At 41.2% G+C, this 71,940-nt stretch overlaps 4 protein-coding genes across 5 annotated transcripts; 3 read left to right on the top strand and 1 right to left on the bottom strand.

The window, feature by feature from the left end:
* Positions 1-7,665: 7,665 nt before the first annotated feature.
* Positions 7,666-9,573, top strand: LOC126028503 (zinc finger protein 420). Its single transcript, XM_049787469.1, has one exon. The coding sequence runs from the start codon at positions 7,666-7,668 to the stop codon at positions 9,526-9,528; it is 1,863 nt and encodes a 620-aa protein (XP_049643426.1). The 3' UTR covers positions 9,529-9,573.
* Positions 9,574-24,045: 14,472 nt separating this feature from the next.
* ZNF570 (zinc finger protein 570) lies at positions 24,046-47,069 on the bottom strand. The gene is made up of 5 exons (XM_049786602.1): positions 47,025-47,069; positions 45,207-45,383; positions 35,153-35,279; positions 34,084-34,167; positions 24,046-25,664 (listed from the first exon to the last, which is right to left on the bottom strand). The coding sequence occupies exons 2-5, from the start codon at positions 45,237-45,239 to the stop codon at positions 24,310-24,312; spliced, it is 1,599 nt and encodes a 532-aa protein (XP_049642559.1). The 5' UTR covers positions 45,240-45,383; positions 47,025-47,069; the 3' UTR covers positions 24,046-24,309.
* Positions 41,030-42,522, top strand: LOC126027649 (voltage-dependent anion-selective channel protein 2). Its single transcript, XM_049786652.1, has one exon. It carries the CDS (start codon positions 41,174-41,176, stop codon positions 42,047-42,049), a length of 876 nt encoding a protein of 291 aa, XP_049642609.1. The 5' UTR covers positions 41,030-41,173; the 3' UTR covers positions 42,050-42,522.
* A 9,344-nt stretch (positions 47,070-56,413) lies between the features above and the next one.
* Positions 56,414-66,636, top strand: ZNF569 (zinc finger protein 569). Of its 2 annotated transcripts, none has more exons than XM_049786580.1 (4): positions 56,414-56,531; positions 57,433-57,559; positions 58,585-58,674; positions 64,749-66,636. In XM_049786580.1, the coding sequence occupies exons 1-4, from the start codon at positions 56,517-56,519 to the stop codon at positions 66,569-66,571; spliced, it is 2,055 nt and encodes a 684-aa protein (XP_049642537.1). In that variant the 5' UTR covers positions 56,414-56,516; the 3' UTR covers positions 66,572-66,636. The 2 variants fall into 2 exon arrangements, with proteins under 2 accessions (XP_049642537.1, XP_049642538.1); XM_049786581.1 differs by having other exon boundaries at positions 56,433-56,524; positions 57,420-57,559.
* Positions 66,637-71,940: the final 5,304 nt, after the last annotated feature.

Here is a 71,940-nt window from a genome sequence, read left to right as displayed (position 1 = left end):
TCCCCCATATTTTATTTTTAAAATATACTTAATCAAACAGGAGAGTTAAAACTGTTTATCCCCCTGTTGTGGGAGACAAGTTTCTTTTTTAACTCTATTTACCCCCTCAGGTAGTTTGGGAAACAGATGGTATACTTTTCATGGTTATTTATAATAATTTTTGTTTGTTTCTTATCTTTTTTTGGGGGGGGGGGCACACCCAGCGCTGCTCAGGGGTTACTCCTGGCTGTCTGCTCAGAAATAGCTCCTGGCAGGCACGGGGGACCATATGGGACAACAGGATTCGAACCAACCACCTTTGGTCCTGGATCGGCTGCTTGCAAGGCAAACACCGCTGTGCTATCTCTCCGGGCCCCTTTTGTTTGTTTCTTTTTGGATCACACCCGGTGGCGCTCAGGGGTTCCTCCTGGTTCTGAGCTCAGAAATTGCTCCTGGCAGGCATGGGGGACCATATGGGATACCAAGATTCGAACCACCGTCTGTCCTGGATCGGCTGCATGCAAGGCAAATGCCCTACCACTGTGCTGTCTCTCTGGTCCCTTATTTGTAATGTTTTTATAGCATATACTTCATTCTTTATCATGTAAATGCTGTTTTACAGCTGGAGAAACAGTATAACAGGTAAGGTGGTTATTACCTTTCATGTAGCTGATCTCGGTTTAATTCCCAGAGTCCTGTTCGTTCCTCTGAGTCTTACAGGATGATTCCTGACTGTTTGCCAGGAGAAACCCCTGAGTACCCTGGGTGTGGCCCCTCCCACAAATGCTGTTTTATAGTTTTTGTTCATTGTAGTATCTGAAAAAAAGTATTTGATAAAAATTGGGTAATGTACTGGCTTTACTACGGTTTGATAAATATTAATATGCATTAATTAAATCAACATACACTATTTGGTTCATGTACTGCTTTCTATAAGACTTGTAGGAAATATTCTATTATATTTCCCTAGAAATTCTAGGCCAACAGATTAAAAATATAAATACAAATGATTGTTGGGCTGGATTGATAGTACAATGTGTAGAGTATTTGTCTTGCACTCAGCCAGCCTGGGTTTAGTTTCTGGTATCCCATATGATCCCATGAGCCCACCAGTAATGATTCTTGCATATGGAGCCAGGAGTAATCCCTGAGCACTGCTGGGGATGTAATTAATAGATTATCTTTTTATTTAACTCTGTCTTTAGTTTTTTTCATCAGTGATATGTAGTTTTTAGTTACATGTTTTTTCCTCCTTGGTTAAATATATTCCTAGGTATTTTCTTTTTTCTTTCTTTTTTTTTGGGGGGGTGGGTGGGTCACACACGGCAGTGCTCAGGGGTTATTACTGGCTCCACGCTCAGAATTCGCTCCTGGCAGGCACGGGGGACCATATGGGATGTTGGGATTTGAACCAGTGATCTGCATGTAAGGCAGGTAATGCCTTACCTCCATGCTATCTCTCCGACCCTTTATTTTTTCTTAAGAGTATATTATATTAATTTCTCTTAAAAATACAAGAAATTTATGTATAGAAATTTTTGTAACATATTTAAATGGTTGTTTTTTCTGCCATTTTTTTTTTTTGGGTCACACCCAGCAGCACTCAGGGGTTACTCCTGGCTCTGCACTTAGAATTGCTCCTGGCAGGCTCAGGGGACTATATGGGATGCTGGGATTCGAGCCACTATCCATCCAGGATCAGCTAGGTTCAAGGCAAACGCCCTACCATTGTGCTATCTCTCCGGCCCCATTTTTTTCTTTTTTTTTCTTTTTTCTTTTTTCTTTTTGGGTTTTTTCGGGCCACACCCATTTGATGCTCAGAGGTTACTCCTGGCTAAGCACTCAGAAATTGCCCCTGGCTTGGGGGACCATATGGGACACCGGGGGATTGAACTGCAGTCCTTTCTTGGCTAGCGCTTGCAAGGCAGACACCTTACCTCTAGCGCCACCTCGCTGGCCTCCCATTTTTTTCTTGCAGTTTTTTGTGAATTCTTTAGGGTTTTCTATATAAAATGTGTCATCTGCGGGCCCGGAGAGATAGCAGAGTGGTGTTTGCCTTGCAAGCAGCCGATCCAGAACCAAAAGTGGTTGGTTCGAATCCCGGTGTCTCATATGGTCCCCTGTGCCTGCCAGGAGCTATTTCTGAGCAGACAGCAAGGAGTAACCCCTGAGCAATGCTGGGTGTGGCCCAAAAACCAAAAAAAAAAAAAAAGTGTCATCTGCAGATAGTGACGGTTTTCTTCTTTCTATCCAATAGTCTTAGTTTTCTTACCTAATTGCTATGGCTAGGACTCCACTAAGTTTTACAGAAATAGAACTCATAGTCCTAAAATTAGTTTGGAACCACAAAATACCTCAAAAAGCCAAACAGTATAGAGAAATAATAGTGCTGAAGGCATCATGGGTGCTGATTTTAAAATGTATTACAAATTTAAATAATAAAAATATATAGATAGTCTGGAGTGAAAGTACAGTGGTTATGGCATATGCCTTGCATGTAGCCACCTGGGTTCAATCCCCAGCATTCCATATGGTCCCCTGAGTTTGCCCAGAGTAATTTTTGAGTACAGAACCAGGAGTAAACTCTGAGCACTGCTAGGTGTGTCCCAAACACCTCCCCACAAATAATATTGTCATAAAAGCAAATAAGAATCAATATTAGTATATAGAGCCCATTAAACTGAAGCATATATGGTTAATAATATGACAAGGCAGTCAAGACTGTACAATATGAAGGGAGAGTTTCTCTTCAATAAACGGTGCTAGGAAAACTAAAAAAAAAAACACATGCAAAAGAATGAGTCTAAATTGTACTGTTACCTTACACCATATATAAAAATTAACTCAGAATGAACAAAAATCTAGACTTTGAACTAGAAAGATAATGAACTGGAGTTGTATGCTTTGCATACATACGAGTTGTCTGGGTTCAATCCCTGCATCCCATGGCTCCCTGAACACTCCTAGGAACAAATCTAAGCTAACACCGAGCTAGTAATAGTTTCAGATTACACTTGGGAGAAACTCACCAAACAGAAAAAATAATGACATCAATGTAATAAGACTCATATGGGAACATGTAGTCAGTTCCTTCACATTAGGGGTTTCTTTGTTTTTTTTTGGGGGGGGAGGACCCATACTTGGTGACACCTCAGGGGTTACGTTACACCTGGCTATGCACTCAGAAATCGCTCCTGGCTTGGGGGACCATGTGGGACGCTCAATGATTGAACCACGATCTGCCCTAGGTCAGCGCGTGCGAGGCAAACACCCTACCGCTTGCACCACTGCTCCAGCCCCCTTGACATTAGTTTTGATAAATTTTTTTGATCTGACATCAAAAGCGATAGCAAGAAAAGTGAAAACAGGGGCCGGAGAGATAGCATGGAGGTAAGGCGTTGCCTTTCATGCAGGAGGTCATAGGTTCGAATCCAGGCGTCCCATATAGTTCCCCCCGCCACCCACCCCACCACCCCCCCCCCGTGCCTGCCAGGAGCAATTTCTGAGCCTGGAGCCAGGAATAACCCCTGATCACTGCCGCGTGTGCCCCCCCCCAAAAAAAAAGTGAAAACAATTGCAACAAATTCATTTCTGTACAACAAAAGAAATCATTAACAAAATGAAAATGTAAGGTATAGAAGGAGGGGCTGGAGTGAATGTACAGTGGGGAGGGTATTTGCTTTGCACATAGCTGACCTGACCCAGGTTTAGTCTCCTGCATCCCATATGGTCCCCTGAGTTCCACCAGGAGTAATTTCTGGGCTAAAAACCAAAAATAAAAAATATTGAAATATTGATATAGAAGAAAATATTAGGGCCCGGAGAGATAGCACAGCAGCGTTTGCCTTGCAAGCAGCCGATCTAGGACCAAAGGTGGTTGGTTCGAATCCCGGTGTCCCATATGGTCCCCCGTGCCTGCCAGGAGCTGTTTCTGAGCAGACAGCCAGGAGTAACCCCGGGTGTGGCCCAAAACCAAAAGAAAAGAAAAGAAAATATTAGTAAATCATATATCTAATGAACATGTAATACAATTTTATATCTAAAATCTATAAAGAACCGATATCCCAATAACTAAAATTTCTTTTATTTGTGGGCCACACCAAGTTGTATTCAGAGCTTGTTCCTGGCTTTATGATCAGGGATCATACCAAATAGACCTTTTGAGACCATTTAGGGTTCTGGGGGTTATACTGAGTTATTCATGTATAAAGCAAGTGTATTATCTGCTGTACTGTTTCCCTGACTTCTCATTTTTGTTTCCTTAGTCACCATCAGCTATATCCCTAATATACCCTGATATATACCTTGCTGGATATGGTCCTTATAAGTCAAAAGCCAGAGAGAGATATTACAGTGGATAAGGTGCATGCTTGCACATGATTGATCCAGGTTCCATTTTTGGAATCACATTATATACCCAAGTCCCACCTGTAAAGATTCCCTAAGTGCATAGCTAGGAGTATGCCTTGAGCTCATCTAACTGTGACCCAATAAAATAACCACATCAGCAAAAGTCAAAAGGATTTATGGGGCCGGAGAGATAACATAAAGGTAGGGCATTTGCCATGCATGCAGAAGGCGTGTGTTTCGAATCTCGGCATTCTATGTGGTTCCCTGAGTCTGCCAGGAGCAATTTCTGAGTGTAGAGCCAGGAGCAGCCCCTGAACACTGCTGGGTGTTACCCAAAAACCAAAATGAAAGAGGATTTATTGTATAGGATGATTACTAACATTAATAATATATATGTGAAAGTTACTAATAGTAATTCAAAATTACTTTTGTTTTGTTTGGGGGCTACATCCAGTGACACTCAGGAGTTTTTACTGGCTGTGTGTTCAGAAATAGTTCCTGGCTTGGGGGACCATATGGGATACCGGGGGATCGAATTTTGGTCCTTCCTAGGCTAGTGCATGCAAGGCAGATGCCCTACCTCTTGTGCGACAGCGAGCAGTCCTCAGGGGTCACTCTTAGCAGGGGACCATGAATGCCAGAGATTAAAACCAGATCAGACATAAACAAGGCAAATACTCTACCCATTGTACAATTGTTCTGGCGCAAAAATTATTTTCAGAACAAAAAACATGTGCCTTTATCATGATGGATATATCTAGATATATTCTGTTCATTTCATAGTTTTCAAATATTTAGTTATGTTATTTACTAATCTGATTCTGAAATGAATATACTTTATTTCAGCTATATCTCATTATAATAGATATCAACCAGTAATCATTCTTCACCGTTTAAACTGAACTCCCCATATCTTTGTAAATTTGTAAGTTAAACATGTATTAATATACTGGAATATTAAAATTTTATTCTGGTGACTGGAAAATTGAATAAAAATGAACATCATTAATCTCAGGGATGTCTTATACATTAAGACATTTTAATGAGATATGCTAAATATATTAAATATATTTTTATGGTTCACAATCTATGTATTTCTTTTTTTTAAAACCCCGATGATGCTCAGGGGTTACTCCTGGCTATGAAGTTTTACGAATCTAAGTTATTAGTTGTTGCATAATAGCCATGGTTCTTATCATTTCTTCTGTCTGACTCTAACATAATTGCCCTGAACTGATTTCACTGAGAAAATGGAAATATCAGAGAACTTCTATGTGTCTGTTTCCTTGGATATAAACTCATACTCTCTCTTCCTATGACTGATTAATTTTCTGTAATGTTATATGAGACCAATATCTCCAGTTTTGTACTAAATCCTAATCTCTGTTTATTGACAGTTCTGGAGCCGTTTTTTTCTGCCTCTATTAGTCATAACTGTTCATCATTTTCATAAGCTACTAATATATAATTTCTTCCATGTAAAAGGACAGATAAATCAGAGGCAAATCTCTTTACTGTTTTTCCTCTTCATATATCCCCTCTCTGTTACTTTTTAGAAATTTCTCAAAAGAGGGGCCAGTGAGATAGCATGGAGGTAGGTATTTTGCCTTGCATGCAGATGGATGGTGGTTTGAATCCCGACATCCCATATCGTCCCCCAAGCCTGCCAGGAGCTATTTCTGAGTGTTAGAGCCAGGAGTAAACCCTGAGCGCTGCTGGGTGTGACCCAAAAACCAAAAAAAATTTTTTTCTCAAAAGAATTTTCCATCATCTAAAGCTGGATTGATAGTACAGTGGGTAGGGTATTTGCCTTGCACAGAGATGACTCGGGTTCGATCCCCAATATTCCATATTGCCCCCTGATCTCTCCAAGAGTAATCCCTGAGTTCAAAGCCAGGATTAACCCGAACATCCTACTGTTATTGGGTGTTATCCCAAAAAATAAACAAAAACTAAAGTAGAGGGACTGAAATAATAGTACAGCTTGAAGGGTATTTGTCTTGCATGTGGCTGGTGCGGGTTCCTGTGGTCCCCAGAGCCTGCTATTAATAATACCTAAATGCAGAGCCAGGAGATAGGCTTGAGTACAGCCAGGTGTGGCCCCAAAACAAAGTTAAAAGAATATGACTTAGTTATTATGTTATTTCTCCAGTTTTTGGGTTTTTTTTGGTTTGTTTGTTTGGCTTTTAAATATCTTTAAGACACAAATAGTAGTCATTGTAGACAAATGCCCTCAGAATAGTTATATGCCTTTAAAGCTTATTTAACTAGCTGTTTTCTGATTCTTCCTTCATTGTGACCACAGCTGTCTTTTCTGTTATTATCTTGGCATGCTTTCAGAATGTTGTCATATTTCATCCAACATTTATTGTGATTCAGTCTGTCTTATGTACCTAATTTACATTCTCAGTATTGATTGTTACAGTTCCATTATATATCAAGTGGATATCTACTGTCAAGCATTGTGTTACGACTTCAGATTACCTGATCTATTCCTTTTTTGTCAACTCTTTTCCCCTGGTGTGAAACTACTGAACCTGTCCCTACTCAAAATGTTATAAATGGAATAAAAAAATATAACCTATGGATGATTGACTTCCTTTATTTTCTACAATATATTTTAGATTTACTTAGTGAGTAGCCTATTTTTGTTGATTGTTAAGTAGTGTTCCATCATGTGGAAATATCAAATTTGTTGATATAAGGGGCTGGAGAGATGATACAGCAGGGAAGTTGTTTACCAGTTTCTGTTCTTGACACCACATATTGTCCCCAAGTGAGCCAAGAGTGTTCCGCAGTAGCAAAGTCCTGAGCACACCAGAGAATGCCCTCAAACAAAATTTGTTGATTCATTTTCCTTTTCAAGGACAACTGAATTTCCAGTTTGTAGCAGTTATTAAAGAAACTGGAGATTAAAGAAACTGGGTTCTGGAGATTTAGCATCAGTGGATAGGATATTTATGTTGCATGCAACCTGACCCAGGTTCGATTCCTGGTATCCCTTATGGTCCCCCATGCGCGTCCAGGAGTGCAGAGCCAGGCATAATCTCTGTACACTGCCAGGTGTGATCCTTCTCTCCCACCACAGAAAAAATTAAAGCAGCCAGTGTTAATGGCGTGCAAGACAAGCATCTTAACCCTTGTTCTTTCTCTTTGGCCCAACATCAGTTATTTCTTAGGGCCTTTATTTCTCTATGTCTTTCCTTATGTAGTTTTATAATTCTGAAATGACAACACTAATTTTTGATGTTCTCTTTCAGACTTGCTTTCAAGGTGTACAAATAAGAATTATCTCTAAAAGAGGACATTTATGAAATAGAAATATCCCAGTGGGTGATGAGTGACAAGCTTGAAAGCTGTGATCTTAAGGTAGCCAGTTCTAGAGATGATTTGGAGGTCAAAGGCTCATTGGCAAACAAACAAGAAAATCAGGAATATTTCAGACAAGGCATGATTATTCTCGAAACAATGTCTATTTTCAACCGGCGTACTTACTTAACTCAACATTCTAGATGTCATTCTACTGAGAAGCCTTATAATTGTAAGGAGTGTGGAAAGGCTTTTAGACGAGCCTCACACCTGACTCAGCATCAGAGTATTCACACTGGTGAGAAACCATATGCATGTAAGCAATGTGGGAAAGCTTTTAGTCGTGATTCACAGCTCATTCTTCATCAGAGACTTCATACTGGTGAGAAACCCTATGCATGCAAGGAATGTGGGAAGGCATTTACTCAGAGTTCACAACTTATTTTACACCATAGAATTCATACTGGTGAAAAACCATATAAATGTGAAGAATGTGGGAAAGCTTTTATCCGTAGTTCACAACTCACTCGGCATCAAAAAGTACATACTGGTGAGAAACCTTATGCATGTAAAGAATGTGGGAAGGCTTTTACTCAGAACTCACAACTTAATCTGCACCATAGACTTCATACTGGTGAGAAACTCTATGAATGTAAAGAATGTAGAAAGGTCTTTACTCAGCTCTCACAACTAATTCTGCATAAAAGAATTCACACAGGTGAAAAACCCTACGGATGTAAAGAGTGTGGGAAAGCTTTCATTTGTGGTTCACAGCTTTCTCAGCATCAGAAAATTCATAACGGGGAAAAACCATATGAATGTACAGAGTGTGGAAAAGCCTTTATTCGTGGCTCATTACTCATGCAACATCAAAGAATTCATACTGGTGAAAAACCCTATACATGTCAAGATTGTGGGAAGGCATTTATCCGTGGCTCACAGCTTACTCAACACCAGAGAATTCATACCAATGAGAAACCCTATGAATGTAAGGAATGCGGAAAAACCTTTAGTCATGGCTCACAACTCACTCAACACCAGAGAATTCATACTGGTGAGAAGCCCTATCTCTGTAAGGAATGTGGGAAGGCCTTTAATCGTGGCTCACTCCTTACTCGGCACCAGAGGGTCCATACTGGTGAGAAACCGTATGAATGTCAAGAATGTGGAAAGACCTTTAGTCGTGGCTCAGAACTCACACAACATGAGAGAATTCATACAGGTGAGAAACCCTATGAATGTAAGGAATGTGGCAAGTCCTTTATTCGTGGCTCACAGCTGACGCAACATCAAAGAATTCATACGGGTGAGAAACCTTATGAATGTAAAGAATGTAGAATGGCCTTTACTCAGAGTTCACATCTTTCTCAACATCAGAGACTTCATACCGGTGAGAGACCCTATGTGTGTAACGAATGTGGAAAGGCCTTTGCTCGGGGCTTACTTCTCATACAACATCAGAGAATTCATACCGGTGAAAAACCATATCAGTGTAAAGAATGTGGGAAGGCTTTTATTCGTGGGTCACAACTTAACCAGCATCAACGAATTCACACAGGAGAAAAGCCCTATGGATGCAAGGAATGTGGAAAGGCTTTTAGTCATGGCTCTCAGCTTACTTTACATCAGAGAATCCATACAGGTGAAAAGCCTTATGAATGCAAAGAATGTAGAAAAGCCTTTACTCAGAGCTCACATCTTTCTCGTCATCAAAGAATTCATACCGGTGAGAAACCGTATCCGTGTAAGGAATGTGGGAAGGCCTTTACTCGCGGCGCACAATTAGTTCAACATCAGAGAGTTCATATCAGTGAAAAGTCTTTTGGATATAAGGAAAGCGGGATCGATTTTAGTCATGGCTCACAATTTTTATATGGACTATCTGATTAAATAGCCTTCTCTAGTCATGAATCTTTAATCTGGCAAAATGTGAATGTTGGGGACATGTTTGAAAAGTTCAATAATTTACTGGGAGATGTTTATGTAATTTATATATGAAATCCTTTAATTGCAGGAATTCTTTTAAATCTTGTCAAATTATAATATGGCATAATTTGTCAGTCTAGTAAGTATAGGAATTTCTTTAGTCTTAACATGTCTGTCAATATTATCTTTTGCTTTTCTTTGTGAAAAATTTCTCTTTGGGGCCCAGAGAGATAGCACAGCGGCTTTTGTCTTGCAAGCAGCCGATCCAGGACCTAAGGTGGTTGATTCGAATCCCGGTGTCCCATATGGTCCCCTGTGCCTGCCAGGAGCTATTTCTGAGCACACAGCCAGGAGTGACCCCTGAGCACTGCCGGATGTGGCCCAAAAACCAAAAAAAAAAATTTCTATTTGAATTGTTTTTCTATTCATCATAATTACTGACATTTTGTTTGGTTTAATTATTTGTAAGATAAACCCAAGGACAATTCTTGGAAATATGTAGTTTTAAATATAACAGTGCCTTGAACATAGCATTTCCCAAATTTTGTCTACTATGTTCATGTACTCCTGAGCGCTGCCAGGTGTGACCCATTTAGTTCGTTTTTGGGTCACACCCAGCAGCACTCAGGATTGACTCCTGGCCCTATGCTCAGAAATTGCTCCTGGAAGGCTCGGGGGACCATGTGGGTTGCCAGAATTTGAACCTCTGTCCTTCTGCAGGCAAGGCAAATGCCCTACCTCCATGCTATCTCTCCAGCCTCAAAATGAATATTTCTTGATGCATATTAAAGATTCTGTCAATAGCCTTTATCCCTGATTATTTTAGTGAAGGCCACTGTTATCAATAATAAATGTAAGAAAGCTTTCCCTCATATCCTATATATATGATATATATCCTTCTATATATATGATATATATAATAAATTGTTTCTGTAGAAAGAATTAGATTGTTAAAGAGTTGTGAAGTGAATTATAGTGATGTCCAAAATTTTATGTATTCTTTGATCAGAGTTCAGAGATGTTTTTTTAGAAATTTCAAAAACATGGGTGCTAAGATGACCTCTGCATCCCTCCTCACACTTGAGGCCCTGTTTTCTGACATCCAGTAACAACAACAAAAGACAATAAACTTAGTATCCTGGGAATTTTTTAAGACTGAATTTATAGCTTTCAGTTTAAGAATATTTGACATTACAAACAATTTTGCATTGAAAATGGTGATTATCTGTTAATTCTTGAGTAAATTTCCTGAAAAATTATCTTTGTCCCTTTTGCGTATTATCAAAATAGACAGTATTTCTGTGAATATAATATTTTAAACATATTTTTCCTCTCTGTACTCTTCACTCCTCCCTTGTCCCCATCATGCTTACATTGTGGACCTTTACTCTGAAGCTCTGGAAGTTTTATGAATGCTTTGAGAATGGTTTAGGGACAATGGGCAGAAATGCATAACAGTCCTATGTATCTTATTTTTATGGAACAAGAATTACATCTGGACTGCCTGCTTCCTCAACTTCTTTATATAACATTTAAATAAACTTTTGTTGCTGCTGTTTTGTTAATACTTTTTATGAATCTAAAATTGTGTCTGGAAGTGGAGTTCTGTGGGTACAAGCAATCACAAATGTGGGGCCAGAATGATAGTACAGTGGTAGTATGTTTGCCTTGCACATAAATAACAAGGGTTTGATCCCAGAACCCCATATAGTCTACCTCTGTCTACCTGGAGTGACCCCTGAGTGCAGGGCCAGGAGTAAATTCTAAGCACTAGTGGATGAGGCAAAAGAAAAAAACTGAAATATGACATTGAATTAGGGCCACAAAGTGTAACTATCTACCCTCTTGATGTCATAAAATGAAAGATTATTGGTGGCTTATAGATAGGACATTTGGTGAGAATCCCTACCATTTTACCTTTCAAAATAAATACATACCAATTCAAGCTGTAATATTAGAAAAGATTATAAGGGAGTCAGAATTAGTGTTAACTCTACTTTGAGTAATGCCTTGTAAAACATGACTAAAGCTGGCTGATGGGTATCAACAGATAGGAAAAGTGCTTTTTAAAAAAATTTTATCCTGGACCAAAGCAGTAGTACATTAGGGATGGTGCTTGCTTTATTCAGCTGAGTCAGGTTCAATCCCCAGGACCCCATCTGATTCTTCAAGCCCTGACAGGAATGTTCCGGGAACATTTCCGGTTATGGCCCTAAACACAAAATATTTTGTGCCTGAAGGTGCTCAATCCATTACATATGATAAATTTAATTATTTTTAAATTTGTGGATGTCAAAATGGAAAACTGAATCTCTACCCTAGTTGAAACCATTTTAGTGATTTAAAATGGCAGCTCAAATGGGAAATGAAACCACCTTCTACATCAAAATTATTAGCTATCAAAGACAAAATGAAAATGCTTTCACATTTCAAGATGATGCTATAGTTATGATATACTTAAATATCCTATCAGTAGTGGGTGGAGAAACAAGTTTTATTATATAGATCCTAAGTGGTGCAGGAAAGGGAAGCCATTTAAAAGAATTTGAGAGGCATATGTTAGGTTGCTATGTGAAACAAATGATATGAGTAGATTGGAGTGAAAGAGCCAAGATTTTTTTTTTTGTTTTTTTTTTTTTTTGGGTCACACCTGGCGGTGCTCAGGGGTTACTCCTGGCTGTCTGCTCAGAAATAGCTCCTGGCAGGCACGGGGGACCATATGGGACACTGGAATTCGAACCAACCACCTTTGGTCCTGGATCGGCTGCTTGCAAGGCAAACGCCGCTGTGCTATCTCTCCGGGCCCAAGAGCCAAGATTTTAATGGAGTGGAGTAAACCAGTGATTTAAATGGGGGAAAAAATTAGAAGGACTGTGCTGGTGTATTTGAGGAAAACCAGGGGAGTTAGTGTAGGGGAATATGCAAAGTGATGCTTGAAAGAAGTCAGAGAAAATGGGACCAGTCTAGTAAGTCTGCCAATCTTGTAAGTCATTATAACCATTTTGGATTTTATTCTGGGTAAAATGAACTGCTGAAGGTTGTATGTAGAGGGCATAATCTTACATGCCATTGTGTTGTAAAGCGAATAAGTGCAAGGTGACTAATTTGGATGTAGGTGGCTCACAATGGGAAGATACAGGTTAGAGATGAGATAAATATGATCAAGTAATGTTTTTTTAGTTTTTAGAACTTATGTGTGATAGGAGCCGGAGAATAGCATGGAGGTAAGGTGTTTGCCCTGCATACAAAAGGTCAGTGGTTCGAATCTGGGCATCCCATATGGTCCCCTGAGCCTGCCAGGAGCGATTTCTGAGCACAGAGCCAGAAGTAACCCCTGAACGCTGCCGGGTGTGACCCAAAATCCAAAAAAAAAAAAAGGAACTTATGTGTGATAAAAATTCCAGAGTGACTGACAAGTTTTAATCAGCTGAGATGTGAATAATTGTAATTCCCCATTTGTGAGGAGGTGGAATTCAATGCTAAGTATGGAGTAAGTATATGGATGTTCTAGTTTGTACTCCTTGAGACTAAATTAAATATCACTATTAATTATACTTAAAATCTTATGACTAGCATATTAATAGCTATCAAGTATACTTAAAATCTTATGGCAATGGGGCAGGATATGGCTGAAGTGATTGGGCATATGCCTTACATGTGCCAGGGCCTGGATTCAATCCTTGGCATTATATGACTCCCTGAGCATCACCAAAGTGTGGCCCTGATGCCCAGCACCAAGCACCACTGGGTCTCACCACCACAATTTAAAAAAATCACGAAGGCAAGATAAAGTGACTGAATATTGGAAAAAGAAACATCAAGGACTGAGTGCATTATGAAGTAGTAGATATGAATTATGAAGTAACATACATTATGAAGAAGCATATATGAATGAAAAAGATAGGCCAACAAGTCGCTACGGAAAACCAATGGCAAACAAATGTGGTGTTGCAGGATCCAAAATAAAATGATAAAAAGATGAACAAAAAGATGTATTATATCATTACCAGGTTACATAATAAGATTCTTGAGGATTGACTAGTATTGATAGTAACCTTGAAAATCACCAGAGTATGGGGCTGGAGCGGTTGCGCAAGCGGTAGGGCATTGGCCTTGCTCGAGCTAACCTAGGACGAACCACAGTTCGAACCCCTGGCGTCCCATATGGTCTCCAAGCCAGGAGCAATTTCTGAGTGCATTAGTCAGGACTAACCCCCGAGTGTCACCGGATGTGGCCCAAAAACCAAAAAAAGAAAAAGAAAAAATCACGAGAGTATTTTAGTGGAGCATTAAAATTAAAAGCCTGATAAGAGCTTTGGTCTTACAGAAAATTCCACTGTAGATACAAAGTGTTTATAGGTTTTGCTGCAAAGCAGCACAGAAATGTTTTAGTGTTGGATTAAAAAATAGAAATGATTCTTTTCAAAAAGTGAGACTACTGACTGTTATTGGAAAATTTATCTTAAATAGGGGAAAGAATTTAGAAGATGGAAGGAGTAGTTTTAACTAATGTTCCTAATTTATGGTGGTAAATTGGCAGAATATGGTCTTCAGATACAGGGAAGCAAGTAGTTGAGGTGGAATAAGTGAAATGTTCAATTGACTTTAATTTTTCTTTTTCTTTTTGTTTTTTTTTGGGGGGGGGGGCCACACCCAAAACCCGTTTGATGCTTAGGGTTACTCCTGGCTAAGCACTCAGAAATTGCCCCTGGCTTTGGGGGAACCATATGGGACGCCGGGGGACCGAACCGCAGTCCTTCCTTGGCTATCGCTTGCAAGGCAAACACCTTACCTCTAGCACCACCTCTCCGGCCCCGCCTTTAATTTTTCAAGAAGTAACAATCTTTAGCTGAAAGTGTGGAGGATGAGCACGGAGTTTGAAAAAGACAAAGTCACTAAATGATAATGTTGTAGAAATTTTGAAGTTTTTAGTTCACTAATTGGTTCAGATATGCAGAAGAATCATGTTTGGGGTGTGTTTTGTCTTTTGGGTACTTGCAGCATAGATCAGGGCTTATTCCTAGATAGGTTCAGCGGACCATATGGTGTACTGGGGATCAAACCCAGGCCAGCCACATGTAAGACAACTGCCCTACCTGTATACTATAACCCCAAACCATGCTTTAATTTTGTACTTCACGCCGAATTCTTAACAGTATAGGTATATACCAACCAAATGGTGGTACATTTCCTCAAATGTGAAACTGAACAGTGTAGCCAGAGAACATGATCCCTGGTAAACTACTACTCAAGCCAGTAACTTCTGGCCAAGTTGTAATCCTTGAACCTTCATGATTCTCTGGATGCATGAATACTAACTGGCTTCTGAAAGCCCTTTCTATATAGTATATTTTCCAGGCAATGCACCACTACTAAACAATCTGAATGACTCACTGTCTCCTAAGATTTTGTCTATTTACTACTTGCTAAATGACTGTAGATTTTGACCCAGGACATCTACTAAAATTTTCTATGAAATGCAACTGAAGCCACATCTATGAAACCTGAACATAAATTCCCTTTTTTCTTTTTAGTCATTTGACAATAACATGTCATAGTGGAAATTATTTTGAGTTTATTGAGTCTTCATTGACTATTTTCCCAATGTTTAGAGCCACCCCCAATCTACCTTTGAATTGTGAAGTAAGTTTTCTTCCCAGTTTTTATAATTTTTAGTGACATAGGGTTTTTTTTTTGGTTTTTTTTTGGCATTTAGGGCCACACCCAGCAGTGCTCGGGGGTTACATGTGGCTTTGTCTGAGTTTAGGAATTGCTCCTGCTGGGCTCAGGAAACCATGGGGATCAAATCCTGGTGGGCCACATTCAAGCAAATGCCCTCCTTTCTGTATTATTGCTTCTGCCCAAGAACTTTTTATTTTGGTTCCTTTATAATTTTGATGTCTTGATTGACATTAACTTTTGTTCATTTATTATTTTCTTGATTTCCTTGGAATTTATGTCTATGGAATTCTTTCACTCATTCAGCATGTTTCAGTTGATTGAATGTACTTGAGGAATAATTCAAGTACCTGAGGATTCCTCATGTATTTTGTCAAGTTTTGTTTGGGAAGAGAAAGTGAGCAAAACTTGGCTTTGCTCAGGTTAAAGAGACCAAACTCCTGACAGGCCTTGGAAGACCATATTTGGTGTTTAGGATCAAACAAGATTGGACATGTGCAAGGTTAAGTGCCTTACCCACTATACTAATCTCTCGTTTTGTTTTGGTATGGGAAGGGCAAAGTCTATTAAATGTACATTTATACACTAACATATATATATATATATATATATCAAGACATTTCTTGTTTCTTTGACTGTTGTAAATATTTTTCTATCTGATAATTTTGAATATTGTAAGTGAGATCATATTTTTAGACTATTGATTTTTGCTTTGATAATATTTACAGGTATCCATTTTATTGTTTGTATTTTGGATCATGCTCAGCAGCACTCAGAAATTACTCCTGGCAGGCTCGGGGGACCATATAGGATGCCAGAGATCAGCCACATGAACCCAGCTGCACCCAGGTCAGCCACATGCAAGGCAAATACCCTGCCCACTATGCTATCGCTCAGCCCCCAGATGTCCATTTTTTAATGACTTCTCTAAATCATTAGCAAAGTGAGTAATCTTTGTTATATGTTACCACTGATGTTTCTGAAACATTACTATATAAACCAGTCATATCAAATCTTCTGTTTACTAAATTTATATAACAATGATTTATATCAATCATTTCCCAGTCAGCTCATACTGTCATAACAAAAATAACAGAAACAAGGTAGCTGAACAGAAAATTTTTTTGAGTTCTACAGGTTAGAATTTGAAATTTATGGTATATACATGTCTATTTTCTATTGGAGGCTATCAGTTTGTGTTTCAGATGACCAGCTTCTTATGTTCATGATATCATTATCATCTTGCTTAGAGAAAGAGTGACTAAGTGTTATGACCTCATTAAAAAATTCCCCAAAACCTCCCTTTTGAAGATATCAATCACCTGAGGTTGTGAAAAAAATCATTGAATAGTATTTGATTTTTAAAAAGAAATAGTATTGATGTGATAGTGTTTTAAGTAAAGTAAAAATAAAAGTAAGACGGCCCAGAGAGATAGCACAGCAGTGTTTGCCTTGCAAGCAGCTGATCCAGGACCAAAGGTGGTTGGTTCAAATCCCGGTGTCCCATATGGTCCCCTGTGCCTGCCAGGAGCTATTTCTGAGCAGACAGCCAGGAGTAACCCCTGAGCATCGCTGGGTGTGGCCCAAAAACCAAAACAAAACAATACAAAACAAAAACATTATTAATAATAGGTCTACCAACAGAGATCTCCCTGCAACCCCATCCACATTAGAACACAAATAATCCTTTTGGGTCGGAGAGATAGCATGGAGGGTAAGGAGTTTGCCTTTCATGCAGAAGGTCATCAGTTCGAATCCCAGCATCCCATATGGTCCCCCGAGCCTGCCAGGAGCGATTTCTGAGCGTAGAGCCAGGAGTAACCCCTGAGCGGTGCCGGGTGTGACCAAAACCCCCACCCAAAAAAAGTAAATAAAAGTAAGAAATTTATTAAGGAACTATCGGGCTCAAGATAGCACAGCAGCGTTTGCCTTGCAAGCAACTGACCCAGGATCTAAGGTGGTTGGTTCAAATCCCAGTGTCCCATATGCCCCCCTCCCCGGTGCCTGCCAGGAGCTCTTTCTGAACAGATAGCCAGGAGTAACCCCTGAGCACCGCCGGGTGTGGCCCAAAAAACAAAACCAAACCAAAACAAAACAAAACAAAACAAAAAAAACAACAACAAAAAACTATGGGGCTCAAATTACAATATAAAACATTCCAGGGATATTGCAGTAAAGACTCCACTCAAGTTGGAGTGATACTCTATTGGGGAGGGCATTTGGCTTGTGCTAGGGCTAAAGCTGTAGCACAGCAGGTAGGGAAGGCATTTGCCGTGTTAGAGTATAGAACTTAAACATAATCATTGTAGTAAAAATGTAGGAACAAAATCTTCCAGAATTTGGGAGATAGGTCAAAGAGCTAATGGTCATGCTTTGAATGTGGGAGATGTAGGTTTGATCCCTGGTTCTGCACAGAGCCATGAGCACCACTGGAAGCAAACCCTGAGCATTGAGCTGGGAATATCTCCCTGAGCATGTTCAGTGTGTACCAAAATCACAAATTCCACAAAATGCTCTTTCATGAGAAATAGAAAAATGAAATGTGACAGTCTTGCAAAGGATATTTTGACTCTGATATATTGCTTACCGTAATTGGTGTTTCCACCCAGTGGAATTGTAAACTTTTATAATACACAAAATCAGACATAGATACTTCTACATAATTTGTAATACCTGACAGCAAACTAAGTTCTCTTTGAGCAGGTTAATGAATAAGCTGTGATACATTTTAATATTCTGGAGCCAGGGCGATAGTACAGCAGGAAGGGCAGGAAGGGCACTTGCCTTACATGTGACCAACCTGGATTTAATCCCTAACATCCCATATGGTCCCCTGAGCCGGCCAGGAGTGTTTGATGAGTGAAAAGCCAGGAGTAATCCCTGAGCACTGCCAAATGTGACCCAAAAAAAAATGTAAATCTCCTTGAATTAAATTGGGATGATGGCTACAGAACTTTGTGGATTTATTTTAAATTGGTAAGTGGGGTCCTAAGAGAAAGTACAGAGGGAGGCTGCTTGCCTTACACTTAGGTTCAATCCCCAGCATCCTGTATGCTCCACTAAGCACCACAAGTAATTCCTAAGTACACAGCCAAGATTAACTTCTGAGCATCACCAGGTATGACCCCAAAACAACCCCAATGGTGAAATATATTTCTAATGTTAATACAGGAATTAATTAATAAATTAAAATTGGTTAAAGGAGAACTTTTGTGTGGGGATTTTATTTACCTTAACAAGCTCCAAAACTGGTTTCATTCCTAGCATTGTATTTGGTCCCCCAGCTCCACTGGGATTTAACCCTGATGAGTACAGGGCCTAAAGTAAGCCACAAGGTGTGGGCCTAAAACGACAAATAAAAAAATACCCCAAGGGGGTCGGAGAGATAGCATGGAGTAAGGTGTTTGTTTGCCTTGCATGCAGAAGGATGGTGGTTTGAATCCCATATGGTCCCCTGAGCCTGCCAGGAGTAACCCCTGAGCGCTGTTGGGTGTGACCCAAAAACCAAACAACAACAACAACAACAAAATACCCCAACTTTATTAGGGGGACTGGAAGATTTATAGCAGTTACGGCTCATGCCAGTCATGCCTGGATTTGTTTCAGTGCTCCACAGTCTGGGTGGAATTTTAAACATCATTGCATGTAACCATGGAGGCCCCCCATAACTTCACCACATCTGATCCCAAAGCCCCACCAGAAGAGATTCTAGAGCACAGATGTGGCCTGAATATCAAAAATAATGTGATAAAACAAAAGATAGTCCTGACCACATGGAAGCTGGATGTAAAAGGAACATTAAATGTAAACCATTTACTTATAAATTAAGCAAGATAGGGGTCGGAGGAATAGCACAGCAGCAGGACTTTTGTCTTGCACACAGCTGACCCAGGACGGACCCAGGTTCTGTTCCTGGCATCGCATATGGTTCCCCTGAGCTTGCCAGGAGCGATTTGAGTACAGAGTCAGGAGTAACCCCTGAGCGCTGCTGGGTGTGGGCCAAAAACCAAAAAAATAAAATGGCCCACACCCGGCAGCGCTCAGGAGTTACTCCTGGCTGTGCGCTCAGAAATCGCCCCTAGCTTTGGGATGCTGGGGATCGAACGGAGAGGTCTGTCCTGGGTCAACCGTGTGCAAGGCAAACGCGCTATCGCTCAGGCCCCTAAAAATTAAGCAAGATAAATACAACTAGTTTGGGGACCACATCCAGTGGTGGTGATGTTCAGGGGATGAATATGGAGTCGGAGATTCACCTGGGCTGTGGCTGCAATAGGCAAAAGCAAAAGTGCCTTCCTCGTGTGCTTTTTTTCCAGCCTCTAAATACAGTGAAAAAGGGTGTAGATATCTCAGTGGCTCAGAAAGCATCCAGAATAATTGTGGGTTCATGAACTTAATTCCCAGTGCCTCATTTGTACCAGTTGTCCTAACTAACCAAAGATCTGGACTCTCCAACTAGGGAAAATAAACTCTACATGTCATACTTAACAGGATAGTGTTTTTGGAATTTTTTTCCCTTAGAATTTATAGAATTTACAAAGGCTGGGTATTATGCTTAGCATGTGGAAGTACTGGATCTAGCAATGGCATGGTCGCACAATTACTGACAGGAAATGGATCATGCTCATCACACTGGTAATTGTCCCGGAGCACTGCCAGCATGACTTCCCTGAAAAGGGGGGCCAGAAAATTATAAACAAGTGTCTCTAGCAATATTGTTTCTATTTATTAACTGAGTTTCCATATGGATAAATGAAATAGATGTATAAAAGGAATGGAGTGGAGCCGGAGAGATAGCACAGCAGTAGTGTGTTTGCCTTGCACGCAGCCAACCCAGGACAGTGGTTCAAATCCCAGCATCCCATATGGTCCCCCAGCCTACCAGGGGCAATTTTGAGCGCAGTGTCAGGAGTAACCCCTGAGTGTCGCCGGGTGTGACCCAAAAACAAACAAACAAAAAAAATGCAACTTAAATACTAATAAAACTTGTTATTTAGAGGATATAGAAACCTAACAGAATCTCAATTTTAAATTTTTTTGATAGGTGCTAGAATACTGCAGATGGGATACATGCTTTGCATGCAGCCAACCCAGGTTCAGTTCCCAGAACTCCTTATGGTCCCCTCAAGTAACACCAGCAATGATCCTTGAGTACAGAGATGAGTAAGCCCTAAGCACAAGCTAGACGTGCCCACCCCCCAAATATGACTATTTTAAGCTGCATGTGGATTAATAAAAATGAATAGAACTGCCATAAACTTCATCAGCCTATTTCTGGATATATCTTCAAAAAGAATATAATTAGGATCCAATTATATTTTTAGGATCTTATTGATAATCTGCACTCCATGTTCACAGAAGCCAATATTTGTAAGAGTCTCTGTATACAGTGTGTGATCAGATGTGTCTATATACACATAAACAAAATTGGATATAAAGTCCTAAAAAAATCTTGTCATTTGTGACAGGTATGTATCTAGAAAATATGTGAAGCCAGACATGTAAAGCAGTGTATGATCACTTGTGGGTTCTAAAAATGAAGTTTTAATGAATAAGACAAAAGAATAGAACAGTGATTACTAGAAGTTGGAATCTGGGGGAAAGGAATGACATTGACCAGAGGGTGCAAGCATTCAGTTAAAAGTTGAAGTTCTGGGGCCGAAGAGATAGCATGGAGGTAAGGTGTTTGCCTTTCATGCAGGAGGTCATCGGTTTGAATCCCGGCGTCCTATATAGTCCCCCATGCCTGCCAGGAGCAATTTCTGAGCACAGAGCCAGGAGTAACCCCTGAGCAATGCCGGGTGTGACCCAAAAACCACAAAAAAAAAAAAAGTTGAAGTTCTAGGGCGTGAAGCAATAACACAAAGAGTAGGGCATTTGGGCATTTACCTTGCACATAGCTAACCCATGTTTAATCCCTGACCCATGTAGTTCCTTGAGTACAGGAGTGACCCATTTACATGGCTAAGAGTAAGCTCTCAGGTGTGCACTGCTCAAAAAAAATGTTGAAGTTCTAAAATCTAATGTACAGCATGAGTAGAGTTCATGTATTAAAATTTGCTTAGATGATCTCACAACATACAAAACTTGACAACTGAGATGTTAATTTTAGTTCAATTATGATAATTGATTTCACAAAATCAATTATGATTTCACACATCATCTTGTGCTCGTGAAATAGTATAAAATTTCAAAACTAAAATGGAGGAAACGTAATAACTAGGTTAGAAGATTCTCATTGTACAAGCCATTCTCAAAGCACTAATATAAGAAAGGGTAGTCACCAAGTTTATTTATTTATTTTGGTTTTTGGGTCACATCCGGCAGTGCTCAGAGTTAATCCTGGCTCTAGGCTCAGAAATCGCCCCTAGCAGGCTCAGAGGACCAGATAGGATGCCTGGATTCGAACCACCATCCTTCTGCATGCAAGGCAAATGCCTTACCTCCATGCTATCTCTCCGCCCCCTAGTCACCAAGTTTATACAGTATTTTTCCATCTAAAGATATAAACTTAATTCTGAAGAAATGGATAATGATGGCAATACAAGTAGCACACCTAAACTAATAGTAAGAAAATAACTGACAAAAAGTGAACATTTTAATTTTAATTTTTATTATGAAATAGCTTAGATACTCATAAATAAATAGCAAGAACTTACCTATAAACTGAAAAGCAGCTTTATCAAATGTAGCATTGGTCATTTTTGTTTAATTTTCAGAGAAATGATTAAAAAAATCTCCTTTTGTGAACTTCTCTTAGTCACATCCTGGGGAAATACTATTCTTCTGTATTTGATTCCTTTCATGTCATTACTCTATTTCTATATGACCCAGTCAAGGAAAATATGTAAAATATTATTTACATGTTTTTAATGTTTCTATACATAAGTGGCACAAATACATAACACTAAATTTTATTAATGATTTTGAGATTTATTCAAGTTAACATATGTATTTTTACTTCATTTTCTTATGTTCACTCTGTTTGCTTTGTTTTAAATTTTCATATCCTACCAATAAGTCAGAGAGATTCTAGAGTATAAATATGGGGTTCTAAATAAGTGTTATCCACATCTTGAACTTTTGCCAAATTATCCTAACTGTAATTTATCTGTTAAGTGTACAAATATTCCTGTTGTTTCATACCTTGCAAATAATTGGCAGGATAATGCTATTTTGTCCATGCAATATTTAATAATTAATGGTGATTTTAATTTCATGTCCCTATTGGCGAGTCTCTACTCGATGAACCCTATGTCATAAGCAAAATTTCTATAGCTTGATCACTCAGTGATCTTCTTGCTGTTCATAAGTTTTTATAATTCACAGATTAACATCTGAACAAAGTGGTGAGTTGAAAGGGCAAAATGGCCCAGAGAAATCTAATTTGTGAATTAAGAATTGAATAATTGAGAACTAGATCGAGTCTCTTTAACGTTGGCCAGTTTTTCCCAAAGTGACTGATAATTTTCCCTTCTCCCAGGCTGCAGGATGGGAGTAGTTGGGAGAATTATTTTATTTCTTTGCTTTAAAGGTAAGACTGAGTCAGCTTTTTTATGGAAAGATGCAGTATACAAAATGAGTTTGGAAACCTGGGAATTATTTAGAAAGTGTTCCACTCAGTTTATCCTTAAATCCTTTGAGTCTAGAAAATCTATAGTTTTATCTTGTGTCATCCTCTGGAATTTAATTCCTCGAGGAAATGTACTGATCAATATTATCTCTTCCAGCCCACAATAGTGTCTGGCAAATATTAGCTACTCAATATTCAATGAGTTAAGGTCTATATTAGTATGTAATATTTATCCTATAAACTCTAATTTGTAGTTTTCATTCCTGAATCTTTTAGCTCATTTTTCTTTTGGGATCTCACCTAGCAATGCTTAGGGTTTACTCCTACCTCTGCACTCAGTGCTCAGGGGACCAAATGAGATACTGGGAACTAAACCTACTACCCTACCTACTATATACTCTTGCTCAACCTAATTTCCTTTTGATTTCAATTTTACAACTAGATAAAATTGAAAATTACATTTTCTATTGTATAGTTAAAAGTTTAAAATTACATTTAAAATTATTGAGATTCACCCACAATTATCAATATGTTACTTTTTATGGAACAGTATGAATTTGTTTACAAATTTTTATCAATTAATTGTACTCTATCCTTGATCAAAATATAAACCTCAGTGAATTCTCATCTGTTTGATGTATCCACTAATTTTCATGCTAGTTTTAGTTAGAAATTTCCTAAAGCTGGTTATGTATTATAGCTCTGCTATTTATGTCTATATTGACCAATTGCCCATACAATTGCCCAATTGTACAAAGATTTACATTTATGCTCCAAAAATTTTTGTTTCCCAGTTCTGATCTGCTATTTCCCAGTATGGTCTAGTCTACTCACTAAGAAATCTTGTTTTCGCTATTAGGAGTTAATATATATTAAATATGTACAACAGTGCATGGCACTTAGTAGGTAGTTAACACAGGTTATTTGTAAAACATCTGCTATATTTGATGCACTATCCAAAGTACTTTACATGCAGATTTTTACTGAAAATGCATCAATCTACAACAGACATCATTTCATTTATTATACATTTCTACAATAGTCTCCCTTACTATTTCTATTTTAAGAAATAAAACCCTGAGGTTTAGATTAAGCAAATTACTCAAAGCCATACATGCTACAGGAGTACTAGAGCTATGATTTTCCAAAACCTAAGCTCTCAGGCCTAGTAGTGCCTAGTTTCCTGAGGGGGACAATACAATAAGGCCGAAAAATATATAAAACAGATAAATAGCACCCCAAAGACAATTTTAATGATTGAATTTCAACTTAATAGCAAATCAAAATAAGTTTTAACTAGAAACAATATGTGTAGTCTTAAACTTCAAAACAAAAGTTTGGATACATGGTGGGAAATGTAGTTATGGGAACCAAAAGTTGACATGGGAAGACCCAAATCAGGAGAAATCCCTAGCAGCAACCTAGGTGAGATAAACCTTAGGTGAGGGGTAACAATAGAGTTAGAGAATATAAATTACATAAATATTTCAGAGTACCTACAGGACTTGGTGAGTAACTAGATTGGGTGATGCGAGTGACTCCACAAGATGGATCCTCTGATGATGAGCAAGGTGTGCATGTTGCCTGAAGGTTTTTTTGCATTCCTTACATTCATAGGGTCTCTCTCCAGTGTGAATTCTCTGATGTTGGGCAAGGGATCCATAATAACTGAAAGCTTTTCCACAAACACTGCATTCATAAGGTCTCTCTCCAGTATGAACTCTCTGGTGTTGAGTAAGGGATGAGTCATTGCTAAATGCCTTTCCACATTTAATGCACTCATAGGGTTTCTCTCCAGTATGAACTCTTTGATGTTGAGCAAGATAGGCAATCTGGCTAAATGCTTTCCTGCATTCCTGACATTTATAAGGTTTTTCTCCGGTGTGAATTCTCTGATGTTGAGCAAGGTGTGAGTTCTGGCTAAAGGCCTTTCCGCATTCCTTACACTCATAGGGTCTCTCTCCAGTATGTATTCTCTGATGGACAGTAAGGTATGCACGGAGACTAAATGCTTTCCCACAGACACTACATTCATAAGGTTTCTCACCAGTATGAACTCTCTGGTGTTGTGCAATGGATGACCTGTTGCTAAATGCTTTCCCACACTCAATACATTTATAGGGTTTCTCTCCAGTGTGTACCCTCTGATGCTGAGTAAGGTAGGCAAACTGGCTGAAGGCTTTCCGACACACCTTACATTCGTAAGGTTTTTCTCCAGTATGGACTCTCAGGTGTTGAGCCAGGTGTGCATTTTGACTGAAAGCTTTCCTACATTCTTTGCATTCATAAGGTTTCTCTCCAGTGTGGATCCTCTGGTGTTGAACAAGATTTGATCTCTGACTGAATGCCTTCCCACATTCTATACATTTATAAGGTTTCTCTCCAGTATGAATTCTTTGATGAAGAGTAAGGGATGAACTCTGGGTGAAGACTTTTTCACAATCATTACACTTCAGAAGCTTCTTCTCTGTATAAATATTTTTATGCCTAATGGTAGTAGAATTTTCTTTAAAGCTTTCCTTAAATGTTTCATGCTTATATACTTCCTCCTTTTTTGGGATTATCTGTTGTTTGTGAAGCTGTGTATTTAAAAAGAAGTTTCCCCAAGATTTGGTATGTTCTTGTCTTCTTTCCTCAAGGGCATCTTCATGAATGAGTGTCTCTTCCTTAAAACAAGCTTTTTGATTCAGTGGTTGTCTCTCAAGATGATCCTCACATTTCCAATTTTCTCTTAAATAGCAGGAATCGAGGACATAGCTTGAAATTTTTTCTAGTGTCTTTTGCGATGACTGTTCTTCATACATGTTTTGCTTTGTAGTTAATTCTTCAGTTTCAGAAATAGGTTCCCAGCCTGAAAAATAAAAGTATTTTTCAATTATGTATCAAAAGGTACATGCAAAATGTGAAGTATGACTTAGATAGATATTAAAATTATAAATCCTATAAAGTCAAAAAATAAAGTATGGCAACTGGGAAATGCATTGTTACAACATGTTAAGCTATCTTATTTGTCCAGCACCACACAGAAGATATTTGAGTAAACTTATAACTGTTTAATGTAAATACGGGAAGATAAACTTAGAAACGAGGTTAACTCTATTAGAGTAGTATTCCAAGTACAAGATGATTCAGATCAGAGATGTAACAATAGAAATACAATAAGGTGATCAGACTCTGGTTGTGTTTTATGAGTACATTTTAACATAATGGTTGTTTAATGTAATGTAATAGAAAAATACATGCATGCTTGCAAAGTCTAGTCTTTGAAACATCATATGTAATAGACATCTACGCTAATGATCACAGCCATAATGTACAAGAGGCTTAGGGAGAAAGATATAGAACTAGAGTTTAGTTATGAAAGTGATTATCTTAAGCTACTATTTGAAATATAAATGCTGAGAAAGCAAAGTACATAAAATATTGTGCTTAATATAGAAATCTGCCTAGTATGTAATATCCAAGTTGGATGTCTAGAACCCTAAGCAACCTCAAAAGTGGCCCTTAGAGAGGAAAGAGCAGAAAGAAAAAAATAAGGGGGTTGGGCCACAGTCAGATGCATAGGAGTTACCTAGCACTGCACTCAAGAATTATTCCTGGCAGTGAACAGGGAACCATATGGGAGACTAGGGATAAAGCCTGGATCAGCCACATGCAAGGCAAGCACCCTGCCTGCTGTAATATTGCTATGGCCCACAAGGAAAAAAAAATTCTTAGCTAAAGATCTTAAATTGGGATTTTCAAAAAAAAAAAAATAAATAAAGACATTACATAAAGATAATAGACATAGATAAAAATATTAACAAGTAAGAAGCTCCATGCTTTAGCACACACCTAATTTTTGGAGAGCTTTATCACTCAATAAAAAAAACTTTATCTTGGGCCCAGAGAGAAGCACAGTGGCGTTTGCCTTGCAAGCAGCCAATCCAGGACCAAAGGTGGTTGGCTCAAATCCCAGTGTCCCATATGGTCCCCTGTGCCTGCCAGGAGCTATTTCTGAGCAGAGAGCCAGGAGTAACCCAACCCCTGAGCACTGCCAGGTGTGAACCAAAAACTAAAAAAAAAAAAAGAAAAGAAAAGAAAAGAAAACTTTATCAAAAAAATTAAAAAAAGCTTTATCGAGTGGTAAAGTTTGAAAAAATATATTAACAAGCAGGGTCTGGAAAGATAGTACAGTGGCTATGGTGCTTTCAGTGCAGGCAGCCAGCCCAAGTATGGTCCCAGGAACCCCAAATAGTCCCTGAACTCAGCTAGGAGTGATTTCTGAGCTGAGAACCAAGAATAAGTCCTGAATATGGCCATGTATGGACTGTCCCTCCCAGAAAACAGTAACACAAGGAATGAACCCCCATGATACCTCAACATTAAGATATTTAAAAATTAAAATGAAATAAAAAGAAATTAAGGAGGAGAAAATATAAACTTAAAAGCAAAATTGGGGCCTAAAGAGGTAGTACAGTGGGTAAGGCCCTTGCCTTGCAAGTGGCCAACATGGGTTCAATCTTTACACAGCATCCGGTCCCTTAAGCACTGCCAGGAGTGAAAGCGAGCACAGTGCCAGGATAAAGCCCTAAGCACAGCTAGCTATTGACTCTTCTCCCCAAAACAGGGATGGAATATTAATAATACATGATTCTAAATTAAATATTAGCATAAAACTAACCTGCCAATGATTTAAATGGTAAAGAATAAAATATTCTTTTATAAAACATGGAGTATTAGCATATATAATGAACTATCATAAAGATAACTAGTAACAACACTACATAATACTTTAAAATAATTATGTAGATGCAGTTACTTACAAAATATCACAAATCATTAAATAAAAGCATGTAGAGGGACTGGAGAGATAGTACAGTGGTAGGGCATTTGCCTTGCACACGGCCAACACAGTACAGACCCTGGTTTGATTACCAGCATCCTATATGGTCCCCCACAGCTGTCAGGAGTGATTTCTGATGGGTGTGATGAAAAATATGCATTTAGAGTATAAATCTATTATATTTAAACCTCTCGATTTTTCCCTTTTATTTTAGAATTTTAGAACTGATTTTAAAATTTTATTAGTGAGGGGGGCTGGAGAGATAGCATGGAGGTAAGGTGTTTGCCTTGCATGTAGAAGGATGGTGGTTCGAAACCCGGCTTCCCATATGGTCCCCCGAGCCTGCCAGGAGCGATTTCTGAGCACAGAGCCAGGAGTAACCCCTGAGTGTTGCCGGGTGTGACCCAAAAACCAAAAATAAAAAATTTCATTAATGAAAGCATAAATTAAACCTCCACAGAAGATATTTAACATAGACAATAAATAAAGAAAACTCCCTAAAAATAGGTTGACGTGAAATATCTTTTTTCCAATGAGGAACCCACCAAAAATCAGTATAAAGGATTAAGATAAACACCATTCCTGTATGTACTCAAGAATATATAACAATATATATAAATTTATAAAGATAAAATGACAATTTTTTTTTGGTTTTTGAGTCACACCCGGCAGTGCTCAGCAGTTACTCTTGACTATACACTCAGAAATCGCTCCTGAAACGCTCGGGGAACCATAGGGGATGCCAGGATTCGAACCACCATCCTTCAGCATGCAAGGCAAACGGCTTACCTCCACGCTATCTCTCCAGCCCTAAAATGACAATTCTTTTTTTAAAATATTTTTATTTAAGTAACATGATCATAATTGGGTTACAGTCATAACAAGAACACCCCCCTTCACCAGTGTAACATTACCCCTTCCCCCTTCTCATCCCCTTCCTGTATTCGAGACAGGCATTCTACTACAGTTATTTGTTTTTACGTTCAGTAAGTTGTATTTTTTTTCCTTAAAGGATAAGAGTAAAAAGATATAGTAAAGGTGTGATAGTAGCAATCGCCGTTGTTTGCATAGGTCCAGAAAAATGGGAAAATGGAAAAAAATCCTTGACCTGATTACAAAAAGGCCTCACCCCAGAAGTTTATTGGCATAAGACCGACTCTGGGTTCCAGGCATACCAGTCCATCCAACCCGGATCATTCTCTGTGGTCCCGGTGAAACTTTTTCACACTTTAACTATTGTTGGTATCAGATTCTTATATTTAAAGACTCTGGATTCTGTGCATTTCTTTCATTGATGTCAGGCTGATGTGGAGCATCCTCTAGTTTCAGCATACCATTAAATGTGGAGCGATCTGCCCTGCATGCAGACTGTTGCTGAGTCCTCTGGTGTAGTGTTAAATAATTAACGATGGTGGTGGATGGTGAAGGATGGATGGAGGGATCTTTTTCTGCCATCCCAGGCCACGTGGCTCCGCAATCCCCATTCAGCTGATGGGTCCCAGGTTTAGGTGAACGTGGAATCAGACTCATCCAGAGACAGGCATCAGGAAGCATCAACTTTATTCATGCCCTATCCACCACATGTGTGGCCTATATCATAACCTTTTAAGCATTTGCTATTCTTAGCTTGCCCTGCATCTTAACTCCTGTCAGCCATCTTCCCTTTGACCTCCATTGCTGGCCAAAGACCAAAAAAAGGCCGCACACCTAATCCCCTGGGTCAAAGGCCTTATTCACCTTCCAAGACCACTCCCCGGAATGGGAGGGGTCTTGCAGGTAAGGTTACACGTAATATCTGGTTCCCAAGACCCCTCCCAGAAATGGTCTCAGGTAACTACACCTAAATCCAGGGTGGAGTTACAGTCTGGGTGTTGGGATCACTCTTTGGAGTAAGTCAATGCCAAAGCAGTGGTAGGTCTTCCCTGGTAGAGGCTTGGATCCTGGTAATGTTATAGACAATTGTGGTTGTTTCCATAGATGGTATCCATTGTTCAGGTGTGTGTGGGCGATGCCCATTCTTCTGAGGCCTAAGCCAAATCATTATGCCAATGTTCAGGGTAAAAGGCCTAATTACATTACCAAATTCGTGTTCCTATCTCTATTAGATAGGAACTTGTTTGCATATGTTTTATTTCCCATTTTAATGTGCCTATGCAAAAGAGAAGCAATGCCACAAGATATTGTTGGTGCATCTGAGGGCCGACGAATAAGTCCAACATTCCCCGTAACTTGGTTCAAACATGAAATCTATACAGAGTTACTCTTCTACCAGTATTGCTTATAAAACAGATCTCAAAGGGGGAAAATCAAACAATCAAATAACAAATCCAGTGGCAAAATTGTCACTATATGAGGATGTTCGAAAAGAGTTATAGATGTTAAGGGAATACATCTGAGATATACGAAGGAGATACATGTGTCCCTTTTATGTTTTAGAAATAGTCAAGAGGGAAAGGGGTGTTTCCGAGACACCACTTTGGTCTGTGATTTGGACAAGCGAAGAGAACATGGAGCCATGTCCTCCCCTTGTTGCCTGCTAAAGCTTCTGACTTCCCAAGAGGCGTTTGCTTCCTAATTGCTGGAAGTTGAAAGTTCACCAGTCCCCTCCCAGCCCCTTGCAGGAGCAAGGAATCCTGGGGTCTCTTTTAAATTGCACCTCACCGGAACCCACTTTATGGGACCCTGAGCAGGTGTCCAGAAATAACCCTGGGGACGGGGAGGAAGAAGAGAGAAGGCTGTGGGGGGCAGCCGAGGCTGCATCTTCATCTTATCTTGGCCAAAAAGCCTACAGCATGAAACCTTGCCGTGACACGTTGCCCAAAAAATTACTGTGAAAGATATGTAATCCACCTTGGCCAAAACAAAAATCATTAGTACAGAAAAATGGTTAAATGTAAGGTAACAAGAGATGGAAGTGAGGGAGTAAAATATAAAACGAGCTCCTGGACGGCGTTCAGATAATGACAAGTAGATGAAACACAATGATATCCACATATTTGTCATAATGTTACACGCTCCCACGGGGTTTCACAATGCACAGGTTTAATAAGGAAACTTCCCTGGTAAGTCCTAATGTCAGAACCTATTGTGCTGCTATTCCCACCTCGCTGGCTTGCCCAGCCATGTGGCCAGGAAAAGCCCTGGAGTTCCAGAGGAAGGAGGTAGAGGGGTGCTGGGTGACCCATGTCCCGCACCCCTTCCTAGGCCTGGTTAAAGAGGCCTTTGGCATGGCGGAGGGCTGCCAAACGCCATGCTGGCAGAACCTCCCGGCTCCCAGGAAGGAAGGAGATCCTTCCCAAGCTAGAAGGCCAAAAGGTCAGAGCCCCCACCCCCAGACCCTCCCTTTGGAGCCGGGAGGGAAATGGGGAAAGCCTAGGAAAACCAATAAACTCCTCCAAGGGTAAAATGACAATTCTTACTAAATTTATCACTTTCATTTGGACACAATCACATATTTATGTGCATTTTAAAAAAGAACAGTGTAGGGCCCGGAGAGATAGCACAGCGGGGCTTGCCTTGCAAACAGCCTATCCAGAACCTAAGGTGGTTGGTTCGAATTCCGGCATCCCATATGGTCCCCCGTGCCTGCCAGGAGCTATTTCTGAGCAGACAGCCAGGAGTAACCCCTGAGCACCGCCGGGTGTGACCCAAAAACCAAAAAAAAAAACAACAGTGTAGAGGCCAAACAGATAACACATGCAATACATACTTGCTTGTCTTGTAGGTAGCTAACTCTAGATCAATCCCCAGCACCAGACATAGTCCCCTGAGCTCTTTCAGAAATGACCCCTAAACACACAACCCCATTAAATCCAGAGTACACTGGACATGTTCCCAAACACAGAAACAAACAAACAAAAAAATCCCTATCAAGATTCTATTGTTTTTCCAATAAATAAAAAAATATATTCAAAAAGATCAACGCCATAGGAAAAAAAATCTTTGAAAAGGAAGAACCAAGTTGGAGGTTTCACACTTTCTGATTTAAAAAATCTTTGCAAAGGTTCAGAGCAATGTACAGCATAGAGTGCAGCCTTGCACAAGGCTGACCTGGATTCGACCTCTGGCATCCTTTCTGGTTCCTTGAACCACAGGAATACCTGAATCTAGAGCCCAAATAATAAATACAGAATAAATATAAATAAATAAATACAGAATCCAAAGCTCTGAGTATTGCTAGGTATTCCCCCAAACCAAAATAAACAAGGTGATGAAAAACTAAAATATTTTCCATTGAGATTGGGTACAAGAATGTCCACTATTTCTACTATTATTCAACATAATAGTCAAATGCCTAGTAGCAACAATCAGGCACAAAAATGATTCAAACTGGAAAAGAAGAAAACTTTTTTCCTTAGAAAACCCTATAGAAAGAAAACATCAAAAACTAGCAGAGTGCCAAAATAGATCATACAATGGGTGGGGCATCTGCCTTGCATCCAGCCAACCCAGCCATCCCAGCAGGATTATGGTCTCCTATGGTCTCTCAGGAGTGAATTCTACATGCAGAGCTAGTAGTAAGCCCTGGGCACTGTCAGGTATGCCCAATCCCCCCCCCCAAAGTCAATATCACCTAAAATACACTTCATGCATAAAAAGGTAAAAATGTATAAATATAAATATCTTGTTGAAAAGTTTATGGTACAACTACTAAAAGTCAAGACTTACTAGCTAAATTGTAGGATAATTGTCACTACGATAAGGTACAGGGATGAATGACAGGCACTGATATTTCATAAGGCAGGGGAACAAAAAGACCTAAAATGGCACCAACAATTTTCTATTTATTTTTAAGTGAAAAATAGGTCAGTGAATGCTGTTGGTTTTTGTTTCTGTTTGTTTGTTTGTTTGTTTTTAGGCCACACCTAGCAACACTCAGGGATTACTCCTGGTTCTGCCCTCAGAAGTCACTCCTGGTAGGCTCAGGGGACCATATGGGATGCTAAGGATTGAACTCAGGTCAGACACATGCAAGGCAAATGCTCTACCTGCCATGCTACTGCTCCAGCCCCAAATGTTAAGTATATGCTAACATATACTTAATATCTGTGTGTGGCTTATTTAATAAAAACTGATGGTGCTCAGGGCTTACTCTTAACTCTGTCCTCAAGGCACTCCTGGCAATGATAGGATCTAAACTAGGATTGGCCTCATGCAGGGCCAATGCCTGAGCCTCTGTATTTTCTTTCCAGGTCCTTTTTTAATTTTCTTTTATTGACTTTTGATCACACCCAGTGCTATTTGAGGCTTACTCCTAGTTCTGCATTCAGGGATCAGTCCTGTAGGACTCAGGAAACCATATGGGGTGAGAGTTGGCTGTGTGTAAGACAAATACCCTACCCACTATACTATCATGCTGGCCCCTTTTTCAATGTTTTAATTAATTCTATAGTGGAGCCTTCCAAGCAATTCTGGGGAGATCCAGGGATCACTCCTAGTGAAACTTAGTCAACCAGGCTCTTAGGATTCAATGCTCAGGCCCAGCAATGTAATACTGCTCATGCTATGTGACAATAGGAGTACCAGAAGCACCCAATAGTGCTCAGCAGTAACCAGGGCCACACTTGGCAATGCTAAGAGAAACTATGTGGTGCTGGGGATTGAACTCAGAGCCTTTAACATACATAGTATGTGCTACAGTTCTCTGAGCTATCTACCTGACCCTGGAAAAAATAATTCATTTATAAATAGTAAAGGAAACTGGGAAGAAATATTTATGAAACTAGGAAGAAATATTACTCTAACAACAGGTAAATTAATTATAAATGAACTAGGAAGAGTATGAAAGGAGAGAGTTGCAGAGAACTAATAACTCCAGAGGTTCCAACAGTTTTATCTTTTTTTTTGGTGGGGGGGTTTGGGTCACACCTGGCAATGCTCAGGGGTGACTCCTGGCTCTACGCTCAGAAATTGCTTCTGGCAGGCTCGGAGGACCATATGGGATGCCAGGATTCAAACCACTGTCCTTCTGCATGTAAAACAATCGCTCTACCTCCATGCTATCTCTCCAGCCCCTTTTTTAAGAAAAAAAAAATTACTCAGCACCCCCTAAGAAATCTACCTCCTTTAAGGAAACAAAGAGAAAGCAACTCCCAACTAAATCCAAGACTATTAAGCCATCTGCCTAATCTTTCCAGTGACTTCTAGGGAGCGATGTCATTCACTCTGAGAAAGACTGACCTTTTCTTCGGTTTTGAGTCACACCTACCTGGCAGTGCTCAGTGGTTACTCCTGGCTCTCTGCTCAGGAATTACTTCTAGCAGTGCTCAGGGGGCCATATGGAATGCTGGGGATAAAACCGGGCTGGCCATGTGCAACACAAACACCCTACCTGCTATGTTATGGCTCTGGTCCCCTCAGACTGACCTTTTTAAGAATTATCAACAAAAGGTTAAGAAGTAAGAACTCTAAGCAATACTTTTACTTATTTTTTTTCTTCACTTACCTTCGGTCGGCTCTTTCTTCACGATCCAGGGCTCTTTGCCTTGTTCCAACAAGAATATCACACTTGGTTTAGAAAAGCAAAGACCTGCATATATATTTAAAAAATTAATTTTATCACGTTGTGGATATTCCAGAACTCACATCCAATACTTTGTTCATCAGAGAAAGGGGAGCTGCCTGTAAACTAGGGGAAAATGTGTCAAAGGAAAGAGACTCTGAGGCTTCCAAATGTAAACTAATAACGGACCTGCCCACTGCCAACTCCATGAATATTAAACCATTACTTAGCCACAGGCAAGAGACAGACCTTCAGCTAATCACTACATTCAAAAATGCACAATGATGGGTCCAAAACATAGTGGTAGAACATTTGCCTTGCACACAACCCCAGACAGACCCAGTTCAATTCCTGGCATCCCACATGGTAACCCCGAGCCTGTCAGAAGCTATTTCTGAGCACAGAGTCAGGAGTAACCCCTGAGTGCTGCCGGGTCTGACCCCCCCAAAAAAAAGCACAGTCATGTAACAAAAAGTAGTACTTTTTTTTTTTTTTTGCTCTGTTTGATTGTGGGCTGCAGCCAGCAGTGCTCAGAGCTTACTCCTGGCTCTGCTCTTACTCCTGGCTGGGCTTGAACCATATGGGGTGCCAGAAATTGAAACTGGATAAGCATGGTGCTTACATAGAAGGCAAGCACCATACTTGTTGTACTATCTCTCTAGACCCAAGAAAAGGAGTGGCAGAATGGGTAGAAAGAGAATGTGTGGTACTAGGCCCTTACCTAGGGCCTCAGATATACAAGGGAAATTCTGTACCACTGAGTTCCATCCCATGAACAGTACTCAGGTGTACAAGTTCAATTCTGTAAGAATTTCTGGAGCCAGAGCAATAGTATAGCAGGAAGGGCACTTGCCTTTCATGTCCGCAACACAGGTCTGATCCTTGACATCCCATGTGATTCCCTGAGCACCAACAGGAGTTAATTTGTTTTGCCTGAGTGCAGAACCAGATAACCCCTGAGCATCACTGGGTGTGGACACCCCACCACAGACACACACACACAATTTCTTACCCAGTGAAACCAATACTCTGTAGTTCTCCAACATCACATTACTATACAGACGCTTTTGAGAAGAATTCAGACAGTCCCACTCCTCTTGAGAAAAGTCTACAGCCACATCTCTGAAGGTCACCAACCCCTGAAAGAAAAGGAAAGAAATTATCTTATTTACCATAATCTCAATTGTTCTGCCTCATGCACACTGAGCCGTCCCTAACATCACATCCTCGATAATGTCATAAGTTCTTCCTAAGACCTGGGCCCGGAGAGATAGCACAGCGGTGTTTGCCTTGCAAGCAGCCGATCCAGGACCAAAGGTGGTTGGTTCAAATCCCGGTGTCCCATATGGTCCCCCATGCCTACCAGGAGCTATTTCTGAGCAGATAGTCAGGAGTAACCCCTGAGCACTGCCAGGTGTGGGCCCCCCCCCAAAAAAAAAAAGTTCTTCCTAAGATCATTCTTCTTGGATTTTTTATATTTTTGGAAGGAAGACACCCAGTGGTATCAAGGAACCCTGATATGGGGTATCAGGGACCAAACCTGGATAGGCCATGTGAAGGCCAGGATAGGACAATCTTATCCACTGTATTATCTTTGGCCTGTATATATCTCAGCTCATTCCTTGTAGAAGTAGTTCCCTACTGCCCAAACCTAACTATTTTTCTGTGTTACTCAATTCTTTTTAATTGTATGCACAACTCCAACAAAATGTCAGGACCATGAGGATAGAGTACTTTTGTTTTGTTTTAAACTTCCTTCTGGCTCTGCACTCAACAATAACTCCTACCAATGCTTAAGGGACTAAATAGGATGCTGGGGATCAAACTCATTTACTATTTCTTTGGCCATCCAGAGTATATATATTTTTTATTTTTATCAGTGCTATATGCCCAGAGAAGTATTTAGGATAGATAGGCATTAAAAGCATCTGCTGAATTCACAAATGGCTTGAAAGGTTCAAGAGGCTATAAGAGGATTTCAAAATTGAGAAAAGAAAAAGCTTGCTATAACTGAAAATTGTTATAGCCCAAAGAAAGTCATTAATCAATTAATATTTAAATACTTCAATTTAAAGTCCTTAAATGTTTGGTGTATGTGTGTTCCATTAATAATTCTGCTTCTGCTATTGGTGCAGGGAAAAGCAGAAATGTGAAGCAGGACCCAGTGTTCTCAGACTGAAAACTAAAGAAGATGATATATATGTTTGTTTATAAAAAGAGCAATGAGGGACATGCCAGGAGCTGGTCCCTTGCACTGGTATGTGGTGGGCACTGGGCTGGACAGCTAGCCAAAGAACCCCCGGACTGCCAGTCAGTCCGGGGGCCCAGATTCCCCCACGCCAGAATGGTCTTCATGCCTGATCTGGTAACCTGGGCCTTGGGGGATGGGATGGGGTGGAGGAAAACTCCACCCCTATCCATTCATTCACAAGCTGCAGAGGCCAGAGCTGGGCCTGGAGATGCCACATGCCAGTAGTTGGTCCCTTGCACTGGTATGTGGTGGGCATTGGGCTGGATAGCTAGCCAAAGAACCCCTGGACAGCTAGCCAAAGCAGATTTATCTCAACCATTTTCAAAAGCATATGCGCCCGCGCGACTTATACCCTTTTATTTTTTTTGTTTTGTTTTGTTTTTTTTTGGGCCACATCCGGCGGTGCTCAGGGGTTACTCCTAACTGTCTGCTCAGAAATAGCTCCTGGCAAGCACGGGGGACCATATGGGACACCGGGATTCGAACCAACCACCTTTGGTCCTGGATCAGCTGCTTGCAAGACAAACGCAGCTGTGCTATCTCTTCGGGCCGGACTTATACCCTTTTTAACATAGTCCAAAAATATTCTAATTGTTGACTATTTATAGGAAAGGAAATGGAATATCCTATGTATGGAGGATAGCACTCAAATAGATCTCTGAAGTCAGTGTCTAAGTGAATGTTACTTTCTTTTTTTTTTTCTTTTTGTGGTTTTTTTTTTTTGGGTCACACCCGGAAGTGCTCAGGGGTTATTTCTAGCTCCAGGCTCAGAAATTGACCCTGGCAGGCACAGGGGACCATATGGGGTGCTGGGATTTGAACCGATGACCTCCTGCATGAAAGGCAAACGCCTTACCTCCATGCTATCTCTCCGGCCACCTGAATGTTACTTTCTAATACAGTTATCCTCTCTGACTACCGAGGCTTAGCCTTAAACATTTTATTTATACAATGTATATAGCCCCTCTTCTATATTGCCTTTCCACACCCAGAGACCTTTCTACCCCCCTTCCATATCCCAACATGGATTTGTTATCTCCCCCTTATTTTTTTTTTTTTGTGTGGTTTTTGGGTCACACCCGGCAGTGCTCAGGGGTTATTCCTGGCTCCAGGCTCAGAAATTGCTCCTGGCAGGCACAGGGGACCATATGGGACGCCGAGATTCGAACCGATGATCTCCTGCATGAAAGGCAAACGCCTTACCTCCATGCTATCTCTCCGGCCCCTCTCCCCCTTATTTAACCCTGTTTACCCTCAGTTTTTAACTCGTTAGGCACCAAGACCGACCTCCTCCCCAACAGACCACCATCCAGCTCCTCAATGAAAGACACCCTCTTGATCCCTCATCTTGTGTCTCAGCAAGAAACCACAACCAATAAGCCTCCTGTTATGGATGAGAAAATAAGGCCACTATAGCAAGCAATCTTGGTATTTGCACAGGTCCTAGGACAGGGCTGAGGATAGAGCAAAAACATGGAGCACATGATACAGAAAACTGAACACACCAACAATGGTGGAACAGTACCTCTATCTTAAAGATGCTCAGGGGTCACTCCTCGCTATGTGCTCAGAAATCACTCCTGGCTTGGGGGACCATATGGGATGCCAGGGGATTGAACCCTGGTCGGTCCTAGGCTAGCGTGCAAGGCAGATGCCTTATGCTCTGTGCCACAGCTCCACTGCCCCCCAAAAAACCAGGTGAGGGCTGGAGAGATAGCATGGAGGTAGGGCGTTTGCCTTTCATGCAGAAGGACAGTGGTTCGAATCCTGGCATCCCATATGGTCCCCCGAGCCTGCCAGGAGTAATTTCTGAGCATAGAGCCAGGAGTAAACCCTGAAAACTGCCGGGTGCAACCCAAAAACAAAACAAACAAAGTCAGGTGAATCTGTCAAAGCAATAAAGCTCTATTGGGCATCTGATATAAATGTGTCATAGTAAAAGAAATTGTCTCATGGCTGGAAAGAGAGCACAGGGATCAGCACATGTGATATGGGATCAGTTCAGGTCAGTCCTTGGCATGTAGTCATCTGGTACAGTACCAGAGGTATCCTCCCAGCACCACCTAGGGTAGCTCCAGTGGCCCCAACGGCATTGCCAGGAGCCAAAACAGCACTGTATCCTCAGGTCCTCAATTTGGGAGGGGTCCCTGGAAGCCTGAGCTTCTATTTTCCATCTATCCATAAGCTAAGAAGGATGTGTTTATTAGTGCATATACTCAACTTATTCCTCTTATTAGAAATAAATAGCCCAATTTTCTTGTAAAGGCCTACCTCTGCACTCTCCCCCTAGAGCTAAGTTCTTCTTGCCTACTCAAAAACAGTGTTCCTTGGGGTCAGAATAGTGGGTAGGACATTTGCCTTGCATGCATCTGAACTAGCAATCCATATAGTTCCCCAAGTATCACAGAAAGTGATTCCATCTATTATGCTGAGTGAAGTAAGTCAGAGTGAGAGAGAAAGACGCAGAATGGTTTCACTCATCTATGGGCTTTAAGCAAAATGAAAGACATTTTTAACAGTATCTCAGAGACAAGAGAGATGAGGGCTGGTAGGTGCAGCTCATGACATGAAGCTCATCACATAGAGTGATGAGTGTAGTTGGAGAGATGACTACACTGAAAACTATCATAACAATGTGAATGAATGAGGGAAGTAGAAAACCTGTCTCGAGTACAGGTGTGGGGGAGGTGGGGAGGAGGGAGATCTGGGAAATTGGTGGTGGGAATGTTGCACTGGTGAAGGGGGGTTTTCTTTACATGACTGTAATCATACAACTATAATCATGTTTGTAATCACGGTGTTTAAATGAAGATAATTATATAAAAAAAAAGAAAAAAGTGATTCCAGAGAACAGAGCCGGGATTAAGTCCTGAGCATGTTTGGCCCCCAAAACATACAAACAAAACACAAAAAAGTGTTCCAGCAATTTCCTCCTCTTTTAGCTTCATCTTCAAATTTCCATTTCTATTGACTCTTCAATATCAAGTCACCCATCTTTAAAATTCTTGTAAACCAGTTATACCTTCAGTTGCTATTCATTTCCTTCTCTCTTTTTTTTTTTTTTTTGGTTTTTGGGACACACCCTGTGACGCTCAGGGGTTACTCCTGGCTATGCACTCAGAAGTTGCTCCTGGCTTCTTGGGGGACCATATGGGATGCCGGGGGATCGAACCAAGGTCCGTCCTAGGCTAGCGCAGGCAAGGCAGACACCTTACCTCCAGCGCCACCGCCCGGCCCCCATTTCCTTCTCTTAAAAAAATATATCCAGGCGGGGCTGAAGAGATAGCACAGCGGTGTTTGCCTTGCAAGCAGCCGATCCAGGACCTAAGGTGGTTGGTTCGAATCCCAGTGTCCCATATGGTCCCCCGTGCCTGCCAGGAGCTATTTCTGAGCAGATAACCAGGAGTAACCCCTGAGTACTGCCAAGTGTGGCCCCAAAAAACAAAACAAAACAAAAAAAATATATCCAGGGACTGGAGAAATAGCACAGCTGTAGGGCATTTGCCTTGCACATAGATGATCCAGTACAGATGGTGGTTCGAATCTTGGCATCCCATATGGTCCCTGTGCCTGCCAGGAGTGATTTCTTTTTTATGGGGGGGGGTTTGAGGGGCCACAGCTGGTGACGCTCAGGGGTTACTCAGGGCAATGCACTCAGAAATCGCTCCTGGCTTGGGGGACCATATGGGACGCCAGGGTATTAAACCACAGTCTGTTTAGGTCAGCTGTGTACATGGCAAACACCCGACTGCTGCACCACTGCTCCGGCCCCTGCCAGGAGTGATTTCTGAGCACAGAGCCAGGAGTAACCTCTGAGTGCTGGCGGATGTGACCAAGAAGCAAAAAACAACAAAAAAAAAATTTCCAGAAGCAAAAAACAAAAAAAGATTTCCACAAGCAAAGTAACAAAACGATTACAGCCAAACTATGTGAAAGAATTGTTTATGCTGTTTTCCATCTTTTTCCAACATTATGAAAAATAAAATTACGTGCGTAACAGGATCACTCTGGCTATTTTACTGAGAAAAAAAACTAATATAATACAAGTAGAAATAGAAAAGTTAGCAGAATATAACAATAATCCACTTAAGATGATAGTTCAGGCCAGAATGAAAACTGTTTAGCCAGAATGATGGTAGTAGAAAATGGCAATTCTGTACATATTTTGAAAGTAAAACAATTAGAATTTTGATGGAAGATTTTTTTCTTTTTGGTTTTTGGGCCATACCTGGTGAAGCTCAGGGGTTACTCCTGTCTATGTGCTCAGAAATCGCTCCTGGCTTGGGGGACCATATGGGACACCAAAGGATTGAACCCCAGACCATCTTAGGCTAGAACAGGTAAGGCAGATGCGGCATGCGCCACCATTCTGGCCCCTTGATGGAAGTTGTTTTTTTTTTTTTTTTTTTTGGTTTTTGGGCCACACCCCTCAGCACTCAGGGGTTACTCCTGGCTCTGTGCTCAGAAATTGCTCCTGGCAAGCACGGGAGAACATATGGGATGTCAGGATTCGAATCAATGTCAGTCCTGGGTTGGCCTCTTGCAAGCCAAACGCCCAACCATTGTGCTATCTCTCCTGCCTCTTGATGGAAGATTTTTAACCTAAGCAATTAAGATAGAAAAGTGTTTGCGGTCTCCTTCACTTCGCCCTCCAGCCGCATCCGCTGCAGCTTTAGCGCCCGGAGCAGGAGGAGAGCCGCTTGCAGCTTCGAGCGGCCGCGGCCCCGCTTCAGGAGACCCTCCCGCCAGATCCTCTCGTCGCCCTCCGCCCGCGGCCTCGCCATGGCGGCCTACTGCAAACGGCAGATGTGTGTTCCTCCTTCATATTGTGACCTTGGCAAAGCTGCCAGAGACATTTTCAACAAAGGATTTGGTTTTGGGTTGGTGAAGTTGGATGTGAAGACAAAGTCCTGCAGTGGTGTGGAATTTTCAACATCTGGCTCATCTAATACAGATACTGGTAAAGTAACTGGGACCTTGGAAACCAAATACAAGTGGTGTGAGTATGGCTTGACTTTCACAGAGAAATGGAACACTGATAACACTCTGGGGACGGAAATTGCGATTGAAGACCAGATATGTCAGGGTTTGAAACTGACGTTTGATACCACCTTTTCACCAAATACGGGAAAGAAAAGTGGAAAAATCAAGTCTTCTTATAAACGGGAGTGTATAAACCTTGGCTGTGACATCGACTTTGACTTTGCTGGGCCCGCGATTCATGGCTCAGCCGTGTTTGGGTATGAGGGCTGGCTTGCTGGCTACCAGATGACCTTTGACAGTGCCAAATCCAAGCTGACAAGGAATAACTTTGCAGTGGGCTACAGGACCGGGGACTTCCAGCTACACACCAATGTCAATGATGGGACAGAATTTGGAGGATCAATTTATCAGAAAGTCTGCGAAGATCTTGACACCTCGGTAAACCTTGCTTGGACATCAGGTACCAACTGCACTCGCTTTGGCATCGCAGCTAAATACCAGTTGGATCCCTCTGCTTCCATTTCCGCAAAAGTCAACAACTCTAGTTTAATTGGAGTAGGCTACACTCAGACTCTGAGGCCCGGTATGAAGCTCACACTGTCTGCTCTGGTAGATGGGAAGAGCATTAATGCTGGAGGCCACAAACTCGGGCTTGCCCTGGAGCTGGAGGCTTAAGCCAGCCCAAGAAACCTCTGGGAAATGATGTCAGATTTGGCCTTAATATATTTCCATTGTGACCAGCAGGCTTCTCTCTCCCCTCTCTCCCACCCCCAAAGAAGGTGATCAAACAAAGGGTGATCTAAATAAGAACTGTATTTTAAATATTTAGACGGCTACTTGTTAGCTGGTTTCTAGTTGAATTGGTTACCTACCTAGTTACCAGTGCTGCGCCATGCAGTCACCTATACATTATTTAAATGTATTTAACTGTTCAATGAGCTGCCCACCAATAATGAAATAGACCTTTATGAAAACTGTGCAATTGTGTGCATGTTTGTTTTTATGTTCCTTTTAACATTGACTATTGCCATTGAAGGAGATGGATCAGTGGATAATTTAAGATGAGGCTTTTTTTTCTGTTCAGCCATTATTAGTTACTTTTGGTATCCTTAATTATTACAAATTATGAATAAAATAAGTATAATGAATGACTCCCAAGTATTTGCAGAATTTGCCAGCTAGAATCAAGTCTCCCTGGTATCTAGGTAATCCTTTTATTTTTCAGTGAGCAATTTTGCTCTTTACACCAATCTAAATCTGTGCCATAGACTTCTTTGCTTTGTGACCCTAGACTTAACTCCATGAGCTTTTTTTTTTTTTTAGATTACAATAAAATAAGGATATATGCCTTAAAAAAAAAAAAAAAAAAGAAAAAAGAAAAGTGTTTGCATTTCTAAATTGGTATTCTGTTCCTACCTTTTCCCCCATTTGATATATTCTCAATGGCAGTGATTCAAATAAAATGAAAATTAGATCATGCAACTCTAGCCCCAAAACTTATGATATCTCATTTCTTGAGTTTGAAATGTTTAGAATTTGTTTTTGTTTTTTTTTTTTTTGGGGGGGAGGACCACACCCGGCGTTGCTCAGGGCTTACCCCTGGCTGTCTGCTCAGAAATAGCTCCTGGCAGGCATGGGGGACCATATGGGACACCGGGATTCGAACCAACCACCTTTGGTCCTGGATCGGCTGCTTGCAAGGCAAACGCCACTGTGCTATCTCTCCAGGCCCAAGATGTTTAGAATTTGATGCAATCTGTTGTAATGATATTCAATTAATCAATCATACTGAAAACATGATTAGGCAAGAAAATATGGAGATTTAATTATTTAATGTCAAGATGAAGGCAACTAGGCAATCACCTGAAATAGCAGCACAAAGTACTTTAAATAAGAAGATTAAGGAGCCAGAGCTATAGTACAGAAGGTAGGGTGCCTGCCTTGAACTCAGCAAACCCAGATTCGATCCCTGGCACCATATATGGTCTCTCAAGTTTGACTAGGCATACCTGACATTCAAAGCCAGAAATAACCCCTGAGTATCGCAGTTGTGACTCAAAAACGAAAAATAAATAAATAGGATTCCTGGCAACACAGCACACATGTAGGATAAAGAAAAGAAGCAAAGAATGTGGTTTGTCAATTGGTTACTTGGTGACAATACACTGAGGCATTGCAGCAAGAGTGGCAAGTCTTAGGGGGCCTATATTGGTGGGAGTCTTGTGTTAAGACTCATTCTGTGGGGCCAGAGAGATAGCATGGAGGAAAGGCATTTGCCTTGCATGCATAAGGATGGTAGTTCAAATCCCGGCATCCCATAGGGTCTTCTGAACATAGAGCCAGGAGTAACCCCTGAGCGCTGGCGGGTGTGACCCAAAAACCAAAAAAATAAAAAGACACATTCTGTTTTATGTCCCTTAGAGACATTTGTTAATCTACTAATTGTTTTGGTGGGTCTGCTCCCTTCCTGTCTAAGTAAATGTGGGTTTGGATCCTTCTGTTCTGCTCTCATAAGCTTTATGATTTATGACCTATAAGCTCTGCCCAGCTCCCAGAACAAGCTACTCAGAGTTCCAAAGGCCAATGGCTGCCTCCCTGGTTACCTGTGCTCAGCTCCCTGCTCGTGTTTCTAATTTTCCCCTCATTACAATAATACATAAAAGTAAGGTATTTCTTAGTTAAAAGGATACACGAAGAGCAAAAACTATACATATCACAAATCAAATAAAGATACAGAGCAGATAGTCTGAAATATAAGTCTGAACTCCAGGAGAGTGAGCTGGGCTTTAACAATTTGGTAACTGTTGGCATATAAATGATATTTAAGGTTGGTTTTTTTTTGGGGGGGGGATTGGGTCAGACTCAGCTGCTTTAAGGAGTTACTCCTGGCTCTGCACTCAGAAATCGCTTCTGGCTGGCTCTGGGGATCATATGGAATGCTGGGAATGGAATCACCATCCATCCTGGGTTGGCTACGTGCAAGGCAAACTCCCTACCACTGTGTTATCTCTCCAGTGCCCTATAAATGGTATTTAAGGTCATGAGGTAGGATGAGATCAGCAAAGAAGTATAGCAAGAGTGAAGAAGGGGATCAAAGAGTATGTCCTCTTATTACTAATTACTTAATTAAATTTTGTTGAATGAACTAATAGAGTTTGGCCAAAAACTAGAATGTAGTTATTTCAAATCTTAGGAAACAGAAGGAACATAAGTTAAAAATGTACTCAACTCTGGTGCTGGAGCAATAGTACAGCAGGTAGGGCACTTATCTTGGAAGAGGCCAACTCAGGTTCCATTCCCTATGCCACATTTGATCTACAGTGGCCTGCCAGGAGTGACTGAGCTCACAGTCAAGAGCAAGCCCTCAGGGCCTGGAAAGTGGTGCTAGAGGTAAGGTGTCTGCCTTGCAAGCGTCTGCCTTGCAAGCGCTAGCGTAGGACGGACCACGGTTCAATCCCCCGGCATCCCATATGGTCCCCCCAAGCCAGGGGCGATTTCTGAGCACATAGCCAGGAGTAACTCCTGAGCGTCAAATGGGTGTGGCCCAAAAAACAAACAAACAACATAAAGAGCAAGCCCTGAGCACCAATAGGTGTGGCCCCCCCAAACAAACAAACAAACTAGAATGTACTAAATTCACAACATGGAAGGTAGCGTGGACAGAACTGAGTGAATGAGCACAGAGATGACCAGATTATTTAGAACACAGTGGGCCAAGGCAAAGACTTAAGCATATATGACTGGTTTCCCAGAAGTCTCAACAGAGTAAAATTAATGCCTGCTTGTTTTGAAAACAAGAAAATATTTCAGGAAAGAGAAAACACCAGCACACCTGGTATGTGGCTTTGAGAAGTTCCACAGCCATTCTTTCTTCCCTTCTTTTCTTCCTTCTCTCTTCTCTCCAGAAGTGGCAGGATCCTCAGATGGCTGAGAAGGGGACGAGGGCCCATGAGAAACTCAGCTTTTCTTGTATGAGATGCACACCAGAGTTGCTATTGGCTTCTTTTCTCTCCTATCAAGAGAAGAGGATCCCCAATAATTTTAAATTAAAAAAAAAAAGAAAAGAAAGAGAAAAACACAGACCTAGGAATTTTTTGCATTCAATCTAACACGTGCCTAAATTATTTCCTTATTTTGTAACAACCGATTTCCTAGATTTTACAGATTCTAAAGGACATGATCATTGACATAGACACCCAATTCCTAAGCGCCGGGCACCAAGATCAAATAAATGCCTTCTTGCTTCCTCGATCCTTAATGAATGGCCAAGGAACTTGGTGGTATGTGCCATCACTTGGCTAGCTTGAAAAGACAGAGGCCGGCTCTGTACCACCAAAAAGAGATGTCTAAACACCCCAGTCCTGCCCACCTTCCAACATACCTGGTAGTCAGTGGCCTCCTGTATGCAGATACCCACTCCCACACTTCTAAGCCTCGGGTGTTAGAAGTCAGCCACCAAGAGGCCAACGGACCAAGAAGCAGAGGCCACCCTCCCTCCTGGACTGACAGTCTCCCTCTCTGCCATCAACCGTCGAAATCACTGGCTGAATCCGAGCCCAAAGGATGACAGTCTCTGCAAGCGTCACACTGTGGGCCTAGGGACCAGGGTCTGGGTACCCCAAAGTCCAGCCCTCAATCCTTGACCTACCAACCTGCAGAACTGAACTGAGCAGAGCCAGGCCCCGCCTCGGAAGAATTACAGTAGCTCCGCACCCCGCCGGCGTCCAGCCTGGAGGCAGATCCCAGCCTGAACGGCCCAGAAAGCATCCACCGGGGCTCAAGGCGGACACAAAAGGGCTTCCGGCCCAGTGTTCGCAGAGGCCACAGGGAAATGTAGTCCAAGCGAGGGTGGGTTGGATGCCGTTGCGCCGGCGCCACAGGATCCTGTTGCCTATGGCAACGGAGCAGCACAGGCGGGCTGGGAAAGCCTTTGCACCCCGATTCCGAGGGTCCTGTGCCCTCCTCTCTTATAGAATTAAACCTCAGGTTCTAAAGCCAGGACACTGGAGAGATGCGAGCCTAGAAGCAAAGCCAGATCCTGGATTCCTAGATTAGATCTAGGAACTGAATCACACATACACAAGGCGGGAGAAATGGATTCAGGAATTCCAACCTTCTGTCCCTAAGTAGCAGCAGGCTCCGTTGGAAGTCTGAAAATGCAAAAGAAATGGAAAACACTTTTTCCTAAAAAATCCGAGGGTTTATTAGGGAAGGAACAGATAATACCGGGAGGTGGGATCACATGGTCTAAAGAGCACCAACCCAAGGTGCTCCATTCAAAGATTGGGTTTCCAACCACTGCGTAAACAAGGCGTATACTGAGTGGGATGGGTTGCAATGCGATTCATCTCACACTCTCCAAGGCTTTCCAGAGGAATCTTGCAGTGAATTCCCATCCTGGGCGCGTCACAGAGACAGGGCCCGACGTCACATTAGACGTCACAAGGTAGACAGACCCGAGTCCGCCGTCCTTAGCAACCTGATCTCAGGACACAGCGGCAGTTGAGGCCGCTTAACGCACTGCAGGTGGGCTGCGGGCTGCAGCCTCGCGCCCCTACAATGAATGAGGGGCGATCTAATGGTTACGAGACCCTTAGATGCTCCCGTAGTCACCTGATCGCACGGTCCCAAATGTTATTCAGCCTTATACATGTCCTACCCCAATGTCCACTGCTAAAATCATCCACACAAAGCCGCCCTAATTGCCCTTCTCGGCCAATAAGAATATTTAAAATTCTTTTTTTTTTGTTTTTGTTTTTGGGTCACACCCGGCAGCGCTCAATTAGGGGCCTCCTGGCTCTACGCTCATAAATCGCTCCTGGAAGACTAGGGGGACCTTAAGGGATGCCGGGATTCGAACCACCGATCTTCTGCACGAAAGGCAAACGCCTTACCTCCATGCTATCTCTCTGGCCCCGAATATAAAATGTCTTATTCTAGAACTAAGAATATAGGCCCATCATCATCAAACTAAAATCCAGTCTCTGCCGGAAAAGGCTAAACTAAACCGACTGAGTGGGGCTGGCTGGCTGCAAGGACTAGGCAGCACATCTCCAAAAAACCCCGAAGGCCCTTAGACCTGACTAAAGAAATCAACATGTTGCCGAAAGTAGTAGACTTGGGCCGCGGAGGCTTCTGGGAAATGTAGTCCGGAAATGGAGAACCATGGGCCTCTGAAAATTCGCCTCAGAATCAAATTGTCCTCCTAGGACCCCATAGGGCAGGCCACGCCCATTTAACGCGCAGGGGCTTCTGGGAATTGTAGTCCTGCATCTAACGGACTTCGGGCTCGCGCGCGCTGGGCCACAGACAGCTCTGACCCGAGGAGTGTCTGTCGCCTTCAGGCTGCGGGCGCAGAGGCGTGTTCGGGGTGTCGTTGAGGTGCGGAATTGGGGATCTGTGTCCGCGGGCTCCTGGTGAGTTGTCGGGAGGCCCCGAGCTCTGAGCGTCGGCCTCTTTGTGCGAGGTGCAAATAGGGGCCTGCAGACCTGTGGTACCCGGGTGTTAGGGGTTGGAGGATGCTGGGGCCGAGCCGGGATGCCCACTTGCGGGAGGTGTTTGTATTTGTTTGTATTTGGTTGGTTGTGGGTCGCGGGGCCCTGTGTGGAAGTGGATTTGGGGGAGATGCCGGTTGCAATTTTCCTTTCGTGTTGCAGTGTGGACGTGGGTGTGGAAGGCAGAGGAAGGATGTGTGGGAAGATTCACCAGACGTACCAGGGCTACTTTTTATTTATTTATTTATTTATTTATTTATTTATTTATTTATTTATTTATTTATTGGTTTTGGGGCCAAACCCGGCGGTGCTCAGGGGTTATTTCTGGCTATGCACTCAGAAATCGCTCCTGCAGGATCGGGGACCATATGGGATGCTAGGAATTGAACCCAGGACGCCTGCGAGGCAAAATGCCCTATCCCCCCTGCTATCGCTCCAGTGTCAGGGCTTCATTTCTTGGGCGACGAATGGATGTTGGGGTTGTGCACATCAATAACCCTAACTCTGCATCTTGATATACTTATTTTAAATTTTATATTCATGTTCTTAGCAACGTGTCATTGTGTGCATTCCAGCTTCCTGCCTCTTCCCTGCTCTAAATCACGGAATCAAGGAAAAAACACCGAGAAACCAATTATTCTGCTGTCAAAATTTGCTCCCATCTTTTTACCCCTTCCGTTGTGAATCCATATTCACTTATCCTTATATATGTACATGTTGCTTAAAAAGGGCAGTCACACATTGTACATGTGGTCAGTTGCTAATGCTTGTCTTTTAACTGTACAAGTTATTTATCTTCCCATTTAAGCAATTACAAATCCTTTGCTATCACTTACAAGTTTTTCATGATATACGTTTTAACATATTCCTCCTATGAATAATATACATCTTTTTCTCTACTTATTATTTGTATATGTTTATCAACAATTTTTGGCACCTGTTGTAATGCACTTTTCTAATATTTTATTATTGGAGAGCAACCTCTTAGAAGTGAAACTGATAGGGGCCGAAGTGGTGGCGCAGTGGTAGGGTGTTTGCCCTGCACATAACTGACTCAGGACAGACCTCAGTTTGATCCCCGGCATCCCATATAGTGCCCCAAGCCAGGAGCGATTTCTAAGAGCAGAGCCAGGAGTAAACTCTGAGTGTCACTAGGTATGGGCCCCCCCAAAAAAAAATTACTTCTGGTACTCTCAAGGGGCCATACGTATGCATATCTTTAGGATAAAGATAAAACTGAAATGTGAACAGAAAAATTAATGATTAGAGCCTAGACAGTTCAATGAACTGAGTGCATATCTTGTATGCAGGAGGTCTAGGTTCAGTTCTGAACTCCATTAGCCACATGCAAGGTAACACCCTACTCACTATGCTGTTACTCAAGCTTGTCATATATAAAACAATTATTTAGGGGCTGGAGAGATAGCATGGAGGTAAGGCATTTGCCTTGCATGCAGAAGGACAGTGGTTGGAATCCTGGCGTCTCATATGGTCCCCTAAGTCTGCTGGGGGCCATTTCTGAGCATTGAGCCAGAAGTAGCCCCTGAGTGCTGCCGGGTGTGACCCAAACTCCCCCCCCAAAATTATTTAAGTTTTAATTTGCAGTACTGTAGTTTGATAAGTGCTGAGGTTTCATATAAAATTGCTCTTGAGAATCAGAGATGTAGCTCAGTGATAGAGTATTTCCACTGTATATAATAGGCCCTGCAGTCCCGGGCAGTGGCGCTGGAGGTAAGGTGCCTGCCTTACCTGCGCTAGCCTAGGAGACGGACCGAGGTTCGATCCCCCGGCGTCCCATATGGTCCCCCAAGCCAGGAGCGACTTCTGAGCATATAGCCAGGAGTAACCCCTGAGCGTTACCGGGTGTGGCCCAAAAAAAAAAAAAAAAACCAATAGGCCCTGCAGTCAAGCTCTAGAACTCCCAAAAATCTTTTTGTAATTAAATTTTTCTCTTATTTTCCACAGAATTCTTCATAAATTAAAGATTCACCTACTCATCCTCTAACCATCTGCTGAGTGCTGACTTATCTATGTGGCAGGAGCAATTCTAGATGCTTTAGATAGAGCATAGAACACAAAAGACACCGTGGTATCATGGTCCTTGTGTGGGCAAGATAACAAATAAGGCAAGTTCCATATAATATATGTTAATAATGATAAAATAGAGCCGAAGTAATAGCCCAGCAGGTAGGGCATTTGCCTTGCATGTGGTCGACCCAGGTACAATCCCCACTATCCTGTATGTTCCCTCAAGCTTGCAAAGAGTAATTTCTTTTCATTTTTTTTGTTTGTTTTTGGGTCACACCTGGCAGTGCTCAGGGGTTACTCTTGGCTCTACGCTCAGAAATCGCACCTGGCAGGCTCAGGGGACCATATGGGATGCCGAGATTTGAACCACCATCTTTCTGTGTCTAAAGCAAATGCCCTACCACTGTGCTATCTCTTTGGCCCTGAAAGGATAACTTTAAACACAGAGCCAAGAGTAACCCCTGAGCACCACCATTTTTGACTCTCCAAAATATTTTAAATAAGATTAAGGGAAAAAGTAAATTAGGCAGATAATGTAAAATTATTGGTGGGAGTTAGGGTTATATTTTAGGTGTTGTTAATAAATATATGAAAAATGTAAAGGAACTAATTATACATGCAACCTAAGGCAAGGTTAAAGGAAGAGGGAATAACTTGTAAAGGCCCTGAAGGGAAACTAAACTTGTTATTAAAGAGAAGAGGCTGGTGTAGCTGAAATACAGCAAATGAAAAGAAGCATAATCTAAGATGAGATCAGAAAGGTAAATGGAAGCAAAAGAAATCAAGTTTGTCTTTAATAATGATTCTGGCCTTTATTCTGAATGAGATTAGAAACTTCTAAAGAATCTTGAACATGGAAATGATGCCTGCTTACAATTTAAAATAATTATCTGCCTATTTTGATGAGAGGTTAGGGACAGGAAAAATAGGGAAGAAAGGGGCAAGAAACAGAAAAGAGAAAAACAGGACACTATTGCAATTTGGGCGGGGGGTTCACACCCGGCAGCGCTCAGGGGTTATTCCTGGCTCTGTGTTCAGAAGTCGCTCTTGGCAGGCTCAGAAACCATATGGGATGTCGAGATTCGAACCAACATCCTTCTGCATATAAGGCAAATGCCCTGCCTCCATGCTATCTTTCTGGCCCCACGATTGCAATATTTAAAGGGAAATATGTTGGTGGTTTAGGCCAGAACAGTAAAAGTGGTCAATATAATGAACTGTATAGCTAAACACATACACTAAAGAGCAAAACTTTTTGTTTAGCTATATTACTGGAATAATTTCATGGGAGAGTTGACATAATTTGCTGTCAGCATTGAATTAGAGCATAAGAATAACAAAAATTGGGGGCCAGAGCAGTGGCTCGGCTGTAGGACGTTTGCCTTGCACATGGTTGACCTTGGACAGATTGCGGTTCAATCCTCTTGCGTCCCATATTGTCCTCCATGCCAAGAGCAACTTTTGAGCGCAGAGCCAGGAGAAACCCCTGAGCGTCACTGGTGTGGCCCAAAAACCAAACCCCCCCCAAAAAAGGAAAAACATTAAAAAAAATAGCTTATTTTCTGAGCAACTTAATATAGCATCATATTAACTGAGAAGGAAAATAAGAAAGATTGACTTGGGATATAGGGAAGTGTGAGATGCTAATTAGACTGTCAAGTAAAGCTGTTAAGTTGCAGTGAGATTTGCAAGTTTGAAGTTTAAAAAGATGAAATTTTATGGAGGCATAAGTTTGAAACTTATCAGCATATAAGTTATCATATAGCAGATAGATTGGATGAGATCAATGAAGAAGGTAACTAGAGTAATAATAGGGTAAATTTATTTTGGGGGGGGGGTTAGGGCCACACCGAGCAGCTCTCAGGGGTTCCTCCTGGCTCTGTGCTCAGAAATCACTCCTGGTGGGCCGGAGCGATGGCGCAAGCAGTATAGCATTTGCTTTGCACGCACTAATCTAGAACTGATCTGTTTGATCCCCATGCATCCCATATGGTCCCCCAAGCCAGGAACGATTTCTGAGCGCATAGCGAGGAGTAACCCCTGAGCATCACAGGTGTGGTGCAAAAACAAAACAAAACAAAACAAAAAAAAGAAATCACTCCTGGCAAGCTCAGGGGACCATATGGAATGCCAGTATCCTCTGGTTCATCCCAGTTTGGCCATAAGCAAGGCAAAGGCCCTACCCACCATGCTATTGCTCCGGCCCTAAGGGTAAATTTAAAAAATATAGAAATAAAAACATATCTCTGGTGTTACAGGGTCAAGGAAATGATAGAAATCAGCAACAGAGACCAGAATAATTTTAGTTAAGGTACTTAGAGAAAAACTAGATAAATATATCCTGGAAATCAAAGGAAGACTGTAGGCTTGGTGGTGGTTGTTTTTTCCCCCTGGGAGTTGGGGCCCCTCGCCCTGCTGTGTTCATGACTTCTGTCTCTGCACTCAGAAATCACTCATTTCAGGCTCAAGGAACTATATGGGATACCAGGGATCGAATTTGGGCCTTCTGTGTGCAAGACAAGTGCCCTCTTCCCTAGAAGAATGTTTTAACAGGATGTGTAGGATATTGTGAATATCCCAAGTAAAATGAGAAATGAGAGAGGAACTTTGAATTTAGCATGATCACTAATGACTTTGAAGAGCTGTGTAAGTGGATTATGGATCTAAAGATAATGGGAAAATTAAAATTAGCAGACCAGCTAAAACTATAGTTTTTAGTTTCTCTCTATATGTAAAGAGTAAAATGAAGTGGTAAGTAGAATCGAGTTTTATAAGAAGTATTTATAAACTGACTGAAATGATTTCATAAAGAAACTTGATGTAAGGGTGAAAGTAGAGAATTCTGTAAGAAGAGAGAGTGTAAGGACTACGTGCATGTGTATGTTCTTTGCATGCGACATACCTGAGTTCAGTGAGAATAGGATTATAAGCACCATTTATATAACACAAATATCACAGTCTTGATAGAAAAAAAGGAGACAAGTAGAAATTCCTTAGGGTTGGACAGAGGACAGAGAATAGATTAAAAAAATACAGATACCATGCCAGAGAGATAGCACAGCAGTAGGGCATTTGCCTTGCACACAGCTATTCCAGGACAGACAGTGGCATCCCATATGGTCCCCCAAGTCTGCCAGGAGTTATTTCTGAGCACAGAGCCAAGATTTCTGAGCACCACTGGGTATGACCCAAAAACCGAGAGAGAGAGAGAGAGAGAGAGAGAGAGAGAGAGAGAGAGAGAGAGAGAGAGAGAGAGAGAGAGAGAGGAGAGAGGAGAGAGGAGAGAGGAGAGAGGGAGGAGAGAGGAGAGAGGAGAGAGGAGAGAGAGAGAGAGAGAGTAACCCCTTAACCTCTGAACACTGCCCTAGGTGTGACCAAAAAAATAAAATAAAATAAAATAAAAAACCTACTAGAAGTGCCAGAGAGATAGCACAGCACATAGGGCATTTACCTTGCATGCCACTGACCAGGTTTGATCTCTGGCATCCCATATGGACCCTCAAGCCTCTCAAGAGTGATTTCTGAGTGCAGACCTATGATTAACCCCTACTTAACCCCACTTTGAGGCCCCAAAACAAAACAAAAAAAAAAAAAACTTTTTGGGTTTTGGGAGACTATTGGATACCTGGGATAGAACCCAGATCAGCCACATGCAAGGCAACCAATTTACCTATTGTACTATCTCTCAGCCCTATTAAAAACTCAATTTCTGGGATGTGGGTAGGGTGTTTGCCTTGCATGTGGCCAACCCAGAGTTGAATCTCAGCATCTCAGATGGCCTCCTGAGGCTGCCAGGAGTAACCTCAGAGTACCACTAGGTGTTGCCCAAAAACAAAAACTTCGGCTGAAGCGATAGCACACAGGTCAGACAGTGGTTCGAATCCCAGCATCCCATCTGGTCCCCCGAGCCTGCCAGAGATGATTTCTGAGCACAGAGCTAGGAGTAACCCCTGAGCGTCACTGAGTGTGACCAAAAACAAACCCCAAAACAAAAATCTTGTGTTAAATATGATAATAGATACATGAAAGTATATTATAGAGATAAATAATTTTACAAAAGGGCCAAAGAAAATGGAATATCAGTTTTAATATTAGACAGTAGATGTCAGAACAATAAGTGTTCTGAGGATCAAAGATATTTTACTTAGTAAAAAACTGTCAGTTCTCTTTAAAAATTACTTTTTTTTTTCACCTTATATTTTGATTGTGGGGCTTAAATGGTGGTATTGGGGAGTTACACCTAGGTCAGTGCTTTGGGTTGTTTCCAGAGGCGCTCAAGGGAGCCTGTTGTACTGAGTATTGAACCCAGGTCTCCTGGATACAAAACAATCACTTCATTCCATTTCATTCCTTTCCAGTCTATTGATCTGTCTCTCTGACCCCTAAAGACACAATAGATTTGTATGCAGCCAGTAACAGTGACTTAAAGTATATAAGCAAAGACTGTAAAAGTGAAGAAGAAACAGATCGATTCTATTTGTGAACTTGAAGCTTCACTTAGTGACAGATAAAAAATTGGACCAGAAAATCAATAGATATAATTTATATAATATTAATAGATATAACCAGATAATGCTTATCAACCAGTATTATTTAGATGTTCATTGTTAATTTTTCAATGTTCACATACTAATAACCTTTTTGGGGGGGCTTTTTGGGTTTTTGGGCCACACCTGGTGATGCTCAGGATTTACTCCTGGCTCTGTGCTCAGAAATCGCTCCTGGCTCGGGGACCATATGGGATGCCAGGGATTGAACCCAGGTCCATCCTGGGTCAGCTGCATGCAAGGCAAATGCCCTACTGCTGTGCTACTGCTCCGGCCCTCATACTAATAATCTTTATAGAACATGCTAACAATAGCAGAATATATTTCTTCCTCAAAAGCACAAAGATATTCACCAAAATATATTCTGGGCCATAAAAGGATCTTTAATAGTTTCAAACAAAATGCTGCCTAAGACCTTAGCAATATAAAAATAGGAATCAAAAAGAAAAAGATATATGGGCTGGGGCATTAGTACAGCATGTAGGATGCTTACTTTAGACACAGTTTATCCGGGTTCAATCAATCCCTGTGTCCTCATATGGTCCTTTAAGCTCCACAAGGATGATCCCCTGAGTACAAAATCAGAAATCATCACAGCTGGATGTGGCCAAAAAATCAGGGGGCTGTGGGGGAGAGAATGAGAGAATATGAGAAAAATGCAATCAGAAGTCACTCAACTAAAGAGCATGATAAGTCAACTAAAAACTTTGGACAGCCTTAGCAGTATGATAAGCAGAAGAATGAATTATTGGGCTCAAAGAAAAGGTGTAGAAAGTCATCAGTAGGGGCTGGAGAGATAGCATGGAGGTAAGGCGTTTGCCTTTCATGCAGGAGGTCATCGGTTCGAATCCCGGCGCCCCATATGGTCCCCTGTGCCTGCCAGGAGCAATTTCTGAGCCTGGAGCCAGGAATAACCCCTGAGCACTGCCAGGTGTGACCCAAAAACCAAAAAAAAAAAAAAAAAAAGAAAGTCATCAGTAATGGAAAGATGATGAAAGAAAGAGTGAAAAATGTCAAAAAAAATGTCAGGGAACTAACTATAGAATGAATCTAAGTGTGACATCCAAATTATACAAGTCTCTATGGGAAGAAGAGAGATTAGAGATAAGCTATTGGTCAATTTACTGCCGAGAACTTCCCCAGTCTAAACTTTGGGTCATACCTCAGGTCATAGAATTCCAAACAGAGTAAAACTAAATAGAAAAATCCGAAACATAAGGTAATAAAAAAATGATAAAAGCCAGCGATAGAAACCTGAGAGCATCAAAGATCAAAGGAGTTTACATAAAATGATACTGGGTAGGGTGGGTGCATCTTGAGGTTCGGCCACATCTCAACCTGAGATGCTCACTTCCTTTCCTTTACCTTATGATACTTTATCTGAAGATTTACCTGCACCTGTCTGACATGTACTGTATGTTTTTTCTCCCATAGGAGAATAGGAGAAGTTCATGTTCTCTCCTGAAGACCCCCTAGATATATTCATTCTATCTTTCCCACCCTCCCTCCCTTTTCTTCCTCACTCCTCCTCTCTCCTTCCTATTTCTCTAATAAGACTATTTTACTTTACACGTGAATATTTAAAATTATGCATAAGATTCACAGCTTACCTATCAAATGGAGCTCATATTTGTCCAAGTCATTCTTTTTTTTTTTTTTTTTTTGGTTTTGGGCCACACCCGGCGGTGCTCAGGGGTTACTCCTGGCTGTCTGCTCAGAAATAGCTCCTGGCAGGCACGGGGGGGACCATATGGGACACCGGGATTTGAACCAACCACCTTTGGTCCTGGATCGGCTGCTTGCAAGGCAAACGCCGCTGTGCTATCTCTCCGGGCCCCCAAGTCATTCTTATACCTGTTATCTATATCTGTTACCTTATACCTCTGTGGTATGAACAGTTTTAGCCTTTCTGATTTATTATTATTTATTTATTATTATTTTGATATAGGGTGATCTTTAATTTACTTTCTAGGTACAGTTTTCTGAAACCACAAAGGAAATCTGCCTAATGGTTTTATTCTCTTCCCCAGCTTTACCTTCTCAGATCCTGTGCATTCCTACAAGGGAGAGAGAATGACTAAGTCCCAGGTAAATTTTAAATAGTTACCAGTTCCATGATTTACTGTATTGGACAGCTTAAGGGGATTACAGTAATTTGTATGTTTTATTGAAAATCCTCTATTGATTAGACATGTTATTAGAAAGTTGGAAATTTAAGAAAGTTAAAATATAGATACATGTTAATTCAGAGATTAAAAGTGAGCATTAAAGAGGCCCGGAGCAGTAGTATAGCAGGTAGGACATTTGCCTTGCATGTAGCCAACCAGGGTTCTATATTCCTTGCACCCTATATGGTCCTCTGAAAATTGCCAGGAGTTGAACCGTGTGAGCAGAGCCAGGAGCAGTGCTGAATGTGGTCCCAAAACAAACAAAAGGCTGTACTTTTTTTGTTTGTTTTTGTTCATTTGTTTTTTTTTTGTTTTTGGGTCCACCAGGCAGCGCTCAGGGGTTACTCCTGGCTCTATGCTCAAATCACTCCTGGCAGCCTCGGGGACCTATGGGATGCTGGGATTTGAAGCACCGTCCTTCTGCATGCAAGGCAAATGCCTTACCTCCATGCTATCTCTCCGGCCCAATGCTGTACATTTTAATTTCATTATTATAGCTAAAGAAAACCTGCAAAAAATTTTACAGAATTTGCATTAAACAGAAGTCAGAGTAGACATTTTTCTTAGCAATCTTTAAGCTTTTTATTTGCACCTATATTATTGTATCATTATAGTATGTATGATTTCTTATACAAAAGCTTTGTAAATGGATAAATGAACATAAATTGACAGAATGTTGCTAATGTATTTTTCCTTTTAAAATACAATAAAAATGATAAGATTTTTCATTAACTTCTTTGTCCACTAAGACAAAAATTTATTGTTTCGTCCACATCATCTGAAGTGGGTGATTTCATTTAACTAGAAGTATGTTGTTATAGGAAACAGTGACATTCAAAGATGTGGCTGTTAACTTCACCCAGGAAGAGTGGCAGCAGCTGGATCCTGCCCAAAGGAACTTGTACCGAAGTGTGATGCTAGAAAACTATAACAACTTAATCACAGTGGGTAAGAACAGTTTTCTGCTTAGCTCAGATTTTGGAACAAAGTACCCCACTCTTGTAGTGGAAGCCTCATGCCCCAATCTCAGGGCATTGGAGAGACGTGGATCAGGAAGTAAATGCCAACACATTTGTGGAAACAATCCACACACAGTTAAGGGATAAAACAAGTTCAGGAACTTCCACTTGCAAGCCTTCTGCTCCTCAGAAGCAGATAGCTCAGTGGTGGGAAACCAAAACGCTAGTGGTCTTTCCCTGAGATCCGATGTCTTTATTAGCAAACACCAGACCACACCCCTGTGTGGGGAACAGGTGTTCTAAGGCACCAACCCAAAGGATGCTTCCATCTACTGGTGCTTCCAACCAATAAATAACAAACATGTCCTGAATAGGATGGAACCCAGTTAACCCAGCACACTCTGACCATTATTTCTAAAATGTGTGGAACAGGGGCTGGAGCGATAGCACAGCAGTAGGGCATTTGCCTTGAATGCTGCTGACCCAGGATTGACCTGGGTTTGATCCCCAGTGTCCCATATGGTTCCCTAAGCCAGGAGCGATTTCTGAGCATCATTGGGTGTGGCCCCAAAACTAAAATATATATAAAGTAAAATAAAATAAAATGTCTGGAACCTTTAAATATCTTTTTTTTGAGTGCGTGTGGTTTTTGGGTCACACCTGGCAGTGCTCAGGGGTTATTCCTGGCTCCAGGCTCAGAAATTGCTCCTGGCAGGCACGGGGGACCATATGGGACGCCTGGATTTGAACCGATGACCTCCTTCATGAAAGGCAAACGCCTTACCTCCATGCTATCTCTCCGGCCCCTAAATATCTTAATGTTTGGCCTATAGGTGAGCTTGTGTGCTGTTTCTTTCCAAGCAAAAAGGCTTTCTTGGTTATGTTTCAGGAGGCAGCATTTTTAGAAAATGTGCTTTTCTTGTTCTTTAGAAAGCTTAGTGTTCTTGAGCCAGCCATGATCCTGTGTTCCTAGTATTTGTACCTAATTATAGTCATTGTGCTTCTATTTGACAGGCTGCCCATTCAGCAAACCTGATGTAATTTTCAAATTAGAACAAGAAGAACCACCTTGGGTCGTGGAGGAAGAGGCATTAAGGTTCAAAGGTTAGTGAAATGGAATGTGAGAATTAACTCTTACTGATTAATTCTCTAAATATTTTATTCCTCTAAAAAGTTGTTAAGGGGTCGGAGCTATAGCACAGTAGGTAGTGCCTTACATGTGGCTAATCCAGGTTTGATCCCCAGCATCCCATATGGTCCCCGAAACATTGGAAATGACCCCTAAGCACAGAGCCAGGAGTAACCCCCTGAACACTGTCAGGTATGGCCCAAAATTAAATAATAAAATAAAAAAGTTTTTTAGGTGGTTGGCAAAATAATACAGCTGATAAGGCTCTTGCCTTGCATTTGGCTGATCCAGATTCAATTCCCAGCATCCTTTGAGCTTATCAAGAGTGATCTCTGGGGGTTGGAGAGATAGCGTAGAGGTAAGGCGTTTGCCTTTCATGCAGAAGGACGGTGGTTCGAATCCTGGCATCCCATATTGTCCCCTGTGCCTGCCAGGGGCGATTTCTGAGCATAGAGCCAGGAGTAACCCCTGAGCGCTGCTGGGTGTGACCCAAAAACCAAAAAAAAAAAGTGCTCTCTGAGTGCAGAGCCAAGAGTAACCCCTGAGCACCACTGGGTTTGACTCAGAAACAACAAAGAGATTGTTCTTCGAAAGATTTTAATAAAAAACATAGTTTTTCGGGGCTGGAGAGATAGCATGGAGGTAGGGCATTTACCTGGAATGCATGTGTATTCAAATCCCGCATTCCCATATGGTCCCCTGTGCCTGCCAGAGGTGATTTCTGAGCACAGAGCCAGGAGTAACCCCTGAGCACTGCCAGATGTGACCCAAAAAAACTAAAAAAAAATCATACTTTTTCAATGACAGTTTGAAATTTTCATAAAAATACCATTTCTAGATAATGTTCTTTAACTTTATTATTATTTTTTTTTATTTTTGAGCCATACCCGATGATGCTCAGGGGTTACTCCTGGCTTTGCGCTCAGAAATCGCTCCTGGCTTGGGGGACCATATGAAACACTATTCTAGGTTAGCACGTGCAAGGCAATCGCCCTACTGCATGCACCACTGCTTCAGCCCCAACTTTCTTTTTTTTATGTGGGACCATAACCAATATTATTTAGGGGCTACATCTAACTCAGTGCTCAGACGAGGTGCTTGGTTGCAAAGAAGGGTTTGAACCATGTGATGCCAGAGAGTGAATCTGGGCCTCCCACAAGCACAGCATATATTCCAGATATTTGAGCTTTCTCCTATAGCATCATCCTTTTTTTTTCACCTGTATGAGAGTCACTCCCAGCAGCACTTGGGAGAATATGTAGGCTGGGCTATATACATATACATATGTAACAAATCATGTGCTCAGTCCTTTGAACCATCTCTCTCTCTCTCTCTCCCTCTCTCAATCTCTCCCTCTCTCCCTCTCTCTCCCTCCCTCTCCTTTTGATTTTGTTTTGAGGCCTCACTGGCAGTGCTTAGAGATTACTCCTGGCTCTGCACTCAGAATTCACTCCTGGCAGCCTAGGGAGAATCTATGGGCTGCCGGAGATTAAACCAGGGTCAGCTGCATGCAAGACAAATGCCTTACCCACTGTGCTATCACTCCAGCCTCCAAACTAACTCTTTCTTAACTTCTTTTCTCCGACTTAATTCCATAGAGTTTAAACAGCTGCCTTCCTGGCTGTGTGCCAGATAGCAACATTACATAGTTCATTTATAGATTGGCATCTTGATTTTTCTCTTTAGCTATTTGCATGGAATTCCCTTTTTTTTCATTCAGGAATTCACAGAATTGTAGTTGCTCAAATAAACCTGTTGACATATATAATCCTTTAACTTTCTTTTCTCCTTTTCATTATAATTGCCTCAGCATCAGAGTTTTGTCTCCTACTTCACACTTTCCCCAGTATCATTATCTTTTGCTGTCATTGTTTCAGTCATGGCTGCAACCCTTTTATTTTAATAAAATTTTGATCAGTGCTACTTTTCTGTTAGCTTTTGTATTTGGTACATGCACTTATATGAATGTGATTTGTACCTATATAAATACATGTGTTTCTAATTATGTAGATATTCTGAGTTCTTTTTGGTTAGGAGATAACCACTTATATTTTGGCCAACCACTTTTGTATACTCTACTGCATTTTTAAAAAGTGGCCAATTTCATATAAAAATTTTTTGTTTCACTTTGCATTAACTATATTATGAGTTAAATAAAATCTTTTTTATAGTTAACATTTTTTCTATGTACATTTAGAATCTTCTCCCCTTTTTACTGTTCTTAATTTTATGTGAAAAAATTTTTACATTGTAACAGGGACTGTTCCCAGGTTCTCATGTATGCAAGATATTCCCTCTATCTCTGAGCCATATCTCCAGGTCTTAACTCTTAATATTAAGGTGACCAGAATGAATAAAGTCATATATACTTTTCTAGCCTTTCCTCCCAGTTTTTTTTTTTTTTTTTTTTTGGATTTTGGGTCACACCTAGAGGTGCTCAGGGGTTACTCCTGGCTGTCTGCTCAGAAATAGCTCCTGGCAGGCAGGCACGGGGGACCATATGGAACATCGGGATTCGAACCAACCACTGTTGGTCCTGGATCGACTGCTTGCAAGGCATTTGTGCTATCTCTCCAGGCCCGCAAGCAGGCTTTTTATGCATGCAAATTATACAGTGTTCTGTACCCAAATCTACACTGTCAAAAGCCTGCTCAGATTGGCCAGAGTCAGAGAGGACGTCTATTACAGTATAACCTTTGGACCTTTGCTTGTTGTGATTGGCTCACTGTGGAAGATACAGTTGCAGCACAGGAACATTCTGTCTTATACAGCAAATATAGGCCTAAACCTATGTTTTAACTGCAAAATTAGGGGGTCGTCTTATACGTCGGAAAATACGGTATATGGCATTAAAATTGTGATTTCTCTGGGACTGGAGCAATAGCACAGCAGGTAGGACATTGCCTTGCACACGGCCAACCTGGATTTGATCCTCAACATCTTATATGGTCCCTGAACCTGAAGTAATTTCTGAACACAGAGCCTGGAGTGACCTCTGAACGTTGCTGGATATGCCCCCAAAGCCAAACAATAAAATAAAATTGTGGTTGCTCTTGCCAGTTAAATTGTTTGAAATTGTGAATTCTTTGTGGTAGGTGAGGAGGTTGGTGTACCCCAAGCTGTGGGATCTGGCACAAGCAAGGCAAGCACCTTCCCTAGCTCTGGCTTCTATTCACTTTGTTTGTTAGTTTGGGGGCACACCTGCCTTTCTGCTCAATATTGCTTCTGGCGGACCAGATGGGATGACAAGTATTGAACCCAGTTCAGCCTAATGCAAGACAAATGCCCTCCCTTCTGTGCTATCACTTTACCCCCACCCCATTCATTTTTGAAAAAAAACTTTTAGTATTTTTTTAATTACTCTCTTTGGTTTTTTTCATCAGTTGTTTTTTTTTTTTTTTTTTTTTTTGGTTTTTGGGCCACACCCGTTTGACGCTCAGGGGTTACTCCTGGCTATGTGCTCAGAAATCGCCCCTGGCTTGGGGGGACCATATGGGACGCCGGGGGATCGAACCGCGGTCCTTCCTTGGCTAGCGCTTGCAAGGCAGACACCTTACCTCCAGCGCCACCTACCCGGCCCTCATCAGTTGTTTTTAAACTTTTTTTGCTTCTATATCTTTCTGGTCTGAATAATTTCAGTGACTTTTTCAGTTTTGTTTTATTCTTTGAACATAGTAGGGGATCATGCATATTCATTTACCTCCTTTCAACACCTAGTCCTCATCCAGAATTCCACTTCCCTCTACCATTGCTGGTATGGGATCTATCCCATCCCATAAACATCCCACCACTTTAAACCATGGATTATTTTTTTTGTCAAATTCTGTGTATTGTGGGCTATAGAGATTGCATGGAGGTAAGGCATTTGCCTTGCATGCAGAAGGACAGTGGTTCGAATCCCGGCATCCCATATGGTACCCCGAGCCTGCCAGGAGCAATTTCTGATCGTAGAGCCAGGAGAAACCCCTGAGCGCTGCCAGATGTGACCCCCCCAAAAAAAAAATTCTGTATATTGAACTTTACCTTAGAAATTTATTTTTCCTGGGCCCGGAGAGATAGCACAGCGCTGTTTGCCTTGCAAGCAGCTGATCCAGGACCAAAGGTGGTTGGTTCGAATCCCGGTGTCCCATATGGTCCCCCGTGCCTGCCAGGAGCTATTTCTGAGCAGACAGCCAGGAGTAACCTCTGAGCAATGCCGGGTGTGGCCCAAAAACCAAAAAAAAAAAAAAAGAAATTTATTTTTCCTTAGATGATATTTAGTGACCACTTTCTCAACATCTTTTACTTAATTGAGCTTTTCTTTTTATTTTCCATCCAAAAATTACATGATGTCAGAACATAATTCTGCCTTTTTATTCAGCATTTTGGGATATTTTTCTGTTTGGTAGAAAGACAAATTTTCATTTTCCCCTGTTAGAAAGCAGAAAAGGGGAAGAACAAAAGGAAAGTGAATATTTTATTCATTACTAGGTAAACTTTACTTATTTTCTCTTATATTTGGATCAATTTTTTTCTGATGCCTACATACCTTGACTAAAATCTTTCTGATACTTTCTCAAGGGTGTAATCTAGCACTATTTTGGCTGGAATGGTCATTTTCTTTATGAATTAAGACTTCAAAATTTTTCTTACGTTGTGATTTAGAATCGAATAATAGACATTTAACCTCTCACTTTCAGTCTTTCTACTTTCTATACTAATCCTTATTTGGTCATGCTAGGTAAATATTCACTCTTACATTTCAACCATTTTGTTCCAATATTTTTCATTCTCATTTGATCAATTACAGCACTGTTCAGAACAATTTAACACTTACATTTTGTAATAGCACACAGAAGGTAATATAGTTGAGAAATCATATGAATGCTAGACATTTTTTTGTTTGTTTTTTTGTTTTTGGGTCACATCCAGTGGTGCTCAGGGGTTACTCCTGGCTGTCTGCTCAGAAATAGCTCCTGGCAGGGATTCGAACCAACCACCTTTGGTCCTGGATCAGCTGCTTGCAAGGCAAGCGCTGCTGTGCTATCTCTCCGGGCCCCGAATGCTAGACATTTTTTTAAATACTAAAGTAATATCAAGGGAAAGTAATTCTCTTGTCCATTTCCCTCTCTGGTAGTGTTCTCTAACATTGACCTTTTTTTTTTTTTTTAGCTATTTGTGGTTTTTTTGACACTAGGATATTTTAATACTTATAATTTTAAATATAAATATAATTATAATCCTTTATTTGGATTATTTTTGCTTGTTTCTAGTGTCATTTCTGGCCATTCTCAGGGTTTACTACCAATTATGCACCAAGGAATCATTTCTGATGGACTTGAGGGACCAGATGGGATATAGGACATCAAACCATGGTTGGGCACATACAAGGCAAATACCCTTCCCACTGTTCTATAGCTCTAGGCTCACATTTTTTAAATTCTTCTTTTCATTTATTCTGTTTATATCTTTTCTTTTGGATACTTTAAAAACTATTTTCATTTGGGCTCGGAGAGATAGCACAGCGGCGTTTGCCTTGTAAGCAGCCGATCCAGGACCAAAGGTGGTTGGTTCGAATCCCGGTGTCCCATATGGTCCCCCGTGCCTGCCAGGAACTATTTCTGAGCAGACAGCCAGGAGTAACCCCTGAGCACTGCCGGGTGTGGCCCAAAAACCAAAAAAAAAAAAAAAAAAAACCAAACAAACTATTTTTATTAATAAATATCTGCCTTTACTCATATTTGCTAGAATTTTCTGTTTGAAACTTGTAAAATATCTATGCACCTGGATTTTATTTGCTAATGCAATACTTGGCCTTAAAACCAATAATCCCAGGACAGGAGAGACAGTACAAAGGCCAACCTAGGTTCAGTCCCCAACATCCCATACTATCCCCTGCCAGGAGAGATTCCTGAGTGCAGAACCAAAAGTAATCCGTGAGGATCACAGCTACGCTGCCCTCAAATAAAAACAAACAAAAAATATTTTATATGTGCATGATTTTTGACAATTGGATGTTGTACTACTGGGGAAAAAATTACAAGTGGTTTTATTTACAATCTTTTTTAAGGTGAAATATGGGAAATTGATGAACATGAAGAAATTCAGGACAGACTTTTGACACAACATGAGGATAAAGTCCTTTTAAAGACATTGACTGAAGAAAAAGTCATTGAATGTCAGACATTTACAGATGTATTTCCACCCAAATCAGAAATGTTCCCTTCCATTCACAACCTCTATGAATATGACTTATTTGGAGAGTGTTTAGAACATAATTTTGACTACCACAATGGTGAAGCAATCCTATTAAGAAAAGAACATTGTGAATACAGAATACCGATGGAGACGTTTGGCAATAACTCATCTCACTTTGTAATAGCCCCCTTTAGATGTAATCACTGTGGGCAAGGATTCAGTCAAACTTTAGACCTCATCAGACACTTAAGAGTACATACTGGAGAGAAACTCTATGAATGTGAAAAATGTAGTAAAGCCTTTACCCATGAGGAAAAACTCAATATACATCATAAAATTCACAGTAGGGAGCAGTCTTATGAGTGCAATGAATGTGGTAAATCTTTCATTAAAATGTCAAATCTCAGTAGGCATCAAAGGATCCATACTGGAGAGAAACCCTATGCATGTAAGGAATGTGGGAAATCCTTCAGCCAGAAATCCAACCTCATTGATCATGAAAAAATCCATACTGGAGAGAAACCTTATGAATGCAATGAGTGTGAAAAGGCATTCAGTCAAAAGCAAAGCCTTATTGCACATCAGAAAGTTCATACTGGGGAAAAACCTTATGCGTGTAATGAATGTGGCAAAGCCTTCCCTCGAATCGCATCTCTTGCTCTTCACATGAGAAGTCACACAGGAGAAAAACCTTACAAATGTGATAAATGTGGAAAAGCCTTCTCCCAGTTTTCCATGCTTATTATACATGTGAGAATCCACACAGGTGAGAAACCCTATGAATGTAATGAATGTGGAAAATCCTTCTCTCAAAGCTCGGCCCTCACTGTACACATGAGAAGTCACACCGGAGAGAAACCTTATGAATGTAAGGAGTGTAGAAAAGCCTTCAGTCATAAGAAAAACTTCATTACGCACCAGAAGATTCATACCAGAGAAAAACCTTATGAGTGCAATGAATGTGGAAAAGCTTTCATTCAGATGTCGAATCTTGTGAGACACCAGAGAATACATACGGGAGAAAAACCGTATATATGTAAGGAATGTGGCAAAGCCTTTAGCCAGAAATCAAATCTCATCGCTCATGAAAAAATTCATTCCGGAGAGAAACCCTATGAATGTAACGAATGTGGCAAAGCCTTCAGCCAAAAGCAAAATTTTATTACACATCAAAAAGTTCACACTGGAGAAAAACCTTATGATTGTAACAAGTGTGGTAAAGCCTTCTCTCAGATCGCTTCCCTTACTCTTCACCTGAGAAGTCATACAGGGGAAAAGCCTTATGAATGTGACAAATGCGGAAAAGCCTTCTCTCAGTGCTCGTTGCTTAATTTACACATGAGAAGCCATACAGGTGAGAAGCCCTATGTGTGTAATGAATGTGGGAAGGCCTTCTCTCAAAGAACTTCCCTGATTGTGCACATGAGAGGTCATACAGGTGAGAAACCTTATGAATGTAACAAGTGTGGTAAAGCCTTCTCCCAGAGTTCATCCCTGACTATCCATATACGAGGTCATACAGGTGAGAAACCCTTTGACTGTAGTAAATGTGGAAAAGCTTTCTCCCAGATCTCATCTCTTACACTTCACATGAGAAAACATACAGGTGAGAAGCCTTACCATTGTAATGAGTGTGGTAAAGCATTCAGCCAAAAATCGCACCTTGTTAGACATCAGAGGATTCACACTCATTAGAAATCCTGTGGACATTATGCATATGGAAAATATCTTAAAGGAATGATCTCGTTGCTTATTTAATAAACTTAGAAACTACAGTGAAGTCAGTCTTTTGAAAAAGGCTTATTTGAAAAGCCTTGGAATTCAAATTAAGATGACAAATATGTAATGAAAAAAAAAAGGACAGCAACAGCCCAGTGGTAGTGTTCTGGCCTTACACACAGCTGACCTGGGTTTATTTATTGCCATCCAGTACGGTCCCTGAGCCAGGTGTGCCTCCCCCCAATAAAAGCAGATAGAAAAGGCTGATCCTCTAAAACACTAAGGAGATCCTATATTTGTAATATTTATTCAGCATTCAAAGTTTAAAATGAGATCTGCTATAAGAAGTCCAATGTGACACTTGAGCTTTTAAGAGAAAGACTTAAAAATGCAAAAATTGGGGCTGAAGAGATAGCATGGAGTTAGGGTGTTTGTCTTGCACACAGAAGGACAGTGGTTCGAATCCCGGCATCCCATATGCTCGGCATCCCCCGAGCCTGCCAGGAGCGATTTCTGAGCATAGAGCCAGGAGTAACCCCTGAGCTCTGCCAGGTGTGACCCAAAACCAAAAAACAAACAAAAAAAGTAAAAATAGCATCTAGTGGGCTGAAGTGATAGCACAGCAGTAGTGTGTTTGCCTTGCACACTGCCAACTCAAGAAGGACCCAGATTTGATCCCCAACATCCCATATGGTCCCCTAGCCTGCCAGGAGTGATTTCTGAGTGAAGAGCCAGGAGTAACCCCTGAGTGCCACTTGGTGTGGCCCCACAAAAAAAAACACCTAAAACTTTGTGAAAAAATTGGAAAGACTATTGTAAAAAAAAAGTACTTCCAGTTGTTTCTCACTAGTTTTAAGGAATTTCACAAACTAACCAAGACTGTTTAGACAGTCTTTCAGGGATTACATACTTTACAAGTTAGAGTCATTTAAATTATACTGTCTTGTTGAGTAAATAAATCACTGGAAACAATACATAAATCCAGGGAAGTATGATTTTTGGTATATTGTGCTATTGAAATAATCAGAGAAAGGCCAGCCTATTGAGTACATGGAAAAATATATGAATAAATAAAGGTAAGATATTACTTTGTACCATGTATAAAAATTAAATTCAAATAGATTGGATATCTGAATAAAAAACTTTCTAAACTTAAGATGAAATGGTTGATCAGAGAACATGTTTCTTTAAATACAAGATTTATGAATACAGTGCGTGCAAGCAGGGAGATGGATTTAGAGTTCATACTTTGCCTGCCAGAAGCCTGGCTTCAATCACCAGTACCTCATGGTTCCCCAAACACCACTTGTTGTATCAAAAGATCAATAGCAATGATAAAATCAGTTTTTGGTGTCTTGGCCTCAGACCAGTTTGTGTACAAAAATATATCAGTATGTTAATTACCTGGTTTGTATTACTCTAAATTGAACATAAATTTCCATCAGTGGAAGATATAACAAAAATGTGATTATTTCTGTGTTAGGATCAGTATTAAAAACTACTGGATTGGTCATGGAAATATGTATGACATTGGTTGCCTTTTAGGACCTAGGAAAAGTTTGGAGGGAGCTGTTATATTTATCCATACTATTTACTTAATAAAAGAAAACTAGCAGATATGGCTGGTGACAAATCTGAATGCCAAAGTTACGTTGTTTTAAATGTCTTGCCTTTATTTTCCTATTTCTCTAGAGGAAACCTGGGCCTATAGAAACTATTTTAAATTGTGGTTTGCAGAAATTTTATTAATAAACCAGTTGAGGTAATATCTGACCTTCCATTTATAATGTTAGTTAGGAATAGTTAAGGCAAATTTGTATATTTTTATTTCTTTTTTTTTTTTTTTTTTTTTTGGTTTTTGGGCCACACCCGTTTGACGCTCAGGGGTTACTCCTGGCTATGTGCTCAGAAATCGCCCCTGGCTTGGGGGGACCATATGGGACGCCGGGGGATCGAACCGCGGTCCTTCCTTGGCTAGCGCTTGCAAGGCAGACACCTTACCTCCAGCGCCACCTACCCGGCCCCGTATATTTTTATTTCAAACCTAGTTGAGAGTAGTAAAAGAGACCAGAGAGATAGTAAGAGGGGTTAAGAGCACTTTCTGTGTTCACAGACGACCCTGATTCAGTCACTGGCACCACACAGGTGGGGCTTGAACACAGGAGCCTGGAGTAAGCCACTTCTGGAGTGTGGTCCTAAAAGAAGTAGTGAAAAAACATCAATGGTTGACATAATTGACTCCATGTGGAATAAAAATCCTCTGAAATGGGGATAATTTCAAATTGAGGGGAAATAAAAAATGTATATTATACAAGTGAAAATTTTATGGTATACATTAAAATATTAATGTTCTGGGGCCGGAGAAATAGCATGGAGGTAAGGCGTTTGCCTTTCATGCAGAAGGTCATTGGTTCGAATCCCGGTGTCCCATATGGTCCCCGGTGCTTGCCAGGAGCAATTTCTGAGCATATATATATATATATATATATATATATATATATATATATATATATATATTAATGTTCTAAGAGATCAAGTCAAAAATGTATCTTCATCAGAGCAGAAAATGTTTCTTAAAAACGTTTAAATTCCTTCTAACACTGGTGACCAAACTAAATTTTAAGTCTATCAGATGTGGCCTAAAATTATTTTTGAAATATATTTTTATTTAAGTAACATAATCATAGTTGGGTTACAGTCATAACAAGAACACCCCCCTTCACCAGTGTAACTTTACCCCCTCCCCCCTTCCCATCCCCTGCCTGTATTCGAGACAGGCATTCTACAGTTATTTGTTTTTAAGTTCAGTAAGTTGTATTTTTTTCCTTAAAGGATAAGAGTAAAAAAATATAGTAAAGGTGTGATAGTGGCAATCGCCGTTATTTGCATAGGTCCAGAAAAATGGGGAAAATGGGAAAAAAATCCTTGACCTGATTACAAAAAGGCCTCACCCCAGAAGTTTATTGGCATAAGAACGACTCTGGGTTCCAGGCATACCAGTCCGTCCAACCCAGGTCATTCTCCGTGGTCCTGGTGAAACTTTTTCACACTTTAGCTATTGTTGGTATCAGATTCTTATATTTAAAGACTCTGGATTCTGTGCATTACTTTCATCGATGACAGGCTAATGTGGAGCATCCTCTAGTTTCAGCATACCATTAAATGCGGAGCGATCTGCCCTGCCTGCAGACTGTTGCTGAGTCATCTGGGTGTTGGGAGCATTCTTTGGAGTAAGTCAATGCCAAAGCAGTGATAGGTCTTCCCTGGTAGAGGCTTGGATCCTGGTAATGTTATAGACAATTGTGGTTGTTTCCATAGATGGTATCCATTGTTCAGGTGTGTGTGTGGGCGATGCCCATTCTTCTGAGGCCTAAACCAAATCATTATGCCAATGTTCAGGGTAAAAGGCCTAATTACATTACTAAATTTGTGTTCCCATCTCTATTAGATAGGAACTTGTTTGCATATGTATTATTTTCCCATTTAATGTGCCTATGCAAAAGAGAAGCAAGGTCACAAGATATTGTTGGTGCATCTGAGGGCCGACGAATAAAGTCCAACATTCCCCGTAACTTGGTTCAAACATGAAATCTATACAGAGATACTCTTCTACCAGTATTGCTTATAAAACAGATCTCAAAGGGGGAAATCAAATAATCAAATAACAAATCCAGTGGGCAAAATTGTCACTATATGAGGATGTTAGAAAAGAGTTATAGATGTTAAGGGAATACGTCTGAGATATACAAAGGAGATACACATGTCCCTTTTATGTTTTAGAAATAGTCAACAGGAAGTATTCTTAGGGTCTAAAAAAAAAAAGAAAAGAAATAGTCAAGAGGGAGGTGGGTGTTTCCGAGACACCACTTTGGTCTGTGATTTTGACAAGTGAAGAGCACATGGAACCATGTCCTCCCCTTGTTGCCTGCTGAAGCTTCCAACTCCCCGAGAGGCGTTTGCTTCCTAATTACTGGAAGTTGAAAGTTCACCAGTCCCCTCCCAGCCCCTTGCAGGAGCAAGGAAGCCTGGGTCTCTTTTAAATTGCACCTCGCCGGAACCCACTTTCTGGGACCCTGAGCAAGTGTCCAGGAATAACCCTGGGGATGGGAAGGAAGGAGAGAGAAGGCTGTGGGGGGCAGCTGAGGCTGCATCTTCACCTTGTCTTGGCCAAAAAGCCTACAGCATGGAACTTTGCCATGACGTGTTGCCTGCTGAAGCTTCAGACTCCACCCAAAAAATTACTGTGAAAGATAGGTAATCCACCTTGGCCAAAACAAAAATCATTAGTACAGAAAAATGGTTAAATGTGGGGTAACAAGAGATGGGAGTAAAGGAATAAAATGAGCTCCTGGACGGCTTTCAGATTATGACAAGCAGATGAAACAGAATGATATCCAAATATTTGTCATTGTGTTCCACGCGGTTTCACAATGCACAGGTTTAATAAGGAAACTTCCCTGGTAAGTCCTAATGCCAGAACCTATTGTGCTGCTATTCCCACCTCACTGGCTTGCCCAGCCATGTGGCCAGGAAAAGCCCTGGAGTTCTGGAGGAAGGAGGTAGAGGGTTCTGGGATGACCCATGTCCCCCACCCCTTCCTAGGCCTGGTTAAAGAGGCCTTTGGCATGGCCGAGGGATGCCAAAGCCCATGCTGGCAGAACCTCCTAGCTCCCATTAAGGAAGGTGGCCTAAAATTTTAAGATGATCAGTATTACTATATTTTACCATATTTAAAAACTTTTTGGGTCCGAAGAGATAGCATGGAGGTAAGGCATTTGCCTTGCATGCAGAACGTTGGTGGTCTGAATCCCAGCAGCCCATATGGTCCCCTGAGTCTGCCAGGCCGGGCGGTGGCGCTAAAGGTAAGGTGCCTGCCTTGCCTGTGCTAGCCTTGGACGGACCGCGGTTCGATCCCCCAGTGTCCCATATGGTCCCCCAAGCCAGGAGCAACTTCTGAGCACATAGCCAGGAGTAACCCCTGAGCGTTACCGGGTGTGTCCACCCCCCCCCAAAAAAAAAGAAAAGAAAAAAAATAGAAATGTAAAAATGTGGGGCCGGAGCGGTGGTGCAAGTGGTAGGGCATTTGCCTTGCTATGCTCTAACCTAGGACAGATGGCGGTTCAATCCTCTGGCATCCCAGATGGTCCCCTAAGCCAGGAGTGATTTCTGAGCACATAGCCAGGAATAATCCGTGAGTGTCTCCAGGTGTGCCCCCCACAAGAAAGAAATGTAAAAGTGTCAGTCTTAGAACCGTAGGGGCCGGAGAGATAGCATGGAGGTAAGGCGTTTGCTTTGCCTGCAGAAGGATGGTGGTTTGAATCCCGGCATCCCATATGGACCCCTGA

Source organism: Suncus etruscus, chromosome 14 (assembly GCF_024139225.1).
Source record: "Suncus etruscus isolate mSunEtr1 chromosome 14, mSunEtr1.pri.cur, whole genome shotgun sequence".
Classification (NCBI taxonomy): Eukaryota; Metazoa; Chordata; class Mammalia; order Eulipotyphla; family Soricidae; genus Suncus; species Suncus etruscus.
The sequence above is the reverse complement of the archived record's forward strand: the minus strand, read 5'-3'. Positions and strand labels throughout refer to the sequence as shown.

Coding starts and splice junctions, on each gene's coding strand:
- LOC126028503 (XM_049787469.1), top strand. CDS start 7,666: ATGAGTGACAAGCTTGAAAGCTGTGATCTTAAGGTAGCCAGTTCTAGA.
- LOC126027649 (XM_049786652.1), top strand. CDS start 41,174: ATGGCGGCCTACTGCAAACGGCAGATGTGTGTTCCTCCTTCATATTGT.
- ZNF570 (XM_049786602.1), bottom strand. CDS start 45,239: ATGGCTGTGGAACTTCTCAAAGCCACATACCAG. Junction 35,280..45,206: donor TTCTCAAAGCCACATACCAG/GTGTGCTGGTGT, acceptor CTTTTCTTTCAG/GGGTTGGTGACCTTCAGAGA. Junction 25,665..34,083: donor GAAGAAAGAGCCGACCGAAG/GTAAGTGAAGAA, acceptor TTTATTTTTCAG/GCTGGGAACCTATTTCTGAA.
- ZNF569 (XM_049786580.1), top strand. Junction 57,560..58,584: donor TAACAACTTAATCACAGTGG/GTAAGAACAGTT, acceptor TCTATTTGACAG/GCTGCCCATTCAGCAAACCT. Junction 58,675..64,748: donor AGAGGCATTAAGGTTCAAAG/GTTAGTGAAATG, acceptor ATCTTTTTTAAG/GTGAAATATGGGAAATTGAT.